At 38.5% G+C, this 72,089-nt stretch overlaps 4 protein-coding genes and 2 pseudogenes across 5 annotated transcripts; 5 read left to right on the forward strand and 1 right to left on the reverse strand.

Annotated features, from left to right (window-relative positions):
• Positions 1-16,167: 16,167 nt before the first annotated feature.
• LOC121795865 (type IV inositol polyphosphate 5-phosphatase 7-like) lies at positions 16,168-20,839 on the forward strand. 2 transcript variants are annotated; one of them, XM_042194512.1, is made up of 13 exons: positions 16,185-16,303; positions 16,414-16,735; positions 16,827-16,914; positions 17,340-17,408; positions 17,618-17,720; positions 17,798-17,902; positions 18,010-18,781; positions 18,858-19,051; positions 19,134-19,242; positions 19,350-19,498; positions 19,580-19,823; positions 20,224-20,296; positions 20,385-20,839. In XM_042194512.1, exons 2-11 carry the CDS (start codon positions 16,706-16,708, stop codon positions 19,800-19,802), a joined length of 1,842 nt encoding a protein of 613 aa, XP_042050446.1. In that variant the 5' UTR covers positions 16,185-16,303; positions 16,414-16,705; the 3' UTR covers positions 19,803-19,823; positions 20,224-20,296; positions 20,385-20,839. The 2 variants fall into 2 exon arrangements, with proteins under 2 accessions (XP_042050447.1, XP_042050446.1); XM_042194513.1 differs by having other exon boundaries at positions 16,168-16,735.
• Positions 20,840-30,203: 9,364 nt separating this feature from the next.
• Positions 30,204-32,735, forward strand: LOC121793451 (proteasome subunit beta type-2-B-like). Its single transcript, XM_042191455.1, has 3 exons — positions 30,204-30,534; positions 31,163-31,286; positions 32,184-32,735. The coding sequence occupies exons 1-3, from the start codon at positions 30,377-30,379 to the stop codon at positions 32,517-32,519; spliced, it is 618 nt and encodes a 205-aa protein (XP_042047389.1). The 5' UTR covers positions 30,204-30,376; the 3' UTR covers positions 32,520-32,735.
• Positions 32,736-37,084: 4,349 nt separating this feature from the next.
• On the forward strand, positions 37,085-37,607 carry LOC121796958 (probable RNA helicase SDE3; the record flags this gene model as incomplete). The annotated part of the gene is made up of 2 exons (XM_042195710.1): positions 37,085-37,166; positions 37,297-37,607. Coding segments are annotated over exons 1-2 (393 nt in total), but the record flags the coding sequence as incomplete, so codon positions are not given.
• LOC121793927 lies at positions 37,495-40,976 on the forward strand (annotated as a pseudogene).
• A 1,573-nt stretch (positions 40,977-42,549) lies between these two features.
• Positions 42,550-43,398, forward strand: LOC121793848 (non-specific lipid transfer protein GPI-anchored 5-like). Its single transcript, XM_042191880.1, has 3 exons — positions 42,550-42,910; positions 42,999-43,055; positions 43,124-43,398. The coding sequence occupies exons 1-3, from the start codon at positions 42,586-42,588 to the stop codon at positions 43,240-43,242; spliced, it is 501 nt and encodes a 166-aa protein (XP_042047814.1). The 5' UTR covers positions 42,550-42,585; the 3' UTR covers positions 43,243-43,398.
• Positions 43,399-43,469: 71 nt separating this feature from the next.
• On the reverse strand, positions 43,470-44,273 carry LOC121793849 (annotated as a pseudogene).
• Between the last annotated feature and the right edge of the window lie 27,816 nt (positions 44,274-72,089).

Raw genomic sequence — 72,089 nt, forward strand, 5'->3', positions numbered from 1 at the left:
CTTCCTTCTCGGCTTAAGGCCGAACTCCCTTCTCGGCTCAAGACCGAACTCTCGGCTCAAGACCGAACTCCCTTCTCGGCTCAAGACCGAACTTCCTTCTCGGCTCACAACCGAACTTCCTTCTCGGCTAGTTCCAGCTCAAAGCCGAGCTTACCGAACTCCCTTCTAGCCGAGCTTACCGAACTCCCTTCTAGCCGAGCTTACCTTCTTCTGCCTTCTTCTTCCAACTGAAATGAGCACTCCATTATTACAATTCTCCACCTGAGGGCTCATCTCAGTTCTTGCACAAACATTGATCAACTTCTTGCAATGATCAAACTTGTCTCTACCTAGAGACTTTGTTAGCATGTCAGCCGGATTGTGCAAGGTGTTAATCTTAATCACCTTCACTCTCCCCTTTTCAATCTCATCTCTAATGAAATGCAACTTTATGTCTATGTGCTTGCTCCTTTCATGAAAACCCGGATGTTTAGCCAAGCACATAGCTGAGCTGCTGTCACAATGAATCACCATTGTCTTTTGGTCAAAACCAAAGTCAGAAATCACTCCCTGAATCCAAAAGCTCTCCTGTACAGCTGCAGTGAGAGCTATATACTCTGATTCTGTTGTTGAGAGAGCAACAACACTTTGCAACCCTGATTTCCAGCTGATTACAGTTCCAAACATGGTGAAAAGATAACCTGTTTGGGACTTTCTGTTGTCCAGGTTTGCAGCATAGTCTGCATCACAATAGCCCTGCACAACCTCCTCAGATTCACCTTCCCAGCCATTGAAGACAATTCCCCAGCCACTGGTTGACTTCATGTACCTCAATATCCACTTAAGAGCATTCCAATGCTCCTTCCCCGGGTCAGCCATGTATCTGCTAGTCACTGAGATAGCATGTGCCAGATCTGGTCTGGTACAGATCATAGTATACATAACACTTCCAACCACACTAGCATAAGGAATAGACTCCATCTCCTCAGCCTCTTGCTTAGATTTAGGGGCCTGCTCCTTTGAAAGCTTAAAACTCTGGGACAGAGGAGTTGATGCAGCTTTTGCATTTTCCATTTTGAATCTCTGCAAAACTTTCTCAATATAGTCAGTTTGCAGCATCCACAGCTTCTTGCAGCCTCTATCTCTCTGAATATGTATGCCTAGGATCTTCCTTGACTCTCCTAGATCCTTCATTTCAAAGCTTGACTTCAGATCTTGTTTAACTTTCTGAATTTCTGTCATAGAAGGCCCTGCAAGTAGCATATCATCCACATAGAGTAATAGGTAGGCAATGGGAGTCCTGCCTGCCTTCTTGATGTAAATACAATCATCATATTCTGACTTGGAGAAGCCAATCTTCTTCATCTGTGCATCAAACTTCTTATTCCACTGTCTAGGACTTTGCTTAAGTCCATAAAGACTTTTCTGTAACAGGCACACCTTGTCTTCTTCTCCGATCTTCACATAGCCCTCTGGCTGTTCCATGAAGATAGTTTCCTCTAGATCTCCATTGAGGAAGGCTGTCTTCACATCAAGCTGTTGTAGCTCCCAGTCAAGCTGATTCACCACAGCCAATAGGATCCTAATTGAAGTGTGCTTCACAACAGGTGCAAACACTTCATTGAAATCGATTCCCTCCTGCTGTGTAAAGCCTCTAGCCACCAGCCTTGCCTTGAACCTGACTCTATCCTTATCAGTGGTCTCAATCTTTCTTTTAAACAACCACTTACAGCTTACCAGCCTCCTTTCCTTACCATCTGTACTCAGCTTGGATTTGTCCACCAAAATCCATGTTTTGTTCTTGAGTAAAGACTCTATTTCCTCATTCATGGCTTCAATCCATCTTTCTCTATCTTTACTCTGCATAGCTTCTTTATATGTGAGTGGATCTGCACCATCAATACTTTCAGCTGCACACAGAGCATAATACACAACATCAGAGAACTTTGTTGGTGGCCTTGTTTCTCTTCTAACTCTGTCCCTTGCAAGCTGATAGTCTCTGATAGAGTCTGATGTAGACTCACCAGCCTGGTTGCCCTGAGTTGGAGCCTCTTCTTTATCTGAATCAGACTCACTCCCTGAGTCAGTAACTCCACCCGCTCCTAGGCCAACCCCCACAGGCTCCACCTTGAAGAAATCACCCTCATCTTCACTGGAGTCCAGCTTATCTTTCAGGTATGGCATCTGATCCTCCAAGAACACCACATCCCTACTCACCAAGACCTTCTGCTTACCGGGCTCAATACACCAGAGCCTATACCCCTTAACACCCCTCTGATATCCCAGCAAGATACATTTCAGAGCCCTAGCTTCAAGCTTACTTTGCCTAGCATGAGCATAGGCTGCACACCCAAACACCTTGTATTTTGAGTAGTCACTATGAGCTCCATACCACATGTAATCAGGAGTTTCAGATTTCAGGGCAGTAGATGGGCATTTATTGATGAGATAGGCTGCTGTATACACAGCCTCACCCCAGAACCTGCTGCTCAAACCAGAACCAAGAAGCAGGCACCTCACCCTCTCTAGGATAGTCCTATTCATCCTCTCCACAATACCATTTTGCTGGGGATTACCAGGAACAGTACGGTGCCTCTTCATACCCTTCTCTTTACAAAACAGATCAAACTCAGCAGACAAGAACTCTAGGCCATTGTCTGTTCTTAAGCATTTAACACTTCTACCCTTCTCTAGCTCAACCTCCTTACACCATATCTTGAACTTTGTGAGTGTTTCAGATTTTTCTTTAAGAATATATACCCACAACTTCCTTGTATAGTCATCAATGATAGCTAGATAATACTTTCCTCCACCAATTGAACACACCGGTGAAGGCCCCCAAAGATCACTATGTATATAGTCTAAAGGGGCTGTAGAAGAGTGAATACCTATAGGATAGGGTGCCTTCTTTGCTTTTCCAAGTATACACTGCTCACAGGGGTCCATCTTGTTGAAATCTCCAGAGATCAGGCCCTTCTTGATGAGTTCTTTCAAGCTTCCTTCTGCTGGATGGCCCAGCCTCTTGTGCCATAGCATTAGGGAATCATCTGACACAGCATTGCTTTCTCCATCAACAGCCTTAGCCTTTAGATAATAGAGAATATGCTCTCTGTCAGCCTCCATCATCACTGTATCTCCAGATTTCACAAACAATTTGCCTTGACTCATTAATATAGTGAACCCCTTCTGCTCCAGCATTCCCAATGAGATGAGATTCCTCTTCACTTCTGGAATATACCTCACCCCAGTTAGGATCTTTATAGAGCCATCTTGTAGGCTTAGCTTTACCTTCCCTATTCCTCTGATCTGACAAATGTGATTATTACCCAGCACCACAGTGCCGGCTGCTTCTTGAAGGTCATGAAACCAGCTCCTATTTGGGCACATATGGAAGCTGCACCCTGAGTCCATAATCCACCTATGACTGACCCCACTGTCACTAATATTCATGAGTTGAGCCGGGGGATCAGCACTCTCCACACAATCAGATTGGTTGTGTCCCTCAGAGGCTATCTTTCTCTTCCATGCATGACAATCTTTCTTCAAATGTCCAGGTTTCTTGCACCAATAGCAAGCTCTGGTTTCCTTCTGAGCATCAGAACTTGAGGGTTTAGGGCCCTCAAACTTCTTCTTGAAGTTCTGCTTCTTGAACTTCTTCACATTCAAGGCCTCTGCAGCTTGAACATTGGAGCTTGCAGAGCCTCTGTTGGCTGTCTTCTGGAGTTCTTTGGCCATCAAGGCTGAATAGACTTCTGCATAGGTGATAGGTTTATCTCTTCCATAGATAATTGCATCACTTAACTGGTCATACGAGCTAGGCAAGGCATTCAATGTGAGAATGGCCTTATCCTCATCTGAAATCTTGACATCAACAGATCCCAGGTCATCAATGATCTTGTTGAACTCCTCTAGCTGCTCAATGATGGACCTATCTCCAGAAAAACTATAGGCATACAGCCTCTTCTTGAGATACAGCCGGTTAGCCAAGGATTTGGCCAAGTAAACTTCATCCAACTTGTCCAAGATCTCCACCGCAGTCTTGGCTTCTTGAACTTCCCTCAAGACCTTATCTCCAAGGCACAGAATCACTGCAGAATGTGCCTTGAGCTGCATCTCCTCCATCTTTGCCTGAGCTTTATCATCAAGCACTGGAGCCTTTCCTTTCTCCTCTGGTTTTGCAAGAACTGCGGCCAAGCCTTGTTGAATCAAAACCGCCTTCATCTTCATCTTCCACAGGCTATAATCATTCTTGCCTGTGAACTTTTCTGCATCAAGCCTTGCTGCCATCTCTGAAACCGTTTGATCCTCTGCAAATCAGCTTCAATATCCCTTCCCACAGACGGCGCCACTTGTTGTGATTTAGACACACAAGGCTTTCACACACTCAAGAAGATCACACACACACTCACTGTTGTATGAGATCACACAATGCAGAAACACACACACTCACACTTTGAGTATTGAAGATGATAATCTTGGAGAGAAACTTGAAAACTCTTTATTGATTAAACTCCTAAACTACATACACGGTTTTGAGCTATTTAAAGCTCTACACTCAAGTAGCAACTGCTACTAACTAATTACAACAAGAATCAAGAAAGCAAGAAGAATAACCGCTACATCTCAGCTAACTAACTGCTGCTCCAACGGCTAGTTCGGCTAGGTTGCTTCTTCCTTCTCGGCTTAAGGCCGAACTCCCTTCTCGGCTCAAGACCGAACTCTCGGCTCAAGACCGAACTCCCTTCTCGGCTCAAGACCGAACTTCCTTCTCGGCTCACAACCGAACTTCCTTCTCGGCTAGTTCCAGCTCAAAGCCGAGCTTACCGAACTCCCTTCTAGCCGAGCTTACCGAACTCCCTTCTAGCCGAGCTTACCTTCTTCTGCCTTCTTCTTCCAACTGAAATGAGCACTCCATTATTACAAAGATATTCTTAATAAGTAATTCCAACAAATCAATTTGCATTAGCAACTCATTTGAATCATGCTTGTCAAACAAATTGTCCTGAAAATTCTTTAATCATGGAACTTTTGCGTTCATATAATAAATGGATAAAATCGTGATTTTAATTTTTAATAATAAAAAACTATATTAAAGTTAAGCCTGTTTTGATTAATGGTCACGCTAGTTTAATTCGAAACTTGTGAAATTTATTCTACTCACTTTTTTCTCTTTCCATCAAAGCTAATGAAAATTGTGATGGAAATGGTATAACTAATTGTTGATACTAAATATAGCCTTTCGTATACTATGTTTGACCCCAAGGGAAAAAAGAAGTAAAAATCAATTACAAGCTCACTTTTAATCATGTCATGGTTGAGTGTAAAACCAAATTGTTTAGAGAGATATCTTGTCACATAATTTTGCATCACAATTTTGTTAAAGATAATCAAAGTAGGACCATGTTTTTAGTCTTGCATGCCCTTTAGATATTCACTTCCCAATAATGGCCCATGCCTCGCTAAAATTTCAAACACTTGCCTACTTTATTTCATTTACATTACTTCATCTCCCCTTTCTAATTATATTAAAAAATATAATGGAAATATATATATTGGTTTCGCATGATAATGTATATATATATATATATAGGGTAGTAATTTATGGCAAACACCCCTTAAACCTATAACTAGAGAACAAATCATAGCCACAAGATCAAGAAAATCAAGGGCTAATATTAATACATGTAATTTTATAATTTAAAGGAGAAATTAGTTCTCTCTCAAACAAATTTACTCCACAATAACAAAGCGGGGGTATAATGGTCATTGACAGCTGAAATTAGGTTACGTCATTGCAAATTCAATTCACTTGAAAGAAATCGCTTCGCGTCTTCTTCTCTTCTTCTCTTCTCCTCTTCCCTCTTCCCTCTTCTCCAAAATCAATTAGTATCACACAGATCCAATGGATTCTGTAATATGTTTGGATTATCCTATGTTTATTATCATTTCGGATTCGGATTTTTTGCGTTTGGAATTTCAAAGTAATATCCGAGATTTTCGCCCTCTTTTTGCTGATTTCCTTCAGCTTCAAAACCTTCTCTTCTCTCTGGTTTCCAATTGATATTTCTAGTGTTGATAGATCAAAAAAGGTCATTGATGCGAAATTGAAGCGAAAATCAGATGGAAAGCATGCCTCAGTATCGGAGAGAGGTGAAATTACGATTCAGAGGTGTCGGCATTGAGGAAATTGGTGAAGATGGAGCGGCGGAGAGCGGATGCGGCTCTCGCGGAGGTGGAGAGAGAGAGGTCGGCCTCTGCCACGACCGCGGAGGAAGCGATGGCGATGATTCAGCGGCTGCAGCGCGAGAAGAACTCGATCGAGATAGCAACCAATCAGTAGTGAAAAATCATCCAAATCTGATTAATTATATAATTGAAGAGCTATATAATTTAAATTTCTCAGCGATGGTGGATGATGCTTTTCCTGCACCTTAATTACATATTCATTAGCTGATTAATTAATTACACTGTTGTTATTTTTGTAAGTGTGATGATGAACCGATGATGATCTTAGTGTAAATCTGATGATAATCAGATAATTGAAGTGTAATATTTTCATTATGGAATGCATCAGTTTGTTTGTCCTTTCTTTAATGGTTTTTTTTTGCATGTGAGCTTATAGTGATGTGTTTTGTTAACAAGAGTGAAGTAAAATCATGCTAATATTGATGTATTTTGTTAACAAGAGTGAAGTAAAATCATGCTAATAGTGATGTGTTTTGTTAACGAGAGTGAAGTAAAATCATGTTAATAGTGATGTGTTTTGTAAACAAGAGTGAAGTAAAATCATGCTATGAGTGATGTGTTTTGTTAACGAGAGTGAAGTAAAATCATGTTAAGAGTGATGTGTTTTGTAAACGAGAGTGAAGTAAAATCATAATAAGAGTGATGTGTTTTGTAACTAAGAGTGAAGTAAAATCGGAATAAGAGTGATGTGTTTTGTAAACAAGAGTGAAGTGTTTTCTGAACAAGAGTGAAGTGTTTTGTGAACAAGAGTGAAGTAAAATCAGAATAAGAGTGATGTGTTTTGTGAACAAGAGTGAAGTAAAATTAGAATAAGAGTGATGTGTTTTGTGAACAAGAGTGAAGTGTTTTCTGAACAAGAGTGAAGTGTTTTCTGAACAAGAGTGAAGTAAAACAAAATATCACACCCCAAAGCAAAAATATCAAAATCAAAATCAAAATTTCCTCCACAAATTCATTTACATTCTGCTTTCACCAATTCAAATCAAAACTCCTTAAACCTAATACAGATACACGCAGAATATAACAATACAAAACAAAAAATTTTAAAAAAATATGAATATTATCATGAGTGCTGCCAATTTCTTGAAAATATTTTCTGGCCAGGAGCAAGGATAGCCATTGGATCAAACCGTGCTTTCCTCTCTGAATAAGAGTGATGTGTTTTGTGAATAAGAGTGAAGTAAAATCAGAATAAGAGTGATGTGTTTTGTGAACAAGAGTGAAGTGTTTTGTGAACAAGAGTGAAGTAAAATCAGAATAAGAGTGATGTGTTTTGTGAACAAGAGTGAAGTAAAATCAGAATAAGAGTGATGTGTTTTGTGAACAAGAGTGAAGTAAAATCAGAATAAGGGTGATGTGTTTTGTAAACAAGAGTGAAGTAAAGTCATGCTACGAGTGATGTGTTTTGTGAACAAGAGTGAAGTAAAATCTGAGTAAGAGTGATGTATTTCAGGGTTATGAATTGGAAGGTATCGAAATCCATTTTCCTTTGCTGAATAATTAAGCTACTTTTTGCCCGATTCCTCTTAATTTGTGCAATTTTTTTAGTTTCATCTTCATAATCTTGCAAATATGCAATTCACAAGTGCTTAACAAACTGCAAATCTTGCAAATCATACAATTCACACGCACACAAATTCCTACTTGTATTCCAATCACAACATACAATTTCCAGCTGCGTAGATCAAACAATACCAAAATAGTTCATACTTACAATTTACAATAATCATCCAATGAAATTATAGCCATGTATCACAAACTAGAATCACCATTAACGAGGTGCTATCACAAACTAGAATCGATCAAAATGTTCGATTCTATGAACAGTGCAAATGATCAATTTCATAGTAATCTTAATTTGAATAGCATAAATCGCATGAATCCACCATAGTTCTTTCTTATTGAGACCAGATCTTGCAGATGCGATCAAATAATTGACAAAATATAGATGAATTGCAATTGCTAATTGCCGCTGTAACGTGGCGAATGAGCCGGGGAGCCCTGCGCCCGCTGCACAGGTTGAAGGTTTGAGCGTGGTGTTGGTAGGGTGGAGGCGGATGATGAGTTCGGCGGCGGAGCCTACATCGTCGCCGCCTTCATCGGTGAAGAACAGCGAGTCGCCGGGGGAGAAGGCCATTTTCATAATGAGAATGAAAGGAATCTGCGTAATTCATTTAAATTTGATAATTTAATTTCCAAAAATACCCTTGGCCTATTTTACATTATTAAAATAATTAATATTTATTTCATTATTAAAATACCCTTAAGATTAGTTATACCTTGATCACTACCCTATATATATATATATATATGGTTTTAGAATAATTTTAATAAATGTGGATACTTAATAGAATTACACAAGAGATCATGGACCAAGTTGCAAATCTACACAAGCTCAAAAGGAGCTCCAATGGCTAGTTTCAGTTAGAGAGGAATGGTTGAGAAAGAGATGCAGTTGAAAGGGGTTGAGCTTGAAAAGGGTTGAGCTACGGATTGAGAGCTCATAACTAATTCATTTCATACAGAAAGGAATACACTTTTCTGAGTGAGGAATCGAGAGTGCATCATCTCTGTTTTGATGCCGAGTTCACGAGAGGGTGAGCGAAAGATTCTAGAGTGCATTTTCTCTTTGAGTGTTTCGAGTTTGTAGTGTGCGTTTGTAATCTTGATTCAATGGAATAAAGATTCATCGTGATTCTCCCGTGGACGTGGGTTCATTTGATTCGAGGACGTAGGTTCATTTGAACCGAACCACGTAATTGTTGTGTCCTTGCATTCATTTCCAGTAGTTGCACACTTAGTGTTCGACAGATTGTTCAATAGAGTGTTCTTTGTGTGCCGATTGGTCATGGCGATTCTAACAAATCAGCGCCATCTGTGGGAATCGAAGGAGATTGATTCAAGATGACGACTGCGAAGTTCGACATGGAGAAGTTCATGGGCAAGAACGATTTTGGGCTGTGGTAGCTCAAGATGAAGGCCGTGATGATGTAGCACGGTTTGTGGGAGATTTTGAAAGAGGACAAGGTAGAAACCGATGAGAAGGGAGGCAAAGAAGAGGGCGCTGATAAGTCAGAAGCCAAGAAACAAGAGCTTCAAGATAAGGCTTGCAGTACTTTAATTCTCAGCCTAAGTGATAGAGTTTTGAGGGAGGTTTCCAAGGAGGAGACTGCAGCAGGTGTGTGGAGGAAACTTGAGTCTCTGTATATGACCAAGTCCCTCACGAATAGGTTGTTCTTGAAACAAAAATTGTTCACTTTCAAGATTTCAGAATCAAGAAGTATCGGGGAACAACACGAAGAGTTTGCAAAGTGTGTGGATGATCTTGAGAATATTGATGAGGCTATCAAGGATGAGGATAAAGCCTTGATGCTCCTTAATTCAATGCCTAAGGCCTTTGAGCAATTCAAAGATGTCATACTCTTTGGCCAAGACTCCAAGGTGACTTATGAGGAGGTTCATTCAACATTAAAAATGAAGGAGTTTCATAAAACTGCTGAGAAATCCCATGATCCAGCTAATGAAAGTTTGAATGTGAGAGAAGATGGAAAGAAATCTGGGAAGAAAAAGTTCCAGAAGAAGAATAAAGGATGGAAGGAGAAACCAAATGAAGAGAAGGAGACAAGGTCATGTCACTACTGTAAGAAGCATGTGCATTTAAAAAAGAATTGCTATGCTTGGAAGAAGAAGCATGCTGAGGGTGAAAAAGCACCAGACACTGCTGATATCACTCAAGAAATGGAATTGGCTCAAGCAATGAATGTGACAGAAGAAGAGACTCCGGACATTTGGGTGATGGACTCAAGTTGCAGCTTTCACATGACCTCAAGAAGAAGCTAGATCAATGATCTCCAAGACTGCAGTGGAACAGTCTTATTGGGGAATAATCAAGTCTGCCATGTCAAGGGAATTGGAAATGTCAGAATGATATTGGAGGATGGTTCACAGAAGGTGCTCTCAGAGGTCAGACGCATTCCATCAATCTAGAGAAACCTCATTTCTCTGGGAATGTTGGAGGAAAAAGGCTTCACATCTATTTTAGCTGTATGATTTATGGGGGTTATTAAAGGTAAAGAGACCATGATGACTGCTGAAAGAGTCAACAATCTTTATTATCTCAGAGCTAGAGCTGTTGATGCATCACAAGTCAATACAATGCAAAAATTGAGTGTTGTTGATTGGCATCACAGATTGGGACATCTGGGTGAGGCAGGATTGAAAGAGCTTGCCAACAGAAAACTGATAATCTTTGAAGGGAATCTAGAAGCTGAGGGTGTGAAATCTTGTGAAGAATGTATTCTATGAAAGAGCAAAAAGTTGCCCTATGGGACTGGGAAACACACATCAGCAAGGCCTCTGGAGTATGCACATTCTGATATTTGGGGACCATCACCAGTGCAAAGTCTGGGTGGAGGCAGGTACTTTCTCTCAATCATAGATGATTCCAGTAGAAAGATATGGCTATATGTGATGAGGGAAAAATCAGAGGCCTTTATAAAGTTTCAAGAATGGTGCATAGAGGTAGAGCATGAGAAAGGCTGTGTTTTGAAATGCCTCCGGACTGATAACGGATTGGAGTTTCTCTCAGCTGATTTTGATGCATACTGTAAGAAGAAAAGAATTAAGAGGCACATAATCATGCCACACAACCCCCAACAGAATGGAGTAGCAGAAAGGCCCAACAGAACCATTCTTGAAAGGCTCAGATGTATGTTGATTTCATCAGGTATACCTAAACGTTTCTGGGCTGAGGTTGCTTCAACTGCTGTGATTTTGATAAATAAATGTCTATCTTCTTCCATTGATAATGAAACACCTGATATGAGATGGTATGGATCTTCTGGTGATTACACTGGATTGAGAAGTTTTGGTTGGAGAGCTTTTGCACATGCTAAGAAAACCAAGCTGGATCCTAGGGCTCTCAAATGTGTGATGTTGGGTTATCAAAAGGGGTGAAGAGATATAGACTCTGGTGCATAGAGAAAGGAATGGAAAAGGTTGTGATTAGCAGATATGTTGTTTTCAAAGAGGATGAAATGCCATTTTTGAGATAGAAGTCAAAGGACACTTAGTTTGAGGTGGAGCTAGGTGAAAATGAAGAAACAAAGGATGCTCAAGATGAGGTTCTCACTCATAATACACCAGGGACTTCTCATGGTGAAGAAATCAGTGAGAAGCAGAGGACTTCTCATGGTGAAAAGAGCAGTGAGAACAGAAAAGTCATATTATAGCAAGAGATAAGCCGAGGAGAAATATTAAACTTCCATCCAAATACAGTGACTATGATATGTTATATTATGCACTCACAGTAGCTGAGGATATTGAATATCATGAGCCCTCAACTTATAAGGAAGCAGTGAGGAGTCATGAAAAGGATAGATGGCTGAGGGCTATGCAAGAAGAAATAGATTCACTATACAAGAATCATAATTGAATTCTGGTTCTGAGATCAAAGCACCAAAAGCCCATATGCTGTAAATGGGTATTCAAGAAGAAGATTGAGGCATTCAGAAATAATGAAGTGAGGTTCAAGGCAAGGCTTGTGGCAAAGGGTTTTACACTTAAAGAAGGGATTGATTATAATGAGATTTTTTCCCCGGTTGTGAAGCATAGTTCTATAAGGATCTTGTTGGCAATTGTAGCTCGAAGGGATTGGGAGTTACAGAAAATGGACGTAAAAACCGCATTCTTGAATGGAGAGTTAGAAGAGAAAATATTGATGGAGCAGCCTGAGGGTTTTGTTAAGAAGGGAGATGAAGATAAGGTTTGCCTATTGAAACGAAGTCTATATGGATTGAAGCAAAGTTCCAGACGATGGTACATCAGATTTGATAAGTTTATACAGAGAATAGGCTTTGAAAAATCATGCTATGATAAATGTGTTTTCGTCATGAAGAAGAAATGAATTGTTGTTGGTTATCTACTCCTCTATGTAGATGATATGCTTATTGCAGCAGCAACATTGACAAAGGTGCAAGAGATTAAGAAGGAGCTGGAATCTGAGTTTGATATGAAGGACTTGGGGAATGCAAAAAGGATATTAGGCATGGATATTATCAAAAATAGAAAGGAGAAAAGGTTATGGCTCACACAAAAGGAGTACATAAACAAACTCTTGAAGAGATTCCAGATGGACAATAGCAGGTTAGTGACAGTCCATTTGTCGCAACAATTCATGTTGGATATTTTAGTGTAATTGGATTAACTTGAATGATCAACGTAATCATAATGAGACATCAAATAAGTTGGAAGTGCGGAGTGTACACTTATTTGAATTCGTTATGACTAGACAGGGGTTCGGGGGCAGCGCCCCCGAGTAGCGGGGTCCAAGGGGCAGAGCCCCCTGGCTGGGGTTCAGCTAGGAAATTTTTTATTTCCAGTATAGTTACTGTGCAGAAAATTCAGCCGGAAATTAATTTCCGAAAGTTGAAGGACTATTTTGTAATTTTAGAAACCCTTTTGAAAATCAGTTATTTTCGGTTACCCAATATGAAGAGATGCAACTCTTCATGAAGAGACGCAATGTTTCGTCTCAACCTCTATTTATTGATCATCAATGGTTCGAAGTCAGATATAGAATGACATACGAATTTTCGAAACCTGAATTGTATCCAATCAAATACATTGGTAGAACCGCCAAAAATAATTTGATCTGAAAGTGTTCTTCACACCTTTCAGTATATCTGGTTGTTCACGTTTTTCTATAAATCTCCCTAACAATTCAAGCTATCTGTTGCACAAAGCCCCAAGACTGATAAGCAGAGGGGAGAGATGATGAAAATACCCTATGCTAGCATAGTAGGCAGCATTATGTACACAATGGTTTGCTCAAGACCAGATATTAGTCATGCAATCAGTGTCACTAGCAGGTTTATGGCAAATCTGGGGTTAGAACACTGGCATGGTTTGAAGTGGATACTGAAGTATCTCAGAGGATCAGCGGATTATGGTATATTGTTTGATGGTAATCAGATAGTCGATGGAGAAGCTTTGATGGGATATTGTGACTCAGACTTTGCTGTAAGTCAGGATATAAGAAAGTCTTAATCGGGATACATTTTCTCTCTCTATGGTTCTGCAGTGAGCTAGAAGTCCAATTTACAGTCAGTTGTGGCATTATATACTACCGAAGCCGAGTACATAGCCATGACAGAGGTTGTTAAAGAGAGTTTTTGGTTAAAGGTGATATTGTCTGACTTCAAAGTAAATTAAGAGGCAGTGACAGCAGCAGCACAATATGTTTGTCTAAGCATCAAACCTTCCATGAAAGATCTAAACATGTGGATGCGAAGTTGCACTTTATCAGGGATGAAGTAAGCAAGGGGAATGTGAGAATTGAGAAAGTACCTACTGAGGAAAATGCTGCAGACATGTTAACTAAGACCATTCCTAGTTCCAAACTTAAACATTGTTTGGAGCTGGTGAATCTGGTCCAGTACTGAGGTTGCAGGAGAAGTGGAGAAGATGATCTGATGTTTATTCCATTAAGATCCAAGGTGGAGATTTATTAGTACATGTGGATACTTAATAGAATTACACGAGATCAGAGACCAAGTTGCAAATCTACACAAGCTCAAAAGGAGCTTAAACGACTAGTTTCAGTTACAGAGGAACGGTTGAGAAGGAGCTGCAGTTGAAAGGGGTTGAGCTACGGATTGAGAGCTCATAACTAATTCAGTTCATAGAGAAGGAATACACTTTTCTGAGTGAGGAATCGAGAGTGCATCATCTCTGTATTGGTGCCGAGTTCACGAGAGGGTGAGCGAAAGATTCTAGAGTGCATTTTCTCTTTGAGTGTTTCGAGTTTGTAGTGTGCGTTTGTAATCTTGATTCAGTGGAATAAAGCTTCATCGTGATTCTCCCGTGGACGTAGGTTCATTTGAACCGAACCACGTAATTACTGTGTCCTTGCATTCATTTCCAGTAGTTGCACACTTAGTGTTCGATAGATTGTTCAATAGAGTGTTCTTTGTGTGTCGATTGGTCGCGGCGATTCAAACAGATTACATTCAATATTATAGTCAAGCCAAATAAATTGAAATTGTGTAAATTGTAGTATAGAAATTAATTATTTCTAGCCTTTAAAAAAGCGCAGTATCTTTGGTATCTAAAATGACATCGCTTATGATTGAAGTGGATGAATCCAACTTTTGAAAAAATAAAAGAAAAAATATTGGAAGTGTTATTGGGAAAAAATTACTTATAATTAAAGCTATATTAAGCGAAACTTTGATATTAACTAGTACTATACTTCGATAAGGTCATATTTGTTTCGATTTTATTCATGTAATTATATATTCATGACCCAAACACGCTGCACTACAATCAATATGATGGGGCATAAGGGCTTTAAATTTGACAATCAAGTCATCCACCCAATAATAAAGAATTCCCCCAACCATGCAGAAATGGCTCTATACAAAATAATAATCATCACAAAAATTTGAGGACCCGAAAATAAGGTCTAAAATGATAGTGGGTGCTTCACTTAAATATATAGTTAGTGGAGTTATTTTCACTATTAATATGCTAATTTATTTTGTTTTTGGTTGTTCTTAACTAAGGTTATTATGATTTATGGGACCAAATATAGCACTTGCGCCGTCAGCTAATTAAGATACTGCTAATTTTCCCATATACGCATAATCTCCATAAATAATTTGTTGCTTTAATTGTCCAAACCCCTTATAAACAATGATGAGTATTGATTGGTGGCAAGCTTACACAAATTAAAGACATGGACAACTAATCTTTTCATTTTTGCATATTTTCAAGGCCGGTCAACTAAGTATAAGAATAAAGTAAGAATTAAATTAATGATACTACTAAGTGCCTTTTATTGTACTAGTAATTCTTTCAATATATATTCAATTTCGGTAATGACATAGATTCAAGATTATGATTATCGTTATGATCCAAATTTGTATTTTAGGGGAAGTAAATAAAGCAAAGTGGCAATAGATATGTTTATAAGAGATAGTGATATTATTAGTGGTTAATTGAAAAGGATGACCAGACATCCACAATTTTAGACATCTGCCTCTGTATCGATGGCACTACAACTGCCCTATTTTGAGCATCAATTTCTTCAACAACATTCTTTAAACCCTAGTCCCTACCCTCTATCTATCACTCTCACTCATTTAATTCATATTCTTTATTCCCTATTTTGTTCTATAACTTATTTACTTCAATTGATTTTTAGGGTATTAAGAAAATAATGTACATAAGCTTACAAGGACAAAATCAAGTCAAGTACTAGTAAACAAACATAATAATGACAAATTGATCTCTCTTTTAAAAGAAGTAGGAGTATTGATCTAGCATGGTGCAACATACCACAAAAACTCCCCCATCAGAATTCTTGATAGAGGGTGATAATATGGTCACAAAATGCACATTGAATAATTCATGAGAATGCTCAAGATTCTATTAAAAATATAACATTGACAACTATATTCCTTAATCCATGCAAACAAAAATATAAATTCGCATTGCCCAAGAAAGGAAATGGAAACAAACATCGTAGCATTAAAGAAACAGAAACAACATTAAAAACACCTAAAAAGAATAACTCAAGAATCAATCATATACTGTAGATAAATAGATATAGATAAAAAAAAAATGGTGGTTCTGTTCTGCTACAATTGCTGCTACAGACTAAACTCTCTCTTTATATGGGCTTTCTTTATTATCTGCTTTAACTTTGTGGGCATCACCAAATGCCAAAGAGGAAACAAATATTTACTCTTTTTTACCAAATCTCTCATCGCTTTTGCTGACCAGGAAGGGGCAGGTCTTCGGGCAGGTCGTTTTATGAATTCCACTGTACCAAAACGGCGTGCCCGTTGCCCCCCTCCTCTCATGCTGGGCCGGCATTTCGGACTAACACTGGTGTGTGTGTGTGATTAAGATACTAGCGCACTACTTACTTTATTCTTGTTCAAATTCGATTGATGCTTTGCTGCTGAGAACGAGGCTCAGTTTCAATAAAAAGTTGAAATTGAAATTGTAAAAAAGAAAATCAGCCCTCCTCCCTCTTTCTCTCCCTCTCAAATTGGCATTCTCTTGTTCTTAAGTTTGTCTTGTCTCACACTCATTTTTTACTCATCTGCTATCTCTTTTTCTACTCTCTCCTCTCTCTCTCTCATACAGTCGCATTCAGTGGCTTATTGTGTCTGTGTGCAGTGTGAACCGTTTTCATCAAGAAAGAAAAGACTGAATCTTGTGAGAGATTCTTGCCATGATGTTCGAATGCTGAAAGATTGAAGCTTTTTCCGAAATTGAGGATGCATATGTGAGAATTTCGTTGCTTTTTTACATCAGCCTTGCGATTTGGAAGAATTGGAAGACAGGGAACATAATATTTTTGTTATTCTTGACTTGATTTGAGCAAAAGTTTAGATTTTGTTGGTCTAGTGGGGGTGGGGGTCGGGTGCAAAGTGTTGAAGCTTGCCGTATGAAAGAATAGTGTGCAAAGATGACAGATGAAAATTCCAAGAAATCCAAGGTTTTTATTTTGTTTTTTCAATTTGCTGAATTAAATGTAATGTTTTTTTTCTGCTGAGATTAGTTTTTTTTTTTTTGGGTGTAATGTGAAGCTCTCATGGTCCAAGAAACTGATCAGAAAATGGTTCAATATCAAGAGTAAAAGTGAGGAGTTTCAGGCTGATGAAGCTGTTTATGGAGGTGGGTGACATATTTTCTAGTATTTTAATTTTTTTTGTAGTTTCTCCTCTTCTTCCGGTCAATTTGTGTGTTTGTGTCTTTCACTGCCTCACTTAGTGATATTGTTCGATTGGATGCTTCAAATGAAAACAAACAATTTTCTGATTTACAATTCTGCTGTTTTGTCTTTCACTGGTTTTGTCTTTTATTGAAAAAACAATCAAGATTGTATTGGTTCCTTATTAAATTACATTTTTAACAAAAACAAGATATATATATTTTTCTTCACTTCAATAGGTCTGCACAATTTGAACTTAACCTTGGTTTGCAAAGGTTCAACTGCTGTGGTGAATATCTATGTCTAAATTAGCAGAGATCAAGGGGCTGTTTGATTTAGAGAATCCAGTATTAGAAGTTACATAAATATTATTTTTCTCTCTCTTTAGGTGGTGATGTTGAATGGAGGAACAGCTTTTCTGAGAGGGAACCATCCAGAGTCAAGAAAATTAAAACAGGTCTGTGGGATCATATTTCTAATGTTGAATCTTAAAAACTCTAAAGTTCATGGATCTGTAGAGAATTTAAAGTTTATTAAAATAACATTTAGTATGTTGTATCTAACTAGGCTGTTTATAAATTTGTCATGGTTTCCTTTCTCTTTTATGCTGATAATCTGATATTGATTATGAATTATGAAGAGGTTACTAAAGTTTTGATTCTGCAGAAAAATCAGCAAGGAACATCGAGCGCTCCTTTTCCCGTTCACGTTCAAGGCGTGGGAGAGCATACCTTGATCACCCTCAGATCATAAACATACAGAACTACAGGTTTGTTTCATGCCATCAATTTTCTGAATTTCTCTTCTTTGCATGAAGTTTTTGAAGTTGTGTGTTTTTTCGAGCAGTCTCTTTGTATCGACATGGAACGTGGGAGGAAAGACACCGCCAGGCAATTTGAACTTAGATGATTGGCTCCACTCTTCACCTCCTGCTGATATATATGTGCTTGGGTATGATTCATGATTCTTATTTGTGAGGGGACTTGTAATTATCTGATTTTAAACCAATTATTTTATACATCTTTTGAATTTTTTTTTGTTGTTTTCAATATGAATAGATTTCAAGAGATAGTTCCTCTCAATGCTGGTAACATTCTTGGTGCTGAAGACAATGGTCCTGCCAAGAAATGGCTTGCTCTCATTAAGAGAACTCTGAACAATGCCCCGGGCATGAGTGGCGGCAGCGGGCGCTGCACTCCCTCGCCTATTCCTGATCCCGTTGCTGAGTGGAATGCTGATTTTGAGGGGTCAAGCAGGCACAAGGCCTCAACATTCTTCCCCCGTCGATCATTCCAGACGCCACAGTTGAGAATGGAGAATGACATGTCTGCCCCTCAGCCTCGTCTTGATCGGAGGTACAGTGTGTGTGATCGAGCCATTTTCGGTCATAGGCCTAGCGACTATGATCTGAGGGGTTATAGGCCAAGTGACTGTTCGTCGAGCCAAAGGGCAAGTGATTATTCTTCTAGCCGACGTCCGAGTGATTATTCATGCGGACCCCGAGCAAGTGACTACTCATCCAGTAGGAGGCCGAGCGATTACTCGTGGGGCCAGAGGGCGAGTGATTTTTCGCGCTTGGGTTCAGATGAAGATTATCCTCCTGGAGATTCACCTAGCACGGTCTTGTATTCGCCGATGTCTTACAATGCGTACGAGCCACCGGAAAACGGGTACTCCATTCCCGGACACTCGAGATACTCTTTAATAGCTAGTAAGCAAATGGTTGGGATATATCTCACTGTTTGGGTTCGGAGTGAGCTGACAGAACACGTCAAGAACATCAAGGTTTCGTGCGTTGGAAGAGGATTGATGGGTTACCTCGGAAATAAGGTATGCATTTACATCGATAAATCAATGTTCATAGCGTAACAATCTACTAATAGGCTGAGATGTAATATCACTGCAGGGATCCATCTCGATTAGCATGTTATTGCATCAAACGAGCCTTTGCTTCTTGTGCAGTCACTTGACATCCGGTCAGAAAGAAGGCGATGAGCTACGACGAAATTCTGATTTCATGGAGATTTTGAGAAAAACAAGATTCCCTCGAGTTAACAGTGCCAACGAGGAGAAAGCTCCCGAGACCATTCTTGAACACGAGTAAGATCCCCTATATGCCTTGTCATACTAGTTCCAGTCTACCTAAAATTGCTGCTTACTGATGCCAAACAATTTATTGTAGTCGAATTATTTGGCTTGGAGATCTGAACTATCGAATAGCGCTGCCTTACCGCTCTGCTAAAGCACTTATTGCAATGCAAAATTGGCGAGCGTTATTGGAAAAGGACCAAGTATGATTTTAATTATCTTAAATCTGTTGAGTTGTATTTGAGAATTATGTGAATTGTTATTCTTTGCATATTGGCCTATACAAATTCAAATTAATGTTTTTTTACAGCTGCGGATGGAGCAGAGGCGAGGTCGTGTTTTTGATGGGTGGAGAGAAGGGAAGATATATTTCCCTCCTACTTATAAATACTCACATAACTCAGATAGATATTCTGGAGACGACCTGCATCCTAAGGAGAAACGAAGGACACCTGCATGGTACGAATCAAGTTTTCTGCGCATACCCCTGATATTGAAAATTGTACGGATGCTTATACAAAATGCTTTTGATATGTGAAGGTGTGATCGAATCTTGTGGTATGGTGGTGGCCTTCAGCAATTATTGTATGTTCGTGGGGAGTCCAAGTTTTCGGATCATAGACCTGTTTCAGGCGTGTTTTGGGCGGAGATTGAGTCAACACCAAACCGGCTGAGGAAAAGTATGAGCTGCTCAAGCTCAAGAATCGAGGTGGACGAGCTGTTACCTTACTCACATGGTTATACAGAACTCTGCTTCTTCTAACAAAGGGACGAAATGAATCTGGTACGAGTAAACATCATGCCTTTGATTTATACTTTGTCTCCATTTCTTGACATGTTGTGCATTCCTTGTTATCTAAATGACAGCAGAGTATATGCGAATATAGCCGTGTTTGGACCACACATATCTAAACCTCTATATCTATATATTTGAGTTGCTTTTGTTACATCCCTATTTGCACATTGAACAATATTCCAGAAAAATACACGCGACTGAAATGGTCTTTTTCACACCTAAGTTCTTCATGTTGAGTTGCATAATACTTGTGTTTTCGAAACATAGGATCTACAGATTAGTGTCTACTTCATGTGTTCGATTCTGTTATAAATCAGTTCACGAATAAGTAAACATTGTAGCTTGAAATGATACCAAAGGTGTGCTAAAAGCTGCCCCATGTGTGCAGCTCGTGTCCCATCTCTGGGCTTTTTCTAGGAGAGGAACGATGGGGACATCTCTCTGTCCAACAACCAAGAAAGGTAAGCCAATGCCTCATCACCTTTCAACACAAATGCTAGCATGCGTCTGACTTTTCTTGTCTAATTCACTCCCTCATATCTTCATCAGGATCAGATGTAGATATTTAACTTTACACGACGTGCCTTGATACCGAGTTCCAAATGCACCTCGTTGACTAGGTATCGTGTTTTGGTCATTCCACGGCCCCTGATTGTCGAATACTCGAGCTCATACAGTTGTTATAATGATCATCCAAGTGGGAATGCAGGATTCTTGTTTTTCTTTTGATTTTTGAGATTCTTTATGTGTTAGACCTAGATTCTTGACAAGGGAGTTAGAACCCTCTTTTTCTTTTTTATTTTTATTTTTATTTTTATTTTTATTTTTGTTTTTATTTTTGTTTTTGTTTTTGTTTTTGTTTTGTTGTTAGTATCATGAGTGAAGAAAAAGAAGAGAAAAGAATGTGATTTAACACTCATTGCTAACGTGGTATGAAAAAGGAATATATAGTACTGAAATTTGGCCAATGATTTATGCTGAAAAGTTGTTTCTTGGTTGCCTCCCATCATTCTCTTTGTCTGCTTTTTTTTTACTCCATTTCATTGTGGGAAAAAAATGAAGGGGAAAAGTTGAAAAATATGTTTGCAGATGTTGCAGGTTAAATTTTCATCTGTCTTTTACTGTGTAATTTGTTGTCACTGTTTTTAACATTCGTCGACAGGCATGGGGTTGCGCACTAGTAAGTTTGTAATTAATTCAATCAGGCATTCAATTATATATAAATTTTAAATATATTATACTTTTGTTGGTGATTCTTAGGCCATCTACAACGATGTTCCTATACCGTTCCTTAAACCACTATTTGAGGGCCCCACTGTACTTTTTTACTCCATTCCTTAATTAAGGAACGGAACCTGCAACCCTTCGTTCCTTAACCGTTCCTTAACCGTTCTTTAAATTACTATTCATTCAATTTCATTTTTTTTAATTTCCAACCCAATTCAATTTAAATAAACACATTTTAATAAAAAACAAGCACACTTTATTAAAAAACACACACACTTTATTAAAAAACACACAACATTAAAAAAAATTCAACTTAAACTTAAAAAAAATAAAAAAAGCACACAATTAAAATCCTAAAAAAATAAAAAACACAAAATAAAAAACACACAATTAAACGTGGGAAAATAAAAAAACTACTCCGCCGGCGAATCATCCTCCGGAGGCGGTCGAGGTTGAGGGGGAGTCGGAAGGCCAAGTTGTGCTGCCATATACACAATTCCGTTCCACCAGGCCGTGAATTGGGCGTACGAGAAGCGGGAAGTGTCCGCCATTGTGGCGGTCATGTACGCCACCATAAGTGTGTCCGAGCCTCCCCGCGAGCCCGATCCCGAGGCCGACTGGCTTGATTCGCCTCGGCCCTTCCTCGCTCTAGCCGCCTTCGCCGCCTTCGTCCCTTGCGGCCGACGGCGCCCACGGCTGGATCCCCCGTATTCGTCGGGCGTTGGATCCCCCGTACCCCCAAACACCTGCGGTTCACCCTCGTTGGCCTCACCGGTGTCACCAGACGAGTAGTTGCCGCTCGGCGTGTGCTTCGTGCGCTTTGAGGTTGAGCCCGAGCTCGAGCGGACACCGCCGGCCCACCTTTCCTCGTCCTTGACGAGCTGCCAAATATCAACATATTTGAACTGTAGACCGGTGTCCTGGTAGAAGACGCGCAAAGCCGCCCTCAGAATGTCGGCGCCCGAAGCTCCGCTTTGGTAGTTCGCCACTTCGGCCGAGTAGATGCCGCAAAATTTTTTGACCTGTGCGTCGACTCGGCCAAAGTGAGCACGGAGCATTGTATATTTGCGCTTCCGGGCCCCTTTCGGCTTAGTCTGGTGGTAGACATCACGGACCTTTTCCCAGAAGCACTTGGCGGCTTGTTGGTTCCCGACGATGGGATCGTACGAGACGGTGAGCCAGGCGGTGTACACCGCCTTAGTTTCTTCGTTGTTGTACGGATGCCGGCCCAGATCCTCCAGTTCCTCCTCCTCCTCCTCCTCGGGTGCCTCAGACGCAGCCCTAGAGCTTCCACCGCCTCGGCTTCCTCCCTGGGTGGGTTCAACGGGGATATCCTCCCGAATCTGGGACAAACCCTGAGAAAGCCGCGAGCCGGGTGGTCGAGCGTAGGCATCCACATCGAAAGTGGGTGGTTGGTACCCACCCGGCGTCGACGACCCGGAACCACCAAGTGTGTTGTACATGGTCTCCCAATCGCCGAACGCGTTGAGATCCCACCCACCGGAGCCGCCACCGCCGTAATTCCCGTCGCTGGACATTTTGTGAAGGAGATTGAAATAGAAAATTGGAGAGGAATTGATGTTGGTTTAGGAAGAGTAGATGTGTAGTTGTGTGTGAAATGTAATAAATTAGGTGCATTTATAGAATAAGAAAATAAAAATAAAAATAAAAAAAATTAAAAAAAAGTTAAAAAAACAGTAATATGACCGTTAAAATTTTTTTTTTAAAAATATATTTTTTTAAAAAAATAATTATTGCGTCATCGCGGGCCGGCGAGTGGGAAGCACGCACGAAGCGGGGAGCGCCATGTCGCCCCAGCGCGTGGCGGCACAAGCCGTGCCGCGTTCCGTGCCGTCGGCATGCGGAACGGAATGGGAGCGGAATGGTGCGCCGCAACGCGTACCGCGGCGAAACCGTTCCGGCGGAACGGCACGCGGAACGCCGGCGGCACGCGTTGCGGGTGCCCTTACAAGCATGGAATTTCTTATATTATTGTGAGAGAGCATGCTCGTGTTTAGTGTCAGGTTTAGGTTTCATATGCTAATTGGTTTATTACATTTGTAATTAGTTATTTTATAGGATAACCTAAGATGCTTGTTTCAGCATTTTCATTATCTGCAAAACTTTATATTATGTTGCATGGGGTGTATTATATTGCTAACTCATCTTTTAAGTTGCTAACTAATTTAATGATAGATATTTTTTAAATTGTTGTTAGCAATGGATCAGATCCCATGTTGCCAATATCTCCAAGTAATTACTTTTGCTAAATATGGTAAGTTGACTGCTTGACTCAAAATGGACAATATCAAACTAATGTTGCAGTCGACGATCCTAACATATGATATATGAACATGATTTCAAAAGTTTTCAATCCATTTTGAAATTTAACATCAAATGAAAATTTAAATCTCAGTATTAAACTGGCGCAAAAATTAATTAGGGGGAATGGATAGGCTATATTATCAAGCGGTTGTGATATTATTAACATGCTTTAAGAATTGGACTTGATTTGCTAACGATGAGATTTAGTTGAAATAAACCCCATGATATAATAAATACACGAGGAAGTGTTTTTTTCTTCTTCTTTATATACGATTTTGAATTCGTTAGTTGATTTAGATTATGATATCAAATCAAATAGGGTGATGATTTAGAGACATAATGTCTCCAAGACATAATACCCCTATGTCAATTTGACATAAACCAAATTATTATATAGACTAACATACCCTTATTTTGAATTAAATAATAATTGAATAAATAAATATATATCAATTAATCATAAAAGGAAAGGCAATTCATATCAAATTACTATCTTTTATCTAAATATACATCAATAAAATTATTATCAAAAGTCAACTCATATCAAATTACACTCTTTAACTAAATAGTAAGTCATTTGCATCAAATTATTTTATTAGTATTAAATAATTATTAAAATTCTATGTCATAAAAATGACTACATGCATATACATACTTAATTTCTTAGTGTTATCGTCCAACGAAATAGTAATAGTCATTCTCATAAAATTATTTTATTAGTAGTATTAAATAATTGTTAAAATTCCAAGTCATTAAAATGACTGCATGCATATACATACTTAATTTCTTAGTGTTATCGTCCAACGAAATAGTAATCGTCATTCTCATCAAATTATTTTATTAGTAATATTAAATAATTGTTAAAATTCTAAGTCATTAAAATGACTACATGCATATACATATTTAATTTCTTAGTGTTATCGTCCAACGAAATAGTAATCGTCATTCGCATCAAATTATTTATTAGTATTAAATAATTATTAAAATTCTAAGTCATAAAAATAATTACATGTATATATGCACTTAATTTCTAATTGTTATTATCCAACAAAATAGTAATAGTCATTCTCATCAAATTATTTTATTAGTATTAAATAATTATTAAAATTCTGAATCGTAAAAATGATTAGATGCATATACATACTTAATTTGTTAGTGTTGTCGTCCAACAAAATAATAATAGTCATTCACATACAATAATTTTTTTTCTATAAATAATGTGTAAAATTCTAAATTGTAAAATAGTAGTAGTATAAATATGTTATAGACTTAATTTCTACTAGTTATCATCTAGTGAAATGATAATAGTCATTTGCATCAAATTGTTTTATTAATTATTATTAAAATTTGAAGTCATAAAATGACTACATGTATATATACTTAAATTCTTAGTGTTATTACCCAGCGAAATAGGAATATTCATTCGCATCCAAGTATTTTGTTATTAAATAATCGTTAAAGTTCTAAATTGTAAAAGACTAGTATAACGAAATAGTAATAGTCATTCTCATCAAATTATTTTATTAGTATTAAATAATTATTTAAATTCTGAATCATAAAAATGACTACATGCATATACATACTTAGTTTTTTAGTGTTATCATCCAACGAAATAGTAATAGTTATTAACGTCCAATTTTTTTGTTATTAATAATGTTTAAAATTCTAAATTTAAAATACTTTTAGTAAATAGATGTATGTATATATACTTAATTTTTTACTTGTTATAATCTCATGAAAGAAAGGGTTGTGTATAAAAAATGAAAAAATTTAATTGTGAAATATGACTATTAAATTTATATAGCTAAATTATTTTAGCTTTAGAAATTATTACTTAATTAAATTATTTTGACACCATCTGACAATTTAATTCTAGTATACATATTTAAATTGTTGTTCCCTAACATTTTGTCCATTAATAAATTAAAACATGTATAAATTTCAAATCTTAATTTTGATGCTCTAAGAACTCAAGCAATTAAATTGATTTATTAATTTTATACATATAAATTCTAGATTCAATAATGTTTTGTAATGATAAAATTAAGATTGAGTATTAAATTTATTAAGTACATATAAGTTTAGAATTTTAAAAATATAATTGTATAATGTACTATTTAAATAAAGTTTAAATTCATTATTTAAAATTATATTTTAAAATAAAATTCGTGACTTAGCATCATAGGAGTATTTAATACACTTCATACAATTTGAGTATAATTTGCTTAAATCAAGCCATCCATATAAATACACACAACTTTCCTAATCAAGTAATTGTTATATATAAATAAATGTTTTTATATGCATAAGGGTAGTATGGTATATATACAAAACATTTATTTAAATAAAAATATAAAACAAGCTAAAATGACTACTTTAACCTCATTATGTCTTAGACATTATGTCTCCAAAACATTTTCCAATCAAATATTAGTAATTCAAATTGAATTAGCAACTGGAGATTTAGTGCTCCGTACTAATGATAAGATTCTAGCATGATGCGAACATTAATCATCGAAAATTTTAATTAATAACAAATGATTAAAGAGGATAGGAATGTTGAGGAAACTTTAATTTAGTGATGATGAAGCATTCTAGAATGCAACCTTAATGATAAGCAAATGCAGCTTTAAATTTATTTTTGTTTTGATGCTATGTCCATAAAAGTTGATGTCCAAAGATAATAATTATTACGCTGCCTCTTCAGCAAAAGGAATCTTCTCTTTTTTAGTAAGTAGTACTATTAAATCAAATTATATGTTCGACTCAGTATATACCGATTCAAGGTCAAACTTTACGAGTTAGAGCATCATTAACTCCGTCCCTAATTCAGGCTCTAAGTCTCCTCCACGTCATCATTCTCCTAAATTTGAGTCTCAGCCTACAACTCTTCTAACCCTGCAGGCCCATCCGAGACCAAAGCTATTAAATTGTACTATTCACAACTCTCGCCTATATTACTTATAAAAATTAAAAAACGTTAAGCAATTATAACACGAGAAATTCATTTTTAATACAAAAATAATAAATTATAAACTAAAAAAATTTTAAAATTAGAACATTAAAAAAATGCCAAAAAAAATTTTAAAATCTGAAAATCAAAATGGTCAACACGTCGCCCCTCTCCCTTTTCTTCCTTTTCCTCCCTCTTCTTCCTCTTCCAAATACGTAAAAATTCAGAAATTGGGGCCCAGGACCGGCCCGAACTCCCTCCAATGCCAGGCCGGGACGGAACGGGTCACGGCCCCGGAAGCTCCATCGCCGGTCAGGCCGGACCCCGAGAGTGACCCCGGGACGCGACTGTGTCACCGGGATGGTCCCAGGCCGGAAAATGTGCTCGTTTAACGCGTGGGCCACGGGCCGGGACCCAGGTGCGGTCCGGCCCGCTCGCGTTAATGATGCTCTTATATCGCATCTTCTCAAAATTTGCCAATTTTACTAGAGCGTCTTCAGTTAATGCACACTTCTCTCTTTTTACTATACCCCACTAACTATTTCTTTACTCACACAACACACTCTACTAAAGTGAGGTTATTTCTGCATTCACAACGAACATTCAATCTAATACTTTCTTAAACATATATCACAGCCAACTTGGTAATACTTTGGAAATGACGTGAGTATAATTTTTTAGATGGAATTTGTCGAAGGTGAACAAGTTAAATGATAAAGTGAAATCATCTAAATTAACAAATCAAAAGGTTGTGTTGTAATTTTAATTCTTAGGTTAAGTGTAATTTATGATACGAATTTCGATTATTTTATAAAATAACCTATTTTCATTTAATTTTGAAAACCCCAAACTATAAGAAACGGTTTAACTACACTCTTAAATATGCTAAGCACATACAAAACGAAATTTTATTTATTAATTTTAATATTTCATTTGAAATAAAAATATAAGAATAAAAAAGCTTTTGACTTTTACATAATTTATATACATACAAGTGAAAAAAAATGAAAAATATTAACATGATTATTGATCTAGGTGTGAGTTCTTAAATATTGTGCAATATATATTGAAGCAATAAAATTTTGTGAAGTTTTTACTTGGGCTTGTTGGCCCAATTTCGTCTTTTTTTCATCCTCATGCGTGATTCCGTTTAGAATGAGTTTGTTAATAAAATCAAATACTCTCTCGATCCACGAAAAATAGATAAAATTGTAAATGCCATAAGTTTTAATATATAATTGATAAAGTAAGAGAGAGATAAGAAAAGTAAAAGAGAGGAAGGGAAAAGATAGTGAAATGAGTATTAGTGGATTATGTGGTCCACATTTAAAATGATGTGTATGATTAGTATTGGTTGAAAACTTCCTTTTTTTTAATTTAGTCTATTTTTTTGGACGGACTAAAATGACAAAACTTGTCTATTTTTCATGGACAGAGGGAGTCTACCAAATTTGACTTGGCTATAAAGATTTGTAATCTAAAATTATATTCGTACATGAATTGAAGATTAAAAACTTTGTTACAGTACCCGACCTCGATCTCGATTTTCACGAGTATACCAGATTTCTTCTCCGGACGGCGCCAATGAATTGGTAGGCGGGGCATATGCCCCTCAAATGTTTTACATACATATACATTTCTATACTTTCTACTGAGTTACACCATTTATTCACTTAATGTCCATTCTTAAATTCTTCAAAATTTGTTATCAAATCCTAATTTAATATTTCCTCCGTTCCACTTTAGGAGTCCCGGTCACTTTTGCACACCCGTTTTGTAAAAATCATGCTAATAAATGTTAGTTAAAGTGCAGAAATGGTAAAGTAAGAGAGAGAATAATGTAGAGAAGACCCTCCTAAAATGGGACGGAGGGAATATGCATTTATATAGTTTTAGAGGATTGAATATATTTTATGTACACTTATATAGAATTTAGTATTTTAAAAATAATATAGTTCCATGAGAATGCATCCTATAACAATAAATTTTAATTCATAACTCATAAACCCAATCAATCAAACTATGGATTCATGAATTGGATTGGCTCAATTATGTATTCATGAATAGCATACTATACCATTCCAAACAAAATTTCAAATGAATCACAAACCACGTACCTAGGCATGCACAAACCGACCCGGCCAGGCGGTTAACCGCCGGTTCGGGCCCGCCGGTTCATGAACCGGAACCGGGCCCGGAACCGGCGGGTTGAACCGGCAGAAGGGTTGAAGGGTCGGAAGGGCCGGTTCAGGTTCGGCAATATATTGAACCTGAACCGGCGGTTCAAAACCGGCGGTTCGACGGTTCGAACCGCCGGTTCAAAGGGTTAAATAGTGTTTCGTAGGTTAGGGGTTCGTAGGGTTCGCGTAGGGGTTTAGTATAGCCGTTGGAACCGGCGGTTCGCGGGGTAAACCGCCGGTTTGAGGGGTAAACCGCCGGTTTGTCGGGGTAAACCGCCGGTTCGGGAGCCGGTTTCTGACGGTTCCGGCAACTTTTCAGAGGCTAGGCCGTAGGGAGTGTGTAGGCCTGCAAAACCGGTCAGAAACCGCCGGTTTTCGGTCAGAAACCGGCGGTTTTCTGACGGAAACCGTGGACAACCCGCCTGTTTAGGGTTGAACCGCCATATGTTTTTGTATATGCAAAAACAATTACATAATTGTATTTGTATATACTCTAGTCGATGAAGTATATTTCTCTATACGGCTAAATGAGGGAAACTTTTGACAATTCTACTATATTTGTTGATTGTTAGACGAAACTCAACATTTAAAGTTGAATTGCTAAAGGTGTCCTTAATTTAGTTATGTAGAAAGATCTTCTTCGCCGGTTAAGAGTATATATATAATACACTTATACGTTTAAGAACTTCAACATCGTTTCTTGTCATTTGTAATTAGTTCTTCACTAGTAGTCTCATTTGTTTTTAAATTTTGTTTAAGACTTCAAGACCGCCATATGTTTTCAATTTGTAATTGTTGTAACTTGTAACGTGTAATTTGTAAACATGCAATTTCAATAAAATTGCAACTTTATCCGTATTTTTTTCAATTTTATTTACTCACATTTCATAAAAAAACAAACTTGAAAAGTGTAATGTAAGTTGATTAAAATTGAAAAGTTGAAAAATGTAAAAAAAAAAAAAAATATTCGTCGAACCGGCCCGGAACCGGCGGTTCAAGCCGAAAACCGGCGGTTTTGAACCGCCCCGTAACCCGCCGGTTTTTTGAACCGGAACCGGAACCGCCGGGAGCTAGGCGGGCCGGTTCAGGTTCATACATTCCCCGACCCTTGAACCTCCGGTTCATGACCCTGAACCGGCGGTTTTCGACCCTTGTGCATGCCTACACGTACCCCAAAACTCATTTCAAGTTATTGAAGAGTAAATGCACAAAAATGATCCTCTAATGGATTTGAGGGTATTTTTATTCGAAAAATATTGAAAAGGTGCAAAAGCACTTGAAACGAGCAAAATGGATAATATAAGGACTGCAAAAGTGCAATTTTAAAGTATAGATACGGTAAATGTGTATTGCAGAAAATGTATGAACTAAAAATGCAGTTAACTCTTTTTTTAAATTCCAAATTCTGAACTCTTTAAATACAATGTAAATACCTATGAGTTTTAATTTTTAATTGTTTAGAATTAGCAATTTTAATGAAGTAATTTAATTATTTATATTGTTTTATATATTTTATTAAAAAATTAAAATTATTAAAGTAGGAGTATGAGTTGTGACCTCGTACAAAAATTAAGTAGAATGATATGTATAGAAAATGACGAGAAATATCCTTTGTGAATTGCTATACTTTGCCATTGAAATTAAAATAGATAAAGAAAAAGAAAAAGAAAGAGAAAACGTGATGCGCGAGATTTTGCTTCTAACGACACGATTTTAGGCTTCTTCTTGCCTACTCCATTCAGAGGAGTGAGTTATTAAGCTCAAAAGCCCCAACTGAGAACAAAAATTCCAGCCAAAACTCATACCCGAACAAAAACCGCAGAAGCCGGCCGATTTTAGCTTCACAAACAGAAAAAATGGAGTCAGTTTTCGGGCTGGTTGGAAAGAATTTCGCGATAGTGGTGGCGGACACATCGGCGGTCCACAGCATTCTCGTTCACAAAACTGATGAGGACAAGATCATGCTCCTAGATTCTCACAAACTCATGGGCGCCTCCGGCGAGACAGGCGACCGGTGAAATATCTTCTTCGCATTGATTGCCAAAATGACTCAATTTCTTTGTTTTTTTTATTGCGTTTGTTGTATATTTTTGTACGAGAGTTTCCTTGGTAAAATTACTCACGTTATCTGTATAATTTTTGTATTGATTCTGAATTTCGCTGTGCCTGATAAATTAAATATTGAGAAGCCTTATTGTTGGATTACATAATTGTTAAAGAAAGGCATCAAAGCAAGAAGGTAGTCTAGGCAACTCTTAACAAATGGAAAGTAGTTTCTTGTAGTAATGCAGCATTGTGGTTGTTTCATAGTGTTATATGATTTGCTCAGTGCAAGTTTCTCACATTGCATTCTTTTGACAGTTTTCTATCTTCCCATCTCATTTGTTTGAGCTTCTAATTCTTTAAAGCTTTTTCATTGTAATGTACTACTATGTTTATGTGAAATTAATAGGCCCCTACATTAAATACTTATATTGATTTCACATGTTATGTGTCCTCTTTAGATGTTTTAAAACAAATCTTTCTTGTAATTTGAAATTCATGGCTGCTCCACTTATCTACTTGCTCTTTCTATTGGCTGCAGATTTTTTTTTATGTTGAGTTTAAAAGTGACAATTAGTTTTCTGTGAATGAGATTGTAGGGCTCAGTTTACGGAGTACGTACAGAAGAATGTAGCTTTATACCAATTCCGTAATGGCATTCCTCTGACCACTGCAGCTGCTGCGAACTTCACCAGAGGCGAGCTTGCAACGGCCTTGCGGAAGGTAATACAGCTCTGTTGAGTTTTCTTTATGAGTATTTGACTTAATTTGAGTCGAATGTTTGGTATTTTTAGGTCCTTTTGAATTGGTACTTTGATATTTTTACGTTGTGGAGAACAGAAATGTTGGTTTATAGCTATAAGGTCATGCAGCTTTCTCTAAAAAAATTTCACAAGTGAATTTATTTTTGATCCAAGTACGTGCGAAACGAACTATCATGTTATTTTGTATTTTAATGTATTGTGGAGATGAGCTTTTATGCACAGGAGTTATTTATTTAAATGTTTTGTTTCCTTCATCATTGAACCTTACTCTTGTAATTGTGAATTTGTGGTAGAAAACCCTTTCGTATGTTGAAAGAATAGATGTTTGTATGTGTGAAGATTGTTTTCAGCTCTAGTTCCAGAGTCCAGACAGTTTTATATTATTACTGATTTAGCTGGACTTTTCTGTATATATTTAAGAATTCTCTGTGGATATTTTGTTTCCCTTCTTACTTTGGTTATACAAACCATATGTTTCTGAAACCTGTTTTTCTAATTGTTTACTACTAACATTTAATCGTTACCATAGCATGTGTAAAGCCTCTCTGGCTTTGTTCTTCAAACTTGTCTGTGTCTTTGTATTGAATTGTAATTTATTTTTTCTTTCTAGTTCTGTTTGTCTGGTTTTTACTCTTATTAAGTAAGAGTTGCATTATGTTACAATACGACTCATCATGTCAATTTCCCACTTGAACAAAGTGTCTTTATTTTGAATATGAAGCATTCAGTGAGGGGTGTATATTTCCAATTGTGTTCCGTTTCTACAAACTAGAGCTCTGATATAGAGGGATCAAGATTAAAACTATGATATTCTGTCAAACATTCTAACCAACCTCTAAAACTGCTATGGTTTCAGAATCCATACATGGTGAATATCATCCTGGCTGGATATGACAAGGACGTAGGCCCTTCTCTATACTTCATCGATTACATTGCCTCACTTCACAAGGTTGACAAAGCAGCATTCGGTTACGGTTCCTACTTTGCACTCTCCATGATGGATAGATTCTACCGCCGGGACATGACTGTTGAAGAGGCCATCGAGTTGGTTGATAAGTGCATAACGGAAATCCGTAGTAGGCTGTTTGTAGCCCCACCAAACTTTTTAATCAAAATCGTGGACAAAGATGGGGCAAGGGAATATGAATGGCGCAAGTCTATCAAGGATACACCACCCGTTGCTGCAGCGTGACTCGGCTCTCACTTATTTATCACCAGACTTTAATTCTTGTTGCTGGATTTGCATCAATTATTGCAGCTTGAGGAAATTTAGGTGAATCTAGTAAACTACGTGGGTGAGATTTCCTCTTGTTTAAGAGATTTCTCTGTTAAGGAAATTTAAGTGTTCTCCCTTATTTCTGTTACTATAGTTTTATGCCAAATCGAAAAATTGATTTTATGCTTGAAATTTGATCTGGCTTGCACAGATGATAAATTTTAGGCGATTGAGAGTCTAAGTTCATATGATTTGTGATTCATTAGTTTATAAGGCCATCAACACTCGTGTGCGCCACTATTCAACTAAAAAATTAAAAAAATATATCTATATTCGTTGCAGAAAAAAATATTACTGAGATTTGAAGTTTAAGAAAATTACTCCTAATTACTCAATTGCGGAATAATTGTATATAACTACAAATGAAAATTACATATAATAATTATACAGACTAATGGGTTTAGGGGAGTGATCAAGATATAACTAATCTTAAGTGTATAACTAGAAAACAAATCTCAGCCACACATCTTAATGGAACAAATATTATTTATTTTAATAATACAAAATAGGCCAAGGGTATTTTTGGAAAATACATTATGAAATTCAAAATCACGTTTCATTTCCTTCCAGATTTCCTTCCAGATTTTCAAATCTCCTTCCAAATCTCCCTCGTAATCTTAGGTCTCGAAATTCCCCAATAGCTCGAAACCACAGCGCCACCTTTCTCGGCCTTCTCCTCCGGCGACTCGCTGTTCTTCACCGATGAAGGCGGCGACGATGTAGGCTCCGCCGCCGAGCTCATCATCCGCCTCCACCATATCAACGCCGCACTCATTCATTGATATTATGACGAGGTACAGCCCTTGAGTTTTGAGGACCTTTGTTACCCCTTCTTCATCCTTGGCTTTCTCTCCTGCCTGCGTTCAAATATGGACTACATTGTTCAATAACACCAAACCATGATATGACAAAAAAGTTTGGCACTAACTAATTATTTTACACAACATAATCGAATTAATTAGTCGTACCTGCATCGATGGAGATCCATATTTCAAGTATGGCGTGCTTAATGACTGAAATTAAATCACGGATTCATAATTAATTCTGATAATTTTCTTATGAACTTAAAATTGAATCACTAGTGAAACATACATTGACTTGATCATGGAGAAACTTGATGTACTCGATAGCTTCGTGGAGCACGGATGCAGTGTCAGTCTGAAAATGCAATTTATCACAAAGCTTATTTAGTATTCATGAACTGATTTTTTTTGTATAAAAGAATCAAATTTATTTAAAAATTGACATTTCCGAAAGGTGAAACCAACTGTTGTAGGGCGGTGATTCTGTCCCCAAGTTTTTCTTTTCGGACCTGTTGAAGAGAAATCTACTCAGATTTTACTTCACTCTTGTTCACAAAACACATCACTCTTACTCAGATTTTACTTCACTCTTGTTCACGAAACACATCACTCTTACTCAGATTTTACTTCACTCTTGTTCACAAAACACATCACTCTTACTCAGGTTTTACTTCACTCTTGTTCATAAAACACATCACTCTTACTCAGGTTTTACTTCACTCTTACTCAGATTTTACTTCACTCTTGTTCACAAAACACATCACTCTTACTCAGATTTTACTTCACTCTTGTTTACAAAACACATCACTCTTACTCAGATTTTACTTCACTCTTATTCACAAAACACATCACTCTTACTCAGATTTTACTTCACTCTTGTTTACAAAACACATCACTCTTACTCAGATTTTACTTCACTCTTGTTTACAAAACACATCACTCTTACTCTGATTTTACTTCACTCTTATTCACAAAACACATCACTCTTACTCAGATTTTACTTCACTCTTGTTTACAAAACACATCACTCTTACTCAGATTTTACTTCACTCTTATTCACAAAACACATCACTCGTAGCATGACTTTACTTTACTCTTGTTTACAAAACACATCACTCTTAGCATGATTTTACTTCACTCTTGTTTACAAAACACATCACTCTTGCTTCAATTTTGAATGGTGACAACGGTTTTTTGTTACAACCTTAATTCAATATTATGGTTTCATAATCCTCAACAAAATCTAACAACAAATCAACATTCTGACCCCTTCTGCTCTCTTATTTTCCTGAAAAATGACATACAAATATATGATGTGAGCATACACAAATATTCAAAACATGATTTAAACAACTATCACAATACGATAAGATTCACAATAACATTGATCTTCCAAAGAAAGCTACGCATCGCTCTTCAGTGTTGTTAACTTTTTCACTACTGATTGGCTGCTGTCTCGATCGAGTTCTTCTCGCGCTGCAGCCGCTGAATCATGGCCATCGCTTCTCCGCCGCCGTGGCAGAGGCTGCCCTCTCTCTCGCTCCATCTCCGCGAGAGCCACATCCGCTTTCCGCCGCTCCATCTTCACCAATTTCCTTAATGCCGACACCTCTGAATCGCAATTTCGCCTCCTCCAATACAGAGGCATGCTTTCCATTTGATTTTCGCTTCAATTTCGCATCAATGACCTTGGAAACCAGAGAGAAGCCAAGGTTTTGAAGCCGAAGGAAGTCAGCAAAAAGATAAGCTTTTACAAAATTACCATAATACCCCCGCCTTGTTATTATGGAGTAAATTTGTGATTGAGGGAACTAATTTCTCCTTAAATTAGAAAATTACATGTTTTAATACTAGCCCTTGATTTTCTTGATCTTGTGGCTATGATTTGTTCTCTAGTTATTTGGTTAAGGAGTGTTTTCCATAGATCATGACCCAATGGGTTTATATTCATTAATACGTACTCCTAATTTGAAAAATAATTTAAAATGGGTGTTTTTTTTATCATGTTTGTTTATTTATATATCTTCCTTACCAAATACGCACTAATAGTATTAGAATAAGTTGAAAAAGAGATTTGTTTATTAAACTTCTTTACCAAACACAAACTAATTCGTAATCTCTTCGCCACTAGTTTTTTTTATGCTCTATCAGTCAATATTTTTCACAGTCCTTATTACTTTTGATAATAGTCTCTATATTTTACTAACTCATTCTCATTTACATTTAATATGGAGTATAAAATATTTACTAACTTTTTCAACAAACTTTTTATTACTCCCTTCGTCCCACTTTAGGAGTCCCATTTGAGTTCAACACGAGTTTTAAGAAATACTCCATCCGTCCCAGTTTAAGAGTCACATTTTGACTTTTAAACCCGTCTCAGTTTAAGAGTCACATTTAGAATCTACCATATCTGGACATAAAATCTAACCCCATTGTTGATGAAATTTACACCCAAATGCCATTACTTTCATAAAAATAAAACAAAACAAAATCCTAAACACACAAAAAGTCAAAAGGGTCTCACTTTCCACTACCTCACTTCAATGATTACACACTCCAATAACCACTACCTCACTTCATTTATTAGACACTTCACCAATTTCTTAAAACCCGTGTCATAACTAAATCTTACTCTTAAACTGGGACAGAGGGAACATAAAGGAAAATTGATGAAAAAAGATAGTGGAACGTGAGTCCAACTTTTATATATTGATTTTATAATAAAATGTGAGTGGAAAAATGTTAATGGAATGTGAGGTCAATTAACATTTAAAGAATAATTTAACCGGGACTTCTAAAATAGGACAACAAAAAATGATAAATAGAAACTCTTAAATACAATTTTTTAAAATTAGTGTCCAAGTCAAAGTGTGTCAAAATGTCTCAATTAATGGAGGTATAAGGTAATAAGTTAAAAAAGAGTGGGTGATACCAAAAAGCACGTAAATGGCAATGTTTGCAGAGTATACTATACAGGCAAAAATAGCACATACACTGATACACACTCTCCTCTGCTTCTCGTAAACGTAGCCAATCAATTTTCCATTCTCTTGCCGCACCTTTACAAGTTTGTATACTCTCTCACTAACTGCATTTCTGCATTTGATTTCTTCTAGTATCAACACTGCCTTCTTTTTCGTGTCACCGTTTTCCTTTATTTGTGGTGAATCGCCGATCACTCAGTGTCCTTGTTAATTACTCTTGATTAATTTCTTTGATTTTCTTAGTTTCCTTGAATTATTTCCTTCATTAAAGTTTTGGTTCTCTTAGTTGACAGATAAGCATGAGTATCTTCTTAGCTACATTTTGCCAGAAAATATACGAGTATAACATTAGGCAACTATGATGTATTCTTAAATGTGGATTCGGTTGCTTTTTCCTTTTTCTTTTTCATTTTATTTCAAGTCGGAATTCATACTGATACTGTGTTTTCTGCTGGTGATTTTTTTATGAATCTGAGGTGTAGGTTTTTCTCATTCATTAATTAGAACTTGCTATTTACTTAATTTTACACCAGGTTTGAGAATGGTAGAAATTGGAGCGAATTTTTGCCTAGAATTGTTGCTCATGTAGTGCGAGCCAAAGTGTAACACCAACTCTATCAGTTGATTTGAAAATTTTATCGATCAGTTCTTTTAATGTGTTTTTCCTTCTTTCTTGACGGCTTAAATTAGCATGTACCACCATTGTCTTCCCTTGTTATATTGTTCACTGAAACTTTCAGTAGGTCAAGTGTCATGTCTTTTGATTGATGAGGGTGAGCAACCACTTCTTATTCTGACATTTTGAGTTTGTTCTGTAAATTTATCTCACCAAATAGCACATATCTTGTGTACAAAGTTCATAGACCAATAGGTGGCTTAACATGGCTTACCTCAACTCTGCAGATCCTTTGCAAGGTTTCTCTCTGCAGTTGGTGATGGGCACAATTAATGATAAATCAGATGATGTATACTCATATGTTGGAGATAAAGGGGATATTGGATTCATTGACTTTGATAATTGTCAATCTGTTTGTAGCTATAACCCTGCTGAGGAGAGTGATACTTTCAACATTTCTGTCCCGTTTCATCTAATTGAAGGAAGAAAACCTCAATCAGGAATTGTCGGAGAAACAATGTCCGATTCGGTTACTATAAGAAACACCACCAATGAGTCGTTAGATCTCTGGTCTGTGAAGATTTTTGACTCCAAACCTGATGATTTCCAAGAACTGTTCTGAGGTTTCTTTTGCTATTGTATTGTCAATATCCTTTTGTTTTTATATGAAAAAGAGAGTTTTGTGGTCTATCTATTTCTTTCCGTTGGTAAAAAATATTCTTTAAAAGCTGAATATGTGTTTGCTACTATGCAGGGCTACATCTATCGAGTGGAAGCTGAAAATATACTGTTGAAATTTGATCAACAATTTTACCGTAGTCACAGAGATGGTCACCTCTACAATGTAGAGTTCAACTATAACCGGACAAATATGCGGCGGTTGTATCAAGCTGTTGAAGTTGCTCAATCTTTAGAAAGGAACTTTCTGTTCCCATCTGCAATGTCCAAAGTGAGACTGAGGAAATACAAAGCACTCACACCTATATGTTCCGACCTAAATGAGGAGCAAACTGTGGCTGTTAACACGATCCTTGTCCGCAGAGGAGGCCCTCCTTATGTCATCCACGGCCATCCGGGTACGGGTAAAACGAAGACTCGTATTGAAGCTATGCTTCAAATTTACCGTGAAGATAGACATGCCCGGATTCTGGCCTGTGCACCTTCAAATAGTGCAGCTGACCATATATTAGACAGGCTGATCAATGAGGAAGAAATTCAGATCCGGGAGCATGAAATCTTTCAGCTTAATGCATACACACGTCCTTTTGAGGATGTCAACCCCAATTACATCAGTTTTTGCAGTCACGAGGATTCAATCTTTGTGTCCTCCGTGCGAACTCCTTGAACAGTACAGGATCATCGTATATACGTATGCAAGTGCCTCAATTCTATATTCATCAGGCATTCAGAGAGGTCGATTTTCCTACATTTTCTTAGACGAGGCTGGCCAAGCTTCTGAGCCAGAAGCTATGGTTCCTATATCACATCTATACTCAAGAAATACCGTCTTGGTGTTGAGAAAGCGTGAGATACAAGTCTTGCCGGGCGAAAATTACACGTTAAACATCTGAACAATTACACGGAAATATGTTGTGGAAAGCGGTAAGCCGAGTCGAGGAGGCCTCTTTCCGCAAGACGAGATACGCCCCGGTAGTGCTCTCGGTTTGGCGTGTCGTCCCCAAAGATAAAACGGCTTCGTCTCTGGAGTAGCAGCACCGCTAGCAATAGAGCTCCGGCGAACGGGAGTGAGGCGGGGGCAGAGCTTCGACGGGAAGTTATGCAGAGAAGGAGTATGCAACAATGCTTGTGTTGTGTTATGCTACAATGCAGAGGATGCATGCCTATTAATAGGCCAAGTCCACCTGCAGGGCATTGATGGAGTCAACAACCATTATGTGTGCCATGATTGCTTGATTGTAACCGCCGGGGGTTATTGACTGGTGCACTAGCCAGTGGGAGCTGAAGAGACACGACGCACCTGGACATGCTACACGACGGGATACACCATGGACCCGTCGGGGTCCATCGGGGACCTTTTGACTCCTGTTGTGAGTCAGGGTCCAGCGGGGACCTTTTGTCTCCCGTTGTGCGTCGGGGTCCAGCGGGAACGTTTTGTCTCCTGTCATGCGTCGGGGTCCAGCGGGACCATGACGTGCACCAAGACCCGTCGGGGATAGCGTGAAGTTTGGGGTGGTCTAAAAAGAACAAGCGGGCTCGAACCACGCTCAACGACCAGCTCCAAAGAACAACCCAAAGACCAAGGCACCAGGCACCCGGTGCACGGGACGCGGGTCGAGGCGCGCGCATGTGCACGAGTGTGGGCTCTGTCACCAGTCTTATTCCACGATAATTATCACACATGATAATTCATCTGATTAAATACTTAATCAAAGAAGTCTATCATCTCCGATGTGGGATAATTAACACTTAGTTAATTAATCCTTTAGTCTTTTCACATAGCTCATTTCTAGCTTTATTGTGACCAACTTTAATATATTATTTCTCACTCACCGGGAATCGGATTTGAGAAAATGAATATACTACGGTCATCTACTTGGAACATAGATCGACATTATTGCATTTAATTTCATAAAATTAAATGTCTTGTAACATTTATTATTGGTCAAAAATTATTTGACCAAGCACGATTCCAACACTTGTTCTTGCGGGAGACCCTATGCAGCTGGGACCTGTAGTTTTCTCTACAGAAGCTGAAGTACATGGACTTGGCACTTCATATCTGGAGAGACTTTTTGAGTGTGACCTCTATCGTGGAGGAGATACTAGTTTTATGACAAAGTTGGTGAGAAATTATCGGACACACGAGGCAATACTGAAACTCCCCTCAGAAATGTTTTATACTGGGGAACTGATCCCAATGTAAAGATAAAAATTCCCCAACTTCCTGGGAAGGCATAATTCCAGATAAGGAGTTCCCTTTGCTTTTTATAGGCATTCGAGGCTGTGATGAGAGAGAAGGAAGTAATCCATCTTGGTTTAACAGGATTGAAGCAAGCAAGACTGTTGAGATGATTAAAGTTTTGATAGAAGAAAAAGGGCTGAAAGAGGAAGAGATTGGGGTTATTGCACCTTACCGGAAGCAGGTAAGCAAAATAAGAGAAGCTCTTGAATGTCTTGGCAATCCGAATGTTAAAGTTGGAAGTGTCGAACAGTTCCAGGGACAAGAGAGGGAAGTTATTATAATATCTACTGTCCGTTCGACTGTGAAACACAATGAGTTTGACAAGGTTCATTATTTGGGATTTCTGAGCAACCCAAGGAGGTTTAATGTTGCTGTTACCCGAGCCAAATCTTTGATCATAATTATTGGGAATCCTCACATAATTTGCAAGGTATGATAGAACTTCTTACATGTCTGACTAAATTTTAAGTTGGTATTATTATTCCTAATTGTATCATGTCTGATAATGTTGCATATGCTAATAAAGCTTAGTTGTTTAAATATGCTAGGATCAAAACTGGAACAAGCTCTTGTGGAAAATAACTCGTACAAGGGTTGCTTCCTTCCTAAACAAGAGGAAGAGTCCGAACAGGCCAAGGGAGAGTACCAGAGTTATTACGGTGGAAATAATCAGCCATCTGGGTCAAATTGGGATGATCAAGGAGGAGGATGGCAGCCTTCTCAAGGTCAATGGGGCGAGGATGTTGGTTGGTCACCATCGGACGTTCCTTTGGGCGAAGAAGAAAATAACAATATCCAGCCATCAGATGTTCCTTGGGGTGAGGAAGAAAACAACAATGTCCAGCCATCTGATGTTCCTCGGGTTAACGAAACCAATATCCAGTCTTCTAATGTTCCTTCTTGGGGCAACAAAGATGACTTTGACATAACCGATGGGCCAAGGGAGCAAAGTTCGCTAAATGAGAGCAAAGGAGTTTCTAGAGATGAATAGGAACTTAGCAGAGAGAGCAAAGAAGTTTTGACCAGTACATCTAAATAGAAAAACCAAAGAACTTTTTGTGGGTCTCAACATATAACTATTTCTGTTAGTGAAGACATGATGGAATGGCGGGAATTTTCCCTTCTGCTTTCTTATTAATCTCGACTTCGCATATTATTATCTCTCCTTTTTTTCTATTGTATCCATATTTTTATTAGTTCTCTCTGTTAATTAGGATTTTATTGCTCTGTAAAGGTTTCTTCAAAAATATTATACTAGTAGTATAAAGAGTTTGATCATCACATGTCAGTAAACAAAGAATAATCTTATTACAATCCTTTCCACTGCTCATGAGGGATTTGAGTGAGTTGCAGAGGAGGGCTAGTCCCATTGAGGCTGCTGTTGGTTGCAAAGTTCATGCACGGTGTGAACGTCGTGATCATGGAGGGTGTGCACGGAGTGGTGATCTGGGCCGAGGCGGGGAACATGAGTGCGGTTGCAACGAGTGCTAGGCCTAAGATCGGGAGCCGAGAGATCATGTTTTCTGGTTGTTGTTGAGTTTTGAATGTGAATGATATAATTAATGTGTGGGAAATGGTAGTGAAGATTGGTTGGAGGTTTTAAGATGTTGGAATGAGGGGTTTAGATGAGTGAATTTATAGATGGAAGAAAGCAAATAATGGAGGGAAGGGAGATCTTACCTAAAGTGGGATTTGTGGATCAACTACTTATAACTAATTATTTTGGATATGATTAAGATGTTTATCAAATTAAAATGAGTTTGTTATGTGTTGAGCCATGTTTGCCACTTGGCTTCTTCTACTTTTCTTAAACAACAACTCCAATGTTTTTATCTTGATATGATGAATGATTGGATGAGCAGTATATTCAAACATAAAAAAGAAGGAAATACGGGTTGATCTATTAAATATTCTAAGGTAAGATATAATGTTTACATAAATTATTTGACCCCGGTAAGGCCTTGTTATGAATCCCATTATGTCTTTGCATAATATTTGCTCAATAAAAAAAATCTGCAATTCGGAAATAAAATTGCACATGGAAAATCATCAATCATGCACTTCGCTAATATTATGATTTATAATTAAACCCAGAAAAATGTAGATAAACGAATCCAAACTCTGTGAATAGGTTCAAGAATAAACATAAGTAAATTAATTTTGTAACTAAGCATCATGCCACTAACAGGTTCAAGAAAAAATTGGCAAAGTAAAGATGAGTATACACTTTGATTAATAATGAATTGGTAAACATTAAACTTTAAAGAATATAATAACATTGAGTCATGGCAATAATATTCCAGATCGGTATTCAAGTTTCCAGTATCTATTTGATTTTTCTTACATTCTAGTACTCCATATTTTAACAATCTTACCATTGCATCATTACTTGAAAAGTAATTCTATGATGCAACACAAATTCAAAGTGATCACACATGGTTGCTCACCCACATAGCCAACCCTCTCCATCTGTCCTAGTCTCTCCCCACAAAATCATTTGAATTGTCTCCAAAATTGTCAACTATTCCCACAGTAGGATAAAGTTGGTAAACCTCGCCATCCTCTCTATATAAACCCCATTAACCAAATCCAAACTCTCCATCAAAAAAATAAAAAACACGCAAACTTGTCCAATACAAGAAATCACCCAAAAATGGCACACCAACACATCTCAATGGGCATAGCCATGATTCTCGCCACCGCCCTTTTAGCCGGCATGGTGACAGCCCAATCCAGCGACTGCACAAACGTCCTCATCAGCATGTCTCCGTGCCTCAACTACATCTCCGGAAACTCCTCCTCCCCCTCCTCCGGCTGCTGCTCACAGCTGCGCACCGTGGTGGGATCCCAGCCACAGTGTTTGTGCGAGGTTCTCAACGGCGGCGGCTCCAATCTCGGTCTCAACATCAACCAAACCCAAGCCCTGGCCTTGCCTAGTGCATGCAATGTCCAAACTCCTCCTCTCACCCAATGCAATGGTAATTATGGATTTTCATCCTAATCTTTCGACAATTTTGTTGGAGCGATTCGCGCGTGCGCTTATTGTTTTTTCTTGCAATTTTGCAGCTACTTCTCCGGCCGGGTCTCCAGGCTCAGCACCGGAGTCTCCCAATACCGGCTCAGGTGGGTCCCGCATTGATTGAAAATAAGAAAAATTCAATTTCGTCTCATTTTTAAAATGTTGATTGCAGGGGATGGATCTAAGACAACTCCAAATGGCGGTGGTGATAGTTTCTCAGCTGCAACTTCGAATAAGTTGGGTGCTACTACACTGCTGTTTTGCCTTTTCTTCATAGCCTCCATGCCTTAATTTCATCCTCTACTTAATTACATATTCTTTATTATTGATTTATATTTATTAGTATTACTGTATGCCAATTTTTATATGCGACATGTTTAATTTATTGGAGTAAGAGACTATTTTGCTAGGTTGTTCTCTGAATAAAAACTACTACTGCTACTACTATTGTGTATTGTGTATTCATTATGATATGTTGAATGGTTTGGTTTGATTTTGTTTTTGCCACAAACACGAGAAAATCAAAAGGAATGATTTATTAATAAAGCAGAGTGAATAAAAGATTGATAAATTGATGGTCAATCGTCAACGAAATAATTAACATGAGGATCGGTTGACAAGAGGCTAAAAATGACGGCGTCTGTTGGCTTCCCCTTGAGCAAGTAATCCCTCCCTCACAAACCCGGCCTTCTCCACCACTCGCTGCGAGGCCGGGTAGTCCACGTCCACCACCGCCTCGAGCCGCTCCAGATGGGGCATCTCGATGAAGGCGTAGTTCGCTGCGAGGGTCACCGCCCTCGTGGCGATCCCCCTCCCCCAGTACTCCGACGCCAATGCGTACCCCAGCTCCCCCCGGCACCGGTCGCACCCAGTCAAGGACCTCACGGCTATGGACCCCACCACCCGCCCCGCCGCGCATATCGCCCTGTTCCACGGGTGCGGCAGATCCTGATTCACGAAGTAATCCACCGCTGATTCTCGCGACTGGAACACCTCCCACGAGCAGAATTTGCTCACCTTTTCGTCCATCTACCTGAATCAATTTAATTAATAATTCATTTCTACAAATTCCGGCGGGTATTATATTTATAAACGATTACGTACCATTCCATGGCCGCGTCGGCGTCGGAGATTTCTAGTGGCCGGAGTGTGATGTCTGAATCGGAGTATTTTGCAATGGGATTGGATTTGGAATTGTGAATTGACTTGCTGAAATAATGGGGTTTTTATAAAATGACAGACAGATAGTGGGAACTTCGATTTTACTTGGTCACCAAGGGAATGAAAGTAGAAGAAAAGAGCAGGAAGTTCAATTTCACGGAGCAGACACCAAAGAAGACGAGGGAGTCAGCAACCACTAGGTCAGGGTTATTTAAGCTACTCCCTCCGTCCCGCACTACTCTCACGTATTTCCTTTTTGGGCGTCCCAAGTTACTTGCACTCTTTCCATTTTTAGTAAAAATTTTCACCTATAGCCGTCATTTTTTACTTTCCTATACACTCATTCCTTAATCTCCGTGCCGAAAAAGAAATGAGCGAGTAGCTCGGGACGGAGGGAGTACAATTTTACATATTTTGAATTTTGGAGCATAAATTGATTTCTCATTTATAGCTAAGAGCATCTCCAGTGGGCGGACATCCCACTAGGACATCCACTAGGACATCCCAAAAACACCTCCTGCCACGTCACTAGGACTTCCCATCCATCCCACTGCCACGTCACTAGGACATCCCCTCCTATGTCCGCCCTTCCCACTAGGACATCCCGCAATAAAAAAAAATCATACATTTACAAATAAAACAATTTACATTTACGGAAATAAAATTTGACGTCAACCCCTCCGAGTCCAAACCTCATACATTATTCGAAAAAATTACGGGAAAAATTAACAACTTCATCGGAAAAATTAACAATTTCATCGGAAAAAACATACATGATTCGAAAAAAAAATTGCATACTAATAAAAAAAACTTCATACATTATCACGTCAACCCCTCCGAGTCCAAACCTCTTCGATGATATCCTGCTGAAGTCGAACATGGGCATCTGTTTGCCGCATGTCGGCAAATGCACGCAGCCGCGCGACCTCTCCATGAGGTACGCCCATATTTACATTCGCGGTGGCCACGCCGTGACTTGGACCTGCACCCGTATCATCTTCGTTGGTCCACTGAGTCAGTTCCGCAGCTTCATTTTCGACAATCATGTTGTGCATTATGATACATGCGTACATGATATCGCCGATGTTGGGAATATACCACTCGCCAATGTGGAGGTACTCGTCAAACATGTCGGCCGCGCCTCCATACGCCAGTTGTCTGATTGCGACAGTGCACTTCTGCAAGGGCGTGAGTCCGGGTTTGCCAGCTGCATCCTCTCTGATCCTAAAATACAGGTATCTTCTCTCTAAAGCACCCACGATGTGCAGAAACAGCGGACGATGCATCCTAAAGCGTCGCCGGAATAAGGCTTCCCCAAAACGCGGTTGCGGAGCGAAGTAGTCCGCATACAACCGAATATGTGCAGCAATGTGGTCACGGGGTACTTGAGTTCGACGATGGATCGGCCGAGGTACCGCCGCCTGCTGCCGCCGCTGCAACCTCTGTTGTAGCAGCCTCTCTATCGCACCTTCAACAGCGACCTCCAACTCATTCTCGCTATCACTTTCACTAAACATTCTAGATATACTTGAAATTAGAGATGTAGAGAGAGTAACTTGTTAACACAAGTGGTGCGAATGAAATAAAATTCGACGAGCCGTATATATAGAGTTTAAAAAAAAATTTAAAAACGGGACGTCCGACCGGACGTCCGACTGGATGCCACAATGGCAGACGTCCGCCCGCCCGTCGCGCCGACGTCCGAGGACACCCGACGTCCTCACGGGACGTCCGTATCCGACCCTAAACGCCACAATGGCGGACGTCCCGGTCGCCCGTCGCGACGTCCGACCGGATGTCCGACCGGACGTCCGCCATTGGAGATGCTCTAATTATACCTTTTTAAAAAATAACAGACTATAAGGAAAAAAGATAAATTAAAAAAATAAATAAAAATAACTAATTTTTAATCTTTTCTATCAAGAAGATACTTTCTCAAAATATAAAAACAAGGTATAAAATCTCCACAAATATGCTTTTATTAGAGTATGACATTTTATGAAAAAGAGATAAATATAATAATTATTTCTCCTTATGTTTTTTTATTTACCTTTCCAATTGGAGATGCTTTCACGAGGGAAAAAAAAAGAGCCAATGACGACTTTGGTTTCACTTATGCAATCAGTAATAGTAGCATCTAAATTTCATACTAAGAGCATTAGCAATGGGGCGCCCTATGCACCACCACGTCATCATTTTTATCCTCCTACCCTCCCACCTGCAATGGGGCGCCCTAAGGCGCGCCCTATGCATTTTCTTTTATTTGAATATTTAAATAACTACAAAAATTGGGAAAAAACTTCATTTCACTTATAAAAATTAATACAGTACAATACAAATTAAAAAAATACGCAAACTCAGCGACGATGGTTACGAGCCCACACTTCTTCAATCATGTCGTTCATGAGCTGAGCATGGTCTTGTTGGTTGCGCATTGAGGCCTGTCTAGATAGAACCTCATTAAAACCCATCGGTAATCCTCTAGTAGTGGGCGCGGTCACCGTGCCGGACGAGCTAGATGCACCTTCATCATCGTTCCAGTCGGTGATGCTCCCACCTTTATGCTCGACTATCATGTTGTGCATGATTATGCACACATACATGACATCGGCAATAACTTCCTTGAACTAGAGACAAGTCGACCCTTTCACTATTGCCCACCGTGCTTGGAGCACACCAAATGCCTGCTCGGCATCCTTCCGCACCGCCTTCTGCTTGTGCGCAAATAAAACCCTCTTCTCACTAATTGGGCAGCTGATCGTCTTCACAAAAACAGGCCACCGTGGGTATATGCCATCGGCCAAGTAGTACCCCATGTGGTATTGGAGCATGTTGGCAGTGAACTCGATGGCCGGGCCGTTGCCATTGCATTGCTCGGTGAAGAGGGTGGATGAGTTGAGGACATTGATGTCATTGTTCGACCCGGCTACATCGAAGTAAGCATGCCAGATCCAGAGCCGATAGTCAGCGACGGCTTCGAGGATCATTGTCGGGTGGCTGCCCTTGTATCCACTAGTGAATTGGCCTCTCCACGCCTTCGGACAATTCTTCCACTCCCAGTGCATACAGTCGATGCTCCCTAGCATCCCAGGAAAGCCGTGCACCGTCTCGTGCATCTTCATCAAGCCCTGGCAATCAACAGCAGTCGGCCTGCGCAAATATGTGTCCCCGTATGCCTCCACAATTCCCCTACAAAATCTCTTCAGGCACTCCCGGCCTGTTGTCTCCCCGACGTGGAGGTACTCGTCGAAAATGTCTGCCGTGGTGCCATAGGCCAACTGACGGAGTGCAGCCATGCACTTTTGCAACGGTGTAAGGCCGGGTCTGCCAACGCCATCTTCCCGATACGTCATGTATTCATCACGTGACTCCAACGTCCGGACAATGCTGAGAAAAAGGTAACGCGATATTCTAAACCGGCGGCGGAAAACAGTCGGGCCCCATCGTGGTTGCTCGGCAAAATAGTCTGCAACCAGACGTTGGTGAGATGCCGCGACGTCGAATAGGCCTATGGATCCGCTCCGCCTCCGCCTCCTCGCGCTGCAGTTCGGCTAAGCATTCCGCCATGGCCTCTTCAACGGCTGCATCTAAGGCATCCCCGGTCGGACTACCTTCCTCCGAGGAACTAGTGGTGTCGCCGTCGTGGTTCATTTTGGTATGTAAGAGAGGTAGAAACGTGAGAGATGAGAGAAATGAGAGAGGCGAGATGTTCGTATGAACAAGTGAATGAGAAACGAGGTTTAAATAGACAAGATTCGGAAAAAAAAAAATCAAAAACGCGTGCCATCGTCCGTGCCTATCGTCCGCGAAGCTCACAATGGTGCCCGATGGCGCGGACGATGGCCTATCGTCCGCGCTTCTTCCGCGCCCGAAGCTTAGGACGTGGGCGTAGGGCCTGCCATCGTCCGGGCACCCTCAATGGAGCCATCGGGCGCACCCGAGGATGATGGCACGCACGCCATCGTCCGCGCTTCTTCCGCGCCCGAAGCTTAAGGCGTGGGCGTAGGGTGTGCCATCGTCCGGGCACCCACAATGGAGCCATCGGGCGCACCCGAGGACAATGGCACGCATCGAGCGTGCCATCGGGCGCCCTATTGTGGGTGCTCTAATACTACTACGGCTTTCAATTTCATCCTTTATTGCAGTTTTTCAAATCAAATAATCCTCCTTCGATTACAACCTTTACATTCATGACGTGTTCAGTTTTCAGGTTATAGTAAGAATTGAGCCCAATTCTGGGCATTTGCTGTTGTTTAGTGTATAAGAATTATTTCTCGCAAGCCCTAGAAAATAGCAAGGCCCACACTATTCATCAAGGAATTGGGCAAAATGAAATCTCAGTGAATTGGTGGTTTTTGTATCTGGGACATCCAGAAATGAAGCAAGATTACATTTTTACCCCAAACATTTTCGGAGGAGTGGCCGCCATTACCGGGCTCGCTGGCCGCCACCGTGGCCAGCGAGCGGTGCTGACACCGACGGATGTGGTGAAGCAGCTCCTCCTCTAGCTGAGGGGCAGCCCGTATTGCAGCGTCTAGTACTGCGTGGGGAGGGTGGCGAGGAAGGACGGGATTGGGGCTTTTTTCACGCCAGTACATTTTGCGACGTACATGGCGGCGGGAGAGGGCTGATGGATGTGTCGCCGGAGAGCGGCGGGGAGGAGAAGTTTGTGGTTACTGGTTCCTACGGCTGGGGAGGTGACAAGGGGGCTCTACCTACTGTTGTGAAGAAACATTTGGGGGGGGGGGTTCGTCCTTTAGCATAAGAGAGGACCCCAAATCTGATGGCAATCAAGCACACTGAACACCATTTTCATCTCCATGTTGGTCGGCCACACCCTTCTCAAATTTGCTCAAAAACTGCTCAAGTTTTATGTCTTACTTCTTGAATTCTGTCTAACTGAACAAGTCCTCAACATAAAATATTCATTCTTCACTTACTTTCTAAATTATACCTCCATATTTTATCTAAATTACAACTTACTCATAAAAATAAAATATATTCTCCATAATATATTAAATACATTGATTGTACCACAATAACTTTAACATTTAAATATAGTCAAACTTCTCAACACAGTATCAACACAATGTCAATATAGTGTAAAATTTTAAGATTTTGATGTCAACACAACATCAACTGTTGACACTGTGTTGACATTTTTCTGATGATGTTATTTTGTTATCAATTGATATTTTCTAACGATTCAGATAATAGTTTGGAGTTTTTACAATATTTAGAATTTGCATTTGATTACATCGCTACACTACCATCTCCAACCATTTACACCAAACTCAAACCCATTTTTGAGTATACGTCACACTAAAAGTAGTTTTACTCCAACCATTTACACCAAATTCAAAATTTACACCATTTTTGAGTTTTTGTCTAACAAAATTTTTGCAATAACACCATATTTGATGATGTTACACAAAAAACACCAAAAATGAGTTTGAGTATTGTGTATAATTGGGGAAGATTTCTACATCAAAACTCATTTTTAGAGTATGGTTAGAGATGGTCTGAATACGTATATTATTTCCCATCTCTTCCATCTTAAAGTTATAAGCTAAAAAAATCATAAAACAGGTAGATTAAAAGCCTGCAGGGGGTCTCTTTGCTCCATTGGTTTAATTGAGCCCAAGCCTAAGCCCAAAATTATGTACCACAAATTAGTCTACACTAAATAAAACTTATGGCGCCATTCCTATGCTTTAATTTTTTTCATATATCTATTTCTCTCCGTACCTTCTCTATTTTTATAAATACAATAACAATATACTGCCACCATCACCTAATAATTGTACATTTTAAGTTCGACACGATTTTTAAAAAATACTCCTATAAAAGAAAGTGGATAGAGAAAGTTATAAGTGGAATATATGTTCCACTTTTATATACGAAGTATTAATTTTATAATAAAATATGAGTGAAATGAGTTAGTGAAAAGTGTCTACTTATTATTTATGATAAAAAAGTGAAAGTGAATAATTAATGAGGAACGAAGAAAAAATTACAAAAGTGGACAATTAATGATGGAGGAAGAAAAATGACAAAAGTGGACAATTAATGAAGGACGAATGAAGTAATAATTTGGGAGGTAATACAATAAATCAAAATGCAAAAAAAAAAATAGTTTAGCATTGCTACATTGGAAAAACATTACTCCCTTTGTCCGTCATTAGGAATCTCATTTATGGGCGGCACGAGTTTTAAGAAATGTTAAGAAAAGTGGGTGGAAAAAAATTAGTGGAATATGGGTCTCACTTGTATATATTAGTTTTAAATAAAATGTGAGTGGAATGAGTTAGTGGAAGATGAGACTCTATTACAATTTATGGTAAAAGTGAACCGGGACTCCTATTCGCGGACAGACTAAAATAGAAAAACGGGACTCCTATTCGCGGACAGAGGGAGTACATCTTTTCATTGATAATTCGAAGTATTTTTTTGAGCTGTCACACCATAACTGAAACTATCATTTTGGAATAAATGAAAGTTCTAATCAAATTGAGGAGAAGAGTAAATTAAATTCCAATTAGATTAAATCTATATCCTAGTTAATGAAAAGAAGATGGAGCAATTTTTTTTTTGGTCCGTGAACTTTGCTAAGGCATTAATTTTGGTTCGTAACATTTGGAAATATCACCTGAGGTTAGGAGTGAGCATTCGGGTTTCGATTCGGTTTTTTGCCCAAACCGAATCAAAACCGAAAAACCGAATTTAGTTCAAAACCCAAACCGAACCGAACTTGAAAAATAGAAAAATCAAAACCGAACTTCAAAAACCGAACAAAACCGAAATTATACGAAAAACCCGAAAAACAGAAAAAAAACATATATATATATATATATATGTATATATATATAGGGGAGTGATTAATTGCTAACTCATCATTTAATTGCTAACTACAACTAATTTAAGACCATAAGATTTTAGAAATCTTGTGGTCTAAAATTTTCCACATGTAATTTTTGTTTTTGTTAATTAAATCGAAAAAGATAAATAAACTACCAAATTAGGGTTTTGGATGAAAATGTCAATATAGTGTTTCGAAAATATTAAGACAATGCTTTGAGAATGTCAACACAATGCTTTGAGAATGTTAACACATTGTTTATATTGACATTCTACATGTATTATATTGACACATTTTATATACTATGTTGACATTTGTTGTTGTACGAAAAAATTGAAAATTTTTGAATTTCTTTTTCAAAATTTGACATCGGAACATATGCAAGTGAGATCTCATTAGAATCCTTATGAAATTATCTTTAATTTGATATATGTTGTGCGAAAATATAATTTAAATCGAGAAAGTTATATGAGTTTTAGAGCATCCACAACCGTGCTCTTGCCAGCGGCACGGTTGTGGGCCCGGGCGGTACTATTCATGCCTGCTCTCTGGCAAGAGCACAACACCCACAACTGTGCTCTTCCGCAAGGACGAGCACAATTAATATAAAATTCAATTACACAACAACATTTTCATAATACTAAAATTCATTAAAAAAACCACAATAAAAATTACAAATTACAAATAAAATAAAAAGACATAATTAAAATCCTAAAAATTAAAAATTACATAATTAAAATACTAAAAATTAAAAATTACATAATTAAACTCCTAAAAATTAAAAATTACATAATTATTGGCTAATATAACCCGAGGAAGACTACGCATCCGGCGGCACCAACCCCAATTGTTTTTGGAGACCCAATATCATGGACTCGTGCGTTTGAAGTTGCGTGGGGGTCATAGTTGACCTATCGGCCATATTGAGTTGGGCCAAAAGGGCCCACAACGAGTTGTTCGGGGGTGGAGGTGGAACATAGGGTGCGGGTTCGGGAGCAGGGGCAGATGGAGTCGCGGCGCGACGTCGTTCGGCCGCCGCCTTCTTCCTACCTTGCGGTCGGCGTCGGGAACCGCTTGGTCCGGCATCGGGGCTACCCAAGTTAGCTCCGGCGAGTTGGCTAGCCACTTCTTCCGAGCCGGAGTCGGATAGTGCTACCGACCGTGAGCGTTTGGAGGAGCCGCTAGAGGAGGATGTTATGCCTCCCTTATACTTCGGGTGCGTCCGCGTCTCCTGCCAAACGTTAAGATATTTGAACGACTTACCGTTCATGGATTGGTAGGTGCTCAGCGAGGCGGTGATGATGTCGACCTCGCTTTGGCCGCTCCCGGCATTCCGGGACTCCTGGATGAAATAGCCGTTGAACTTGCCAATTTCTTCGTTGGCTCGGCCGATGCAGTTGCGCACCATACTCTCGTTGCGCTCGATCGTTCCCGGCGGCCGGTGTGCATTGTACCGGCTAGAGACGCGCCACCAAAAGTGATCGCCGGATTGGTTCGTTCCAACCACCGCATCTTCGGAGATTTCCAAGTACGCCTTGAACAATCTTTCCATCTCCGCCGGTGAGTACGGTGTGCGGACACCGGCGCGAGATGGAGGATTCGGCATTTGGGAAGGGGCGCGAGGCCTAGGCTCCGGTGTCCACCCGTAGCGCCCATCGGAGGCACCTTGATCGTCGATTGGGTATGGCCGGTAGCCACTCGGAACGCCCGAATCTTGGGTGAGAGGAGGGGCCGAATATTCCGTTTCCGGACTAGGAAACGGTTGCGAACCGAACCATTCGGGGTTCCAACCGTGAGAGCCGCTTGGGTTGTCGTCGTTACCGGACATAGTGGTGTTGTAGGGTGTGAGAGGAAGATGAAAATGGATATGAGAGATTGAAGATGAGAATGGAGATGAGAGAATGATGATGAGAATTGTGTAGTGAAAGTGTGAATTTTTGGGAGTGAAATTGGGGGTATTTATAGATGAAAGTGTGTATTTTTGGGGTAAAAAAAATAAAAAAAAATTAAAAAGTGGGCAAAAACGGTTATAAACGGATATAATTTTTTGGGGAAGTGAAATTTTTTTTTTTTTTTTTATCGGTTTTTTTAATAAAAAACCGATTTTTTAAAAAAAAAAAATAAAAAATTGTTTGAAACCAACGGCTATGCCGTTGGCGAATGGGAGAGTGACACGTGTGCGTCCGCTGGCACGGACGTGCTCGATACATCGAGCAGCGCCGTGCCAGCGGCGCGGTTGCAGCGGCGGCGGTTCTTCGCCTTGCCGCTGGCACGGACGGCGGTGGCGCCAACCGCCACCGCTGCGGATGCTCTTAAAGTCATGGGATATTTTTCAAAAATTAGTTAGGTCATCCGCAACGCTGTCTCTTATCCGTCTCATCTCTTAACTATTCATGGGCCCCACTGTACTTTTGAATCCATCTCTTAACTAAAAGACAGAGTCTGCAACCCTCCATCTCTTATCCGTCTCTTAACCATCTCATCCCTTAACTATTCATTCAATTTCATTTTTTATTTTTATTTCTAACAAATTCAATTAATAAAAACACAATCCATTAAATAAAATAAAAATTACAACTTAAAATCCTAAAAAAAACATAATTAAATTCGTAGCAAAATAAATAAAAAAAGACGTAATTTAAAATACAATTTTATAGAAATTATAAAAACTACTCCGCCGGAGAATCATCCCTCGGAGGTGGTGGAGGCGGAATACCAAGTTGTCTCGCCAGATACACAATGCTGGAATGATGGGCTTGAAATTGGTCAAGCGTCATGCGGGAAGTGTCCGCCATCGTGGTGGTGAAGTACATGGACATTAAGGAGGAGGGCGGCCCTTGGGAGCCCGCCTTGATTCGCCTCGGCCCCTCCTCCCTCTAGCCGCCTTCGCCGCATTGGTCCCTTGCGACCGACGGCGCCTACAGGAGGAACCCCTGCATCGTCCGCCGTGCCCTCAACCTTCTGCGAGGCAACCTCTTGTGCGACGCTGCCTGAACCGCCCCCACTAGACGAGTATTGGCCACCTGCCGTGTGCTTCGTGCGCTTCGAGGTCGAGCCCGTGCTGGACTGGACACCGCCGGCCCACCTTGCCTCGTCTTTGACGACCTCCCAAACATCGACATGTTTGAATTCTTTACCGGTGTCGTCGAAATAGACTCGCAAAGCCGATCTCAGAATGTCGGCTCCCGTGGCTCCGCTTTGGTAATGAGCCGCTTCAGTCTTGTAGATGTCGCATAATTTTTTGACCTCTCTGTCGACTCGGTCAAAGTGAGCGTGGAGCATCTTCAATGTGCGGCGGCGGGACCCCTTTGGCTTAATCTCGTTGTAGGCCTCGGTGACCTTTTCCCAGAAGCACTTCCGGGTTTATTGATTCCCGACGAAGGGATCGTATGAGACGCTGATCCAGGCATTGTACACAACCATCGTGTCCTTGCGGCTATAAGGATGCAGGCCTACATCCTCCTCCTCATCCTCGGCCGCCTCCGCCTCTTCCTCCATGGCGTCGAATGCCCTGAAGCTTCCACCGCCTCGTCCTCCTTCCGGAGTGGGTTCATCCGGATAATCCTCTCTAATTTGGGAAAATCCCTGCGAATACCTCGGGGCGGAGGGACGAGCGTATGCATCCACATCAAAATGGGGTGGTTGGTACCTCGTCGGCGTCGACGAGCCTTGGGTGCCCAGCGTCGACGAACCGGAACCCGAAGCACCCAATACATTGTACATGCCCCAGTCGCCAAACGCGTTGATGTCAAACCTGTCGGAGCCGCCAGCACTAGAGTTTCCGTCGCCGAACATTTTGTGATGAAAATTGGAGAGGTTGGATGAAAATTGGAGAGGCAATGGAGATGATTTGGGAAGAATAGATGTGAGTTTGTGTGTGTAATGAGGATGAAATATGAGTATTTATAGAGTAAAAAAATTAAAAAACGGTCGAAAAATGGTAATATTACCGTTTGATTTTTTATTTATTTATTTTTTATTTATTAAATCTGTTTTTTTTTTAAAAATGATTTATTGCGTCAGCGTGACGAAGCCCACTCGCGGGCCGACGAGTGGGCGTCACGCGTGGCGCCAGCGCGCGCCACGTCACGCGGGAGCGTGGCGAGACGGATTGCCATCCGTCTCGGTGGGACGGGCGTCTCGGCGGGATGGTGACGAGACGGGACGCTGCAACGCGTCCCGCGTCGGTCTCGTCTCGGAGGGACGAGATAAGAGACACCCGCGAGATGCGTTGCGTGTGCTCTTATAACTAATTTGTTGTAAATTGACCTTAATACCCTAATTGACGTTTTTTGTTGATCGTATTGACATTCCGGGGCTGATGATCTAGGCCCTTGATTTAAATATCTAATAGTTATTATTTAATTGTAGTTAGCAATTAAATATTGAGTTAGCAATACAACACTCCCCTATTAATATATAATGTATTTTATTTTATGTAATAGAATATATATCTATAAAATATAAAATTAATAGAATATATATAATATATTCTATAATACAATATATTAAATCAATATATATATATATAAAAGGATGTATTCATTTCCTTTTTGTATCTTTTGTTCTTTGTTCTTTTTAATCCCAGCCTCACGATTTTGTCATCCGACGGTTAGATTGGTGCCACGTGTCATTTAATAATGCAGATTTTCAGTTGTATAATGCACACCGACTAATAATGCACCATTATAGTGTAATGATGCAGATCTTCATTTGAATAATGCACACCGACTAATAATGCACCATTATAGTGTAATAATGCAGATCATCTGGACCGTTGATGAATGAGATCTAATGGCCCATATTAAGAAGAATAAAGGATCTAAGGGATGAATAGGAGAATAACGCTCCCCCTATATATATATATATAGGGATGTATTCATTTCCTTTTCCTATATTTCCTCCTTTTTCCTTCTTAATATCAGCCATTAGATTAGAGAAATGGACGGTCAAGATCAACATTGGGTAATTAATCCCGTGTTGCATTATTTGTCCTATTTTGTGCATTATGAGGGTACAATAGTAATCTAATAATGGCTGGAAACCGCTACGAATAATGCACCATATGGTCACGAGTAATGCATATAATTGACTATATAATGCACAATATGTGAACTGCAATGCATACGAACAAGATGTGCTGTGTTATGATGTTTGACACACGTTTCTTGTTTCCCCTAAGGGTTTAATAAGCTTAGGGGCTAGGTTATAGTACGTAGACATGTATGTAATCTTCACATGGTAACGAGTAATGGATATAATTGACTATATAATGCACAATTTGTGAACTGCAATGCATACGAACAAGATGTGCGGTGTTATGATGTTTGACACACGTTTCTTGTTTCCCCTAAGGCTTTAATAAGCTTAGGGGCTAGGGTATAGTACGTACGCATTAATAACAAATTATAAAACGATACGAATAATTCACCAAATTGTCATGAGTAATGGATGTTATTAACTATATAATGCACAATATGTGAACTGCAATGCATACGAATAAGATGTACCATATTATGATGTTTGACACACGTTTCTTGTTTCCCCTAAGGGTTTAATAAGCTTAGGGGCTAGGGTATAGTACGTAGACATTACTAAGTGCACGTATGTAATCTTCAATGCGTTGAGTAACCCATATACACAATACCTCTAATAATGCATAATATACTGAGATAATGACAATTAACAGCTACATAATGCACTACCTAAACCAAATAATGCACATACGTATATTCCAATAACAACAATTTGTTAGTAATGTCTACGTACTATACCCTAGCCCCTAAGCTTATTAAACCTTTAGGGGAAACAAGAAACGTGTGTCAAACATCATAACATGGTACATCTTATTCGTATGCATTGCAGTTCACATATTGTGCATTATATAGTTAATAACACCCATTACTCGTGACAATTTGGTGAATTATTCGTATCGTTTTATAATTTGTTATTAATGCGTACGTACTATACCCTAGCCCCTAAGCTTATTAAACCCTTAGGGGAAACAAGAAACGTGTGTCAAACATCATAACACAGCACATCTTGTTCGTATGCATTGCAGTTCACAAATTGTGCATTATATAGTCAATTATATCCATTACTCGTTACCATGTGAAGATTACATACGTGTCTACGTACTACACCCTAGCCCCTAGGCTTATTAAACCCTTAGGGGAAACAAAAAACGTGTGTCCAAACATCATAACATGGTACATCTTATTCGTATGCATTGCAGTTCACATATTGTGCATTATATAGTCAATTATATGCATTACTCGTGACCATGTGGTGCATTATTCGCAGATACCAAAATGTGGCAGTTACTTTTCCGTCAAATGTCAATAATAACCCTGTAATGCATACAATCACCTTCTATAATGCAACACGGAACCAGTTTTATAGAATCAATCTGATCCGTTGATGCCTTAGATCTAACGCGTAATATTAAGAAGGAAAAATGATCTAAGATGTGAAAAGGAGAATAACGCTCCCCTATATATATATAATATTATATTTAAAATATAATTCTGCTATTTGGTTTTTCGGTTTTTTCCGTCCGAACTTAACCGAAAAACCGAATTTTTTGTATTTTCAAAAGTGAACTGAAAAACCGAAAAAATGAACTGAATTTCAAAATTTCGGTTTGGTTCGGTTTGGATATTCGGTTTTTTTTTTCTCACCCCTACATGAGGTCCATTAACTTCAATGTAATATCGTTTGAGCTATTTTTTCACAATTTCAAACTTGATAACTTGACAAAAATACGTAGGAAAAAAAGTGTTGCCTCAAAAAAGACAATAGTAGGAGTGCCAAAGCTTATTCCAAAAGAAAAGAGTCAAAATATGCATTTTCTATTAACAGGGCAAATTTGGGAATCATGGAAATGAAAATAAGAAAAAGGAAGAAATTACTCCACTAAATTAGTATTTGGTTTAAGTATTAGCAGCAGTTAAAATTCATTCTGGTGAGGTGTTATTGGTAGAGGATAGGCTGGTCTATGCGCGTGCCAACTTTTAGCTGTCCTGCTGAGATTCAATACACCACACCTAGAGGTCCCCAATCCGAACTGAACCGGACGAACCGGCCCGTAACCGTCACCGGCGGTTCCGAACCGGAACCGGAACCGTCGGCGGCGGTTCGAAACGGCACCGGAACCGCCGGTTCGGCCGGGCCGGTTCCGATTCCAATTTTTCGCTAACCGTAACCGTCGGTTCGGAACCGCCGGTTTTGCCGGAACCGCCGGTTCCGAACCGCCGGTTCGGCGGTTCCCGGCACAATTTCAGGCCTACTCCTTGCCTTTTCAGAAACCGGGCCCGCGGCCGCCGGATTTGACCGAAACCATGGGCGGAAACCGCCAGTTTCCACCGGCAAAACCGCCGGTTCCGCCAAAAACCGGCGGTTCCGGCGGCAAACCGGCGGTTTCCGCCGTTTTTTCCAAATTTTGAAAATTCAAACGGACGCCTAAACCACCGGTTTCCGCCGAAAACCGGCGGTTCCGGCGGTAAACCAGCGGTTTCCGCCGTGTTTTTCAATTTTTTTTTAAATCACAATTTTCCCCTATAAATACCCCCCAATCCTCTTCATTTCTACTCACCCCATTCTTGTGTAACTGTGTTAATAAGAATTTCTCTCTCAATCTCAATTTCTCTATTCTCCATTTGATAAGTATCTTATTGGTGAAAAAAATGGGTATCTTTGGGGCAGATGGTACTGGAACACAAATTTATATATGGAATCTGGATGAATGGGGATCAGATTATAGTTTAAAATGGGAAGCTGGGTTCACTGGCGGGAGTTCGTTTCATCAGTCCATCAGGGTGGTATATTCATATGAGTCCGACGATGAAACGAACTCCCGCCAGTGAACCCAGCTTCCCATTTTAAACTATAATCTGATCCTCATTCATCCGGATTCCATATATAAATTTGTGTTTCAGTACCATCTGCCCCAAAGATACCCACTTTTTCACCAATAAGATAATTATCAAATGAGGAATATCTTTTAATGATCTTCTAAGTCTTTTTTGTCAACACTTGTAAGTTGTAAATTTGTAATTGTTGTAACTTGTATTTAAATTTTTCGATTTGTAATTGTTGTAACTAGTATTTAAATTTTTCGATTTGTAATTGTTGTAACTTGTACTTAAATTTTTCGATTTGTAATTGTTGTAAGTAACTTGTATTTAAATTTTTCGATTTGTAATTGTTGTAACTTGTAATTGTTGTAAGTAACTTGTATTTAAATTTTTCGATTTGTAATTGTTGTAATTTGTAATTTTAAAGTTGTAATTTGTAATGTTAAGTAATAAGTTGTAATTTGTAATTTTAAGTTGTAATTTGTAAATTTTAAGCTGTAATTTGTAATTTTAAAGTTGTTTGTAGTTTGCAATTTTAAAGTTGTAATTTGTAATTTTAAAGTTGTAATTTGTAAATTTTAAGTTGTAATTTGTAATTTTAAAGTTGTAATTTGTAATTTTAAAGTTGTAATTTGTATCAATAAAATTGCATTTGAACATCGCTTTATTCTAATTTTATTTATGCAAATATATCTACATATTTTACTTGAATTACAAATTTAAAATGCAAAAAAAAAAAAACCGCCGAACCGGATGAACCGGCTCGGAACCGGGCAAACCTAGGCGGTTCCGGAACCGGAACCGCCGATCCTTGGCCGGTTCGGTTCCGGTTCCATTTTTTTTCGAACCGGAACCGGCGGTTCCGAACCGTGAACCGCCGGTTCCCGAACCGTGGTGACGTCTAACCACACCTCAGTCCCCAAACACTCCCAAAAGAATATACTACTCTACAATAATCTAGTCATATACTCCATCCGTCCCAGATAGTTTCTTCCATTATTTCATTTCAGCCCGATCCACATAATTTATCTTATTTCACTTTTTTTTATCATTTTTTGTAGTGGACCCCATAGTTATTTTTTTACCATTTTTGGTAGTGAACCTCATATTCCACTAATTCATTCATACTCACATTTTATTATAAAACTAATATATAAAAGTAGGACTCACGTTCCACTAACCTTTTCAACTCACTTTTCATTACATTTCTTAAAACTCGTGCCAGTTCAAAGTGAGACAAACTATATGGGACGGAGGGAATATACTGTAGTATTATCTTGCAAATGATACATGTTATACCGAGAGCACTACCAGAGCGTATCTCATTTTGCAAAAAAATGACTCTTGAACTCGGCTTATTCTTTTACATTACTGTTTATAGTTTCTGTATAATATGTGTTTCAATTTAGTTTATTTCTAAGTAATTTCTCTGTTCTTCATTTAGGTTGTATTACGTTGGATAGTGTTTATATTTATATACTTAGTTTCCAACATGAAACATGTAAACTTTGTTAATGTGAATCTTAAGGATTCAAGACATATATGTTTGTCCCGGACTTACTCTTGCAAAAATTCAAGTAACCAAATAACCGAATGTTACGAGCCTATTATTATTATTATTTAGTTTAGATATATTAGGGATTTGCATATCTTCTTTTCTTATATTTGTTTCTTATTCCGTAAGTTAGGGTTTAGATTATTATAAATAGGGTAGATTGTTATCTTTCTATTCATTGGAAAATAATGAAGAAATAATTTGCCCACATTACTTGTGCAATACTCCTTATCAAACCTTGAAGACTGCCGACGGAGGAAGTTCTCCGCGCCAGCCACGAATTTAGCCGCCGACCCCAACGTTCGGGGCGCCGGATTGGTGTGTTGCGAGTGTAATCGCAGGATTTCTTCGTTAAGAGAATTGTGCTCTTAACAACTGGTGCTTTCATCCCGTACTCTTCCTCCGCATCACCACCAACTCCACCTACCAAACCAAAATCCACATTATTCAATCCATTATTCGATCCCATCACCATAGCTAGCCTTTTTTTTTGTAATCTACAAAGTGGAAGGACATCGGCATCCAATTTTTTCCCATTATCAGCGCCACTGTATTCTCGCCATAGCTCTTCCTACATAATGTCACGCACCTACATCGATACAGCGTGGACGGGCGACCCCTTGTCGCTAGGGTTTGAGAAGATCATGGCTCGATTCGATAGATTGGAGTTCCTGTTGGATTCGATGGATAGGCGCGTTGATAAGCTAGGGACGCCGCGTGTCCCTTACCCGGATCCACCCTATTTTTCGGATGAGACAGACTTTGACGGGCATCGTTCCCAGCGCGACGGGTGGACGGCCGAGGAGGATGCCCCCTGGCCCTTCAACCACGGCTGGCGGGACAGTGGTAGGGGTATCCAACACCGGCGTGGTGATGCCCGCGATTTACACAACTGAGGGGGCCGCTTTCCGCAGTTCGGCATGGCGACTGCACCCTATCGCTCGCGCCCGGATATGCGATCGCGCTCTAGTTGGGAAAGGCCGACGGATCGCTACCCACAGGAGCTCGATCGGGGGTCCCAACACTCTACTCGTTTTCGCACCTGCTACGAACAGCCTCCCGGCTGGCCGCCACCGCAATGCTCACCCCCAAGTTGTTGGCCCGCACAGCGGCGTCAAGACGCCTATAGGCAGCAACACGAACCTGTTGCTACACATATGGAGTCCCTCAATCGGTTTAGCAATTCCCCGGCAGCCACAACCCAAAGCCGATCCTGCCACGAGCAGCCCACGGTTGTGCTGCAGCCGCTGCTCAGTCCGACAAGTCTCCAACGCTCAGCAATACCACCGATTGCATATGTTGCTGTCCCACCTTCCTCCTCGCATCTACCAATTATCCGCCCGACGACGCAGCTTGTTTCTTGTGAAGAGATGCCCTTGGGAGTTGAAGGTGATTCACGAGTGTTAATTCAAGTTGACTTGATGCTCAACGAGAAGAAAGTAGTAGATGAGGAAGTACGAGCTATAGCGGTGGATAAAATTGTTGAGGATGAGGGTCATCATGATTCAAGTAAAGCTGCAGCATTAAATTTCGATGGTTGTCTCGCAAAGACATATGTGAAGGGAGTGAATGCAGATACATGGTCCCCCGGGTCTCCTTCAATACCAGAGAAGCTCCATAATCGGTATAAAGATGAGCTACATGATGCTTGTGAAGGTACGATTAATGGGTTGAAAGACATGTCAATATAATCTCGTATGGGTGTGAAGAGGATGGGGGAACTTGATAACAAGCCCTTTCATGTTACGATCATGAGGAAGTTCGTTGAGGAGGTTTACATCGAATACACAATAGTAGGTTATTGGAGATTGAAACAACAATCGTGTCCGTTTGATCCAGGAGGAGATAACTCGCCACAGTTTCGGCGTTCGACTCTTCGTTGCTTCGTAGTCTCCACCTTGAGGACAAGGTGGATTTTAACCGTGGGGGAGTTGTTACGAGCCTATTATTATTATTATTTAGTTTAGATATATTAGGGATTTGCATATCTTCTTTTCTTATATTTGTTTCTTATTCCGTAAGTTAGGGTTTAGATTATTATAAATAGGGTAGATTGTTATCTTTCTATTCATTGGAAAATAATGAAGAAATAATTTGCCCACATTACTTGTGCAATACTCCTTATCAAACCTTGAAGACTGCCGACGGAGGAAGTTCTCCGCGCCAGCCACGAATTGAGCCGCCGACCCCAACGTTCGGGGCGCCGGATTGGTGTGTTGCGAGTGTAATCGCAGGATTTCTTCGTTAAGAGAATTGTGCTCTTAACAACTGGTGTGCTCTTAACAACTGGTGTGTTATTTTGCTTTCATACATAATTTGTTATTTCGATATTGACGCTGTCACCATATGCATCTCTAGTTTCTATTGCTAATCCTCTAATTATCTTTCTCATTATTCATTTATCTTTTGGAACCCCTACTAACTATTGTTCACATCACAGCTGCTCCGACAATATTGACACCAAAAATACTCTATAAATATTAACAATAGTTTGGGCCCATCGCCCGAATCATGGCTTCGAACTTGGAACCTGCAAACACCTCTCTTGTTTTATCATTATTTTAATCTTATCAATCAAATAACGAACCTAAAACTAATCTTAGTGACTTGGTCCATATCTTAATTATATTATCATCCAGATTTCAAGTATTTTATCATCATATCTAGTCAATGATACCCAACGTGGCATAAACCTAGACTAATGATAATCTAACAAGACTTCACCCTATCTTCACGCCATGTCATAATATTCATGGCTCGCCGAGAACAATGTGTATCACATAACAAGAAACTGCCCCACTCCACTACTAAATCATCCTCGACGACCAACACTTGAATGCATGAAAATGCTTTGGTGTTTTCATACATTTATTACCTTGAGTGATACCATAAACAAAAACGAGATTGTGAAAGAAATTGGGGAACCTCCCACGTTCGGAAGTTTGGGGTGGGGCCGTCACTCAATTTGTGTGGTCACGTCTAACTAGCACAACCAGTTTTTTCAAATACAAAATTACCAACAATCAAATTGAATTGGTTGATGGCCGAAGTTTGTGGCCTACAAATCTATATAATGGAAATAGGCTAAAACATCTACATCTTTTTATGATTGAACATGATGTGTTTCTTAACAAGTTTTTACAAACATGTGTGTGTATTTGTATGTATCTCTAATGGAATGGAAATAAATCATTTGGTCGTACACTCAATCACTACATGCCAGCTTTTAAAACTACTATGTGTATATTTATTCGTGGATTAACACATTTCATAATATTAAATGCTTCAGTATTTGACATTTGAAAACCATTCAAACATCCTTTAACTATGTGGATAAGGTGTCAATGTTTAAGTGACTTGACTGCCACATAAGAGAATCATATTAAGAATCCTGTATCAAGTAATTAATATGAAAAATTTATTAGGACACAATTTGATTAAATATGACTATAATGGATGCCTAATTCTTGTTACATCAACAGTTTAAAGACTGATTGCTTTCATTTCTCCCCATTGATCATCTTGTGGTCACGGAATCAAAGTCTAACTTTATTATTTATCTGATTTCATAAGCCTTGGTTCCATTTCAAATTTTCAGGTCCCATTATCTTCTCTATCTTTTTTTTGGTATGATCAATTTTATACTCCTAGTTTAGTATTTCAAAACATAGTTAAGCCTTTTTTAAAACTGCAATTAATTAGTAAAAGAAATGTGAATATTTGATTAGGAAATAAATTCAGAAAGGGGTAAGTAATTGCTGAATTTAATTTGTACAATAAAAATGCTCCAATTCTTTCCAGCTCAGAACCGATGGCAATCTATGTGCGTCAAATAAACGTTGCTTTAATTGCCCAATCATAGACGTTGGCAGTTGACATGAATTAAGTCACTAACAATTGAGCTAGTCACGCTAATCAGACAAGAGGATAAATCTTAAAATTAACATGTACAATTTTTATTCCTAAGGATCATATGTGTATAATATATATACGTATATAAAATAAAGGTATTAATATGTCAAGCATAAGCGCATGATTAAGTGAGTACTACTAGTATAAACATTTAAGTAAGTAAGAATGACATTTTATATATAGATGTTGAGTTGTTAAATAATTTAATATTGGCATGAGATTATGATGAATATTGGCATGTTAAAAATCTTATTTAAAATTTAATAAACACTTTTTGGATAATTTATAAAGCATATTAATTTTACAATTAAGAATATTTCTTTTTTCTCTAAACTTGAATTTTCTAATTTTTTAATGTATTGTAGTATTATATTAATAAAAACTAATTCATATATTTTTGTAATTATTTATTTTAGTAAAATTATCATTAAAGTGTCAAGGTAGAAAATTATGCAATCGTTGTACCCAAAATCATCTCATCAAATTTCAGGTCAATACTAATCCTTTAAATTTAACAGCTAATTCGAATCTTGAATTGCACTAATTAAAATCCCTATTCTTGTAATTGGAAAAAAGAAAGAACGATTATTCGATAAAATGTAAACACGTGTGATTAGGGAATAAGAGAAAAAGGGGACATAATTAAATGATCGGTCGAGAAAAGGTATATTGCTGATGTAGTTTTGGTCTACCATTGAAAAGCATCCTTCAGCAGCAGATCAACCAAACTGGATACTAATTTCAAATTTAAACAAGATATGCCAATAATGCAACTATACATAAGATCCTCTAGAATAAACAGAATATGAGCATTAACGAATTCGACATAATAAGTACGAAGTACTATTAAATAAATATTCTGTTGATGTTAATATATGGCTTGAAATACATAAATAGCCTGTAATTCTTTTCTCGGAGACTTGCCAAACAAAATACTACAAAATACTACTACTACATTTTCTATGCGGGAAAAGGCCAAATAAATAATAACCGGCCTTGAATCTAGTCAAGTCAAGTCATGTCAGTTAAGGTCGTCAACATTATTGGTGTCCCCGGACAAATATCCTCTATTAAAAAAATACTATATAAAAACATATAAGTAGTTTATAAACCATTAAGATATTCAATGGTAGATCTATAAAATGAATTATGGGATTGCCAATGTAAGGAAGGTTATTGCATTGTAAAAACAGAAGAGATGGTGCAACGGTTATTGCTAGCAGTGGATGGCGGACGAAATCCTAACCCTTGAATGTCTAGAGTCTTTGTCCTAGCGGCAAGGGGTTTAGACATTATTGCATAAGGTGCCGAGTTCGAGCCCTCTTAACATCAGTTGTAATTTCCTCCTATTTATAGTATAGGAGTTAATTTAAAGAAAAAAAAAATGGTTGGAGTCATTAAATATATTTAAAAAAAATCCTAACCCTTGAATGATCTGGACAGAGCTACTGCATCATGCATTCAACGCCGCTCAAATTACTGAATTTAGTGGTATAAGTTTTTTCAAAATGATAGAGTTATTTAGTTTATAATCTCCACCTGAATTCGCCATTAAATATATAATAGAAAACTCAAGATAGGATCTAAAGTAATTTATCGTGCACAAAGGTTAATAAAATTTTTGAAATTATTTATTTATAAAAGTAAAATATAGAAATATATATTTAGAACCTGTAGTGTATATTTAACACAAATTAATAAAATTCTTTAAAAGATACTCTCTTCGTCCGTCCTGTTTATACGTGATTGATATTCTTTTGCAATGTGATTTAGAAAAAAAAATATTTATTGAGTTAAATAAAAAATAAATAAAGTAGGAAGATAGAGAAACTAAAGTATAAAAGTAAATAATTATATTTTTTTTGCTTTCATAAAAATCTACTCCATCACTTAGTGGAATAACAAAAAAAAGGAATTTAATTATTTATAATGGGACAAGGGAGTATTTATGAAGTATACATATATATGTGCGGGAAAAAATAATGAATATTAACATTACAGGCCACGACTTGACATTATTATTACAGATACTCTCATTGGATTTGGGGCAGAAAATCTGCTCTAGACGTGCGGTTTCACAAACTTCTATGGAAATAATGCAATAATTATTCAAATCTATAGTAGTAAATACAAAATATATGGAATATAATAAGATTATGAGATTAAAAAAATCAATCAACATTTTTTTGCGCCCACTGTATGCCGCGAGTGCGCAACCAAACCACGGGTTTGCTGTTATTGATTTTTATTTATATACTAGTACAAAATAATAATTTTATGAAATCTAATATTTAAAAATTAACATTAAAATCTCACAATGCTAGTTGAATCTATAAATTAATAAAAAAAATATACTTCATTCTCTTTTATAAATACATAACTTTCATTTTTTTAACGTGAGATATATGAAATTTTCAACCTGAGATATTCTACATTTCTTAAAAGAAATATGTATAGTAGACGTTAGATAATGGCTCTAATCAAAATAATTCGTAAAACAAGATGTCTCATTTCACTTGATGTGGAAATTTCGTAGAGATAGATAGCATGCATATTTAATATTTTCACATATTTAAATTAATAATTTTATATGCATGAGTATATTTTGGTTCGGATCATGTCCCATTAGACACATTTTCAAAGCAAGAGTAGCATAGCCTCTAAACCTCATTTCATTTCCTAATTAATGTTCCAAAATCCAAATTAGTAGTTAGATATGAATAGAAGTGCCGTGACAATTTAAAATAAGACGGTAAAAATCAATTCAAAATAAGAAATTAAAATTGTAAACAGAAGGTAGGATAAAAAATGCAAAAAGGGAAAAGAAAAAGTGGGGCAGAGATAAAAAATGGGCGCTTTCCTTCGCTACCCTTCATATATGTATATAAATACTAGTACTAATTAATTAAACCTCCATTATCTTTGTCCCAACTAAAAAAGAAACCAAAATTGTGTTGAATTAATGATTTGTAAAGTGAGGTGAAAAAGAATGGAGATAGAAGTGGTGAAGTGCGAGTGTTGCGGGCTGAAAGAAGAGTGCACAGAAGAGTACATCAACGAGGTGAAGGCCAAATTCGAGGGGAAGTGGTTGTGCGGATTATGCTCGGAAGCGGTGAGAGATGAAGTGAAGAAGCAATCCGCCATATTGGATGAAGCTCTCAAAGCTCACATCTCCTTCCGCCGCAAGCACAAAGCCAACCCCGCCGTACTTGTCGCCGACGCCATGCGCCAGATGCTGCGCCGGAGAACCCTTCACCATTAATTACTTATTAGATGCTCTACTTTCTTTCTTCCTTCTTTCTAATATTACTAATATCTTATGGTTATTTCAGTTTGTACACTCAATTCAGTTCTTTGTCTTTTTTTTTTTTGCATTTTCATGTCTAATTGTTTTATTAGACTTGTGAAGCGATCTTCCTTTTGGTACAAAACTTGGCCTCCAAATTTTGATCTTTCATTATGAAACAAGAAAAGGGAAAGGTGGGTGGAGACAATCTAATTTTACATTAAACTACAATCTCAGAAACCGTTTATGTAATAAATCTGGTTTATCTCTTTATTTCCTTTCAACTCGAGATGTTTTGGTATTTTTCTAACCACACTAATTACAATTAGTCATCACGAGCTTTTTTTTAACAATTAGTTAAGTGACTTGGTCAAAAAAGGTAAAAATTAAATGTCAGCACTCAACTAACTCACAACTTGAATTCATGATTTCATCAATCTTGTTTCCAAGAAAACAACCGTAGCACGACCAATTCAATAGAGCTCAACTATTTTGGGTTAGAGCATGTGATAGTATATACATATACGGAGACTTTTCATTTATATTTGTTTCACTTATACAAATATAACGCTATACTGCGTATATTTTATGTTAGCAACGAATTTAGTTCATGTTTCTATTCATTTAATTTAATTTTAATAATTGAAATAATTATTGACGTGACTGAACCAATCAATCGAGCTTAGATTTTTAATACTAGAATAAATCAAATTGGTAAAAAATCTAGTTTCAATATGATATCAATGAGAACGATATGTAGCGTCATAATTTGTTCTCTCTATATGTCGACTGCTTTTAAATGGTAGCAGTTGGGAGTTCATATTATATAAACTGAATACTAACTACTAAGTATAGTTACGGCAATCAAATATTATACTCCTTAATATCATGGGCTTTGATATATTGATGCCACTCTGGAAAGTGATACTCCCTCCTTCCCCCATTAGGAGTCCCGATTACTTTTGAGCACTCATTTTATAAAAATGATAATAAATAGTTAACGTGAAAAAATAGTAAAGTAAGAGAGAGAATAATGTTAAAAAGATTATTCTCAACATTATTCTCTATCTTACTTTAGCATTTCTCCACTTTAACTATTTATTACCATTTTTACAAAATGAGTGTGCAAAAAATGACCGGGACTTCTAATGACGGACGGAGGGATTAGTTAATTAACCATAATTATGGGGCAATAAGTAGGTCTATCTGATCTGCAACAGTATTGACTATTTTCCGCTCAAATAAAACGATGCCTACAATTGTAAAGTATTTCCCTATTTTCTATTTTATGTGCATATATAATTGGACATGTTTGTTATTCCATCCTTCCCACACGAATATAGTTCGTCCCATAAGAATATAAGAATATGCATTTTCTAATTTTGAAAACTCTTTTAATTTAATGAGGTGAGACCAATTCTCCACTAATAATACTTTAATTACTTTTTCTCTCTATCTCTCTCTTACTTTCTCAATTTTGCATTAAAACTCGTGCCGAACTCAAGGTGCATATTCTTTAGGGACGGAGAGAGTAGTATTTTACAATATTTCCGAAAATAGGGTTTTGAGGTAACATATACGATTACAATTTTACACTCCAATATTAAAAATAATTTAAGATTAAATTTGAATTTGCACAACTTTGAGAGTAGAGGATAAAATTAAAAACTATAATAATATCATAAATTTATCATCTATAATTTTCATACATATGTTATGTTCACTATGACACTTTATACAAATAAAATTATATTTGAAAATTCGTAGTATTAAAAATGCAAACATATAAACAGTAAATGCATTGGTAATGATATCATTTAGGTCTGAAAAATTAATAATAATTTCATTGCCGGATTTGATGCACACACACAAACAGGGTTACAGGGGTCACAGAACAATACATCTTTACAAAAACAGTACTAGTATCATTTTAGACACATTACAATAATACATCTTTATGATAATATATTTTATATATTGCAATAATTTATTAATTAATTACAAAAATTATACAAGTATCAATGATTCAAATTAGTTTCCAGTTCCATCAACGAAGGGAGTTTTTATTTAATCCCCCTCTATATGTATACGCCACAATGACTAATTTAATTACATTTTTAAAAATAATTTTTTGCATAAAATTTTGAAAATTATTGATTAAAAAAATACTTCTTACTATCAAATAATACTACAAATTATATAATAACTATTACTACAATAATAGTATATTATTAGTATGTTCGGTTGAAAAGATTGTATCTCATGATCGAATATGTATCATGTTTGGTTTATAAGATTGAATCCCAAAACTTAATTCACGATAGATAATCATGTTTGATTTATAAGATTGAATCCCACAACTTAAATCACGATGGATAATCTTATGATAATTAGTCATAACCACTCTCCTCCAACTAAAATAATTCCACAATTTAATTATAGGTGGATAATCACATGATAATAAGTCATGACAACCGAGCCACACTTATAATTAGAGCATCTCCAATGGCGGCGAGCGGACAGGCTAGCCGATTCCCGGCGCTGGCCGGTCCGCTAGCCGAACCATTAGAACCGGCGAGCGCCATTTCGGCGAAAAAATTGGCGACCCGACGCCGATTTTCGGGCACTGGTCGATCCGCTCGCCGGTCGGCTGGCCGCCATTGCAGGCTCCCGATCGGCGAGCGATCGGCCTGCTCAATTTTTTTTTAATTGTTTGAAACACTATATATACGCGATTTGCACGTCATTTTCATTCGCACCACTTGTTTTAACGAGTTTTCTCTCCATCTTAATTTCTGTACAAGAGCAACAACGTGAAATGAGTAACGCGGGTGGTAGTAGTGGTGGTAGTGGTGGTGATGCTGAGGAGTACGAACGGCAAATGAACGAAGAGTTAGAGGTCGTAGCTGATTACCTGCTACAAGGGAAAGAATCCCACGATGATCCTCGAGGCCGTAGCTGATTACCAGCTGTGGATTTGACATGCATATTTTGGGGTAGCCGGGTCGAACAACGACCTCAACGTCCTCAACTCGTCGCCCATTTTCAACGAGCAGTGCAAGGTGTCTGTCCGGCCATCAGTTTTATCGCAAACGGGAACCAGCATGATATGGGCTACTACTTGGCGGATGAGATATACCCTAGGTGGCCCCGTCTTTGTGAAGACGATCAGATGCGCATCAGATGAGAGGAAGACCTACTTTGCGGAACGGCAGGAGTCGGCGCGCAAGGACGTGGAGCGTGCATTTGGTGTGCTCCAGTCTCGATGGGCGCCAATTAGGGGTCCAGCGCGTTTGTGGCATGTCGACTGCATTGATGATATAATGTACGCCTGTATTATCCTGCACAACATGATTGTCGAAGATGAAGGTGTACAACGTGACCGCCCCCAACGTACAAAGGGGGGTACCTCACGATGAAGTCGGCCGCCTCAAGGCACATGCCGACATGCGCCAAGTGGATGCTCATATTCGACTCCAAAATGATTTAATTGAAGAGTTGTGGGCGCGGAGGACTGCACGTCGTTAGATTTTTTTTAATTAATGTAATTTTTTTTAATTGATGTACTTTTTTTAATTTAAATATTATTATTGAAATTTCCCGTATCTCTGTCGTAAATTTAATTCCGTATTTTGTGTGATTGTTAATTATTTGTTTTTTATAATTTTATTTATTGTGGCTAGCCTATTGCTAGCCTATTGCTTGTCCAGTTGTTTGTCTTGATGAAGTGGCAGAAGGAGTTTTTAGTGCTGATGATGTGGCAATAGGAGTTTGTGGCTAGCTTATGGCTGGCAGATGGCTGGTCTATTACCATTGGAGATGCTTTTATGTAATTACAGTCATGGTTTTACGGTAAAAAGATAAAAAATTTAATTTTCACTACATATGTTTGGGCTTTTAGAGGCACACATTATCTACAACGTGACACTCTGCGGCGGCTTCTCGGATCAGAAATCTGACATCCTATTATATTCATATGGTGCCCACATGTATTTACCATGCTTTTATGAGAGGTCTCAATCTACTCATACTTGAATATACCATGTGACAACTTTAAACATGAATTATGCATTCATTTCTCATGCACACCACAAATCTTAGCTTACTCCAACTCAACTAGTTTCATTTGTTCTAGTGTTACATTTATTTATATCATTCTCGAAAAATGTAGTCTTATCAACATTTTCTACGGTACACAGAGTGTGATTTGTTCAAGTAAACGCATATCATTCACATATAATGTGATTTTTTTCCACTCAAAATACATATAAGGAGTACCTCTTTATTCTTAAAACACACGTTTTGTCCCTCGTAATGTTACGGACTCAATTCCCACATCGGTTGTGAGTTCTCTATCCTAACAGATTAGTCTTTTGGATGAATTCTCCTGTTTGGTCTGTATCACATAACCACACTCTTCGTGAACTAAGACTTTAATGAGATTAAGAATTTAAATAAGAATAAGAAATAAACGATGGGGATTCAAGACATTACTTTGCATTTGACGCA

This window comes from Salvia splendens, chromosome 3, assembly GCF_004379255.2.
Source record: "Salvia splendens isolate huo1 chromosome 3, SspV2, whole genome shotgun sequence".
In the NCBI taxonomy this organism is placed as follows: Eukaryota; Viridiplantae; Streptophyta; class Magnoliopsida; order Lamiales; family Lamiaceae; genus Salvia; species Salvia splendens.

Excerpts from the sequence above, each read along its gene's own strand:
- LOC121795865 (XM_042194513.1), top strand. The coding sequence starts at position 16,706 with ATGACAGATGAAAATTCCAAGAAATCCAAG. Across the intron at positions 16,736-16,826 it reads AAAATTCCAAGAAATCCAAG|CTCTCATGGTCCAAGAAACT; the intron begins GTTTTTATTTTG and ends TGTAATGTGAAG. Across the intron at positions 17,903-18,009 it reads GCTGATATATATGTGCTTGG|ATTTCAAGAGATAGTTCCTC; the intron begins GTATGATTCATG and ends CAATATGAATAG.
- LOC121793451 (XM_042191455.1), top strand. The coding sequence starts at position 30,377 with ATGGAGTCAGTTTTCGGGCTGGTTGGAAAGAATTTCGCGATAGTGGTG. Across the intron at positions 30,535-31,162 it reads TCCGGCGAGACAGGCGACCG|GGCTCAGTTTACGGAGTACG; the intron begins GTGAAATATCTT and ends ATGAGATTGTAG. Across the intron at positions 31,287-32,183 it reads TTGCAACGGCCTTGCGGAAG|AATCCATACATGGTGAATAT; the intron begins GTAATACAGCTC and ends CTATGGTTTCAG.
- LOC121793848 (XM_042191880.1), top strand. The coding sequence starts at position 42,586 with ATGGCACACCAACACATCTCAATGGGCATAGCCATGATTCTCGCCACC. Across the intron at positions 42,911-42,998 it reads TCCTCTCACCCAATGCAATG|CTACTTCTCCGGCCGGGTCT; the intron begins GTAATTATGGAT and ends GCAATTTTGCAG. Across the intron at positions 43,056-43,123 it reads GTCTCCCAATACCGGCTCAG|GGGATGGATCTAAGACAACT; the intron begins GTGGGTCCCGCA and ends TGTTGATTGCAG.